General features: G+C 37.1%; 1 protein-coding gene and 1 long non-coding RNA gene across 2 annotated transcripts; both read right to left on the bottom strand.

Moving 5' to 3' along the window:
* Positions 1 to 1,075: 1,075 nt before the first annotated feature.
* LOC133335234 (uncharacterized) lies at positions 1,076 to 11,124 on the bottom strand. Its single transcript, XM_061543531.1, has 7 exons — positions 10,206 to 11,124; positions 9,848 to 10,143; positions 9,575 to 9,755; positions 8,987 to 9,104; positions 5,908 to 6,437; positions 1,414 to 1,531; positions 1,076 to 1,342 (listed from the first exon to the last, which is right to left on the bottom strand). Exons 1-7 carry the CDS (start codon positions 11,117 to 11,119, stop codon positions 1,076 to 1,078), a joined length of 2,424 nt encoding a protein of 807 aa, XP_061399515.1. The 5' UTR covers positions 11,120 to 11,124.
* Positions 11,125 to 45,801: 34,677 nt separating this feature from the next.
* Positions 45,802 to 46,281, bottom strand: LOC133335236 (uncharacterized). Its single transcript, XR_009754515.1, has 2 exons — positions 45,935 to 46,281; positions 45,802 to 45,895 (listed from the first exon to the last, which is right to left on the bottom strand). It is a non-coding gene; the product is annotated as an uncharacterized LOC133335236 (long non-coding RNA).
* Between the last annotated feature and the right edge of the window lie 25,808 nt (positions 46,282 to 72,089).

The following is a 72,089-nucleotide window of genomic DNA, read 5'->3' as shown; positions in this document are numbered from 1 at the left end:
TGTTTTTGCATTCTCCTTCTTTGTGGTTGTAGTTTCACGAGTAGCCAGCCAGCTACACAGCTGTTCATTCATTCAACTGAAAAGCAAAACTTCATGGATATTAAAAACAGATTTTGTCGCTTTAACCAAGCCACCAAGCCAGTTAGCATCATCAACAACAATATCACCACCAATTTCGAGAGTTGGGTGTTTACCTCCCAGACTCTCCGAAAGAATGAATTTCCGTTTTGTGCTTTTCTTGGTTTTTTGGCTGATTGTTATTAATCAAAAAATTGTTGTCTTTTTTTATGCGACACTACTGAACTGAAATATGAGCTATGAAGAGAGGCGTTGTATTTTCTCATTCGTTATTGTCTCAACGTGAGAGTTTATCAGCAGCAGAAGCCAGTCAGCAATGGAGTGTATATAATTTTGATCATAAGTTATTTGATGCCTTGGATGACCACTTCTTTGGTTTTTGTTGTTACTGCAAACACACATGGGCACACACACAAATATAGAAACCTATGTCCATGACAAATAATGAGATTCATTGTAATAGATTGTGTCTACAACTTAATCGCTTTGGATAAATGATGACAATGTTCACTTTTTTTCTTCTTCATTTTCTGTGCAGAAAATAAAACTGAAGAAGATTTTCGAAGAATAAAGGAAGAAGTTTGACTCAAAACATTCATTTGATCTACTTGTGGTCATTCGTTTTTATAAAGTATTTAAAAGAGTTATGCAGACAGACAGATAGATAGTTAGACAGGAAGGAAGTCTATGTGAGAGAGTGACAAGTTTTATTTGAATTTGTTTGCTCAATAACCAACTGATCTCGTTGTTTCGTATTTTTTGGAATTTCTTTTGCAACGTTTCTTCTTTTTTCTCCAATGTTATTTGAGATAGTTGCTCCTTTTTTGTTTTGGAAAATACACACAGAGATATGTTTTTTTGGACGGATTCGTTAAATATATGTATAATTTCGTACTTATTACCTATGGACGTCTTTTTTTCTTTTCTTTTTAAAAATACTACAAAACTACAATTTTGTTTTCCTCTTCGCTGACGTTTTACCTTTCATTCATCTAACTCATCTATACTTGTACAGCATAATGAGAGTAAAACCAAGCAACGCCACAATTAATGATGTGGCTGCCTGTATTGCCGATGCACCAGCTAAACGACACTTGAACATATCGTAACGGGACTCGGTATCAGCAACAATATTTTGGAATTCTGCCTCAACCAATTGGCCATCATAGTAGGTGATTAAATCTTCAAATGGATATTCATAGCCTTGTTTACATTCACATTTATAGCCACCGGTGTCATAGCCACGACCCATAATCGGTACACACTGGAAGGAGAGAGAGAAGAGGATGATGTTATTGAATTTATTTTGTTAATGTGAAAATATTAACTACTTACATAGGATGTCTGTTCATCACATTTGTGTGTATTTTTAAAGGCATTCGGTTCATAATACCAATCGGGACATTGTTGTATATCCAATTGCAACATATCCATGGAGACTTGTACCACACCCCTGAAAAAAATTTAAGAAAATATATTTAAATTAAAACTCAAAAACTATAAGTTTATTAGGGAAATTAGTATATAAAAAATACAAGGTAAAATTATATTCTATTAAGAAGAAAGCTAAAATTTTGCAGAGACACCTACTTTTTGGCAATGTTCGAAGTAAGGTTTGAAACTTCATAGTAATAAATAAATATACCTGTGATGGAGGAAAAAATCGAAACGATCGTATATAAGGTTTATACAGAAGGTGAACCGGCAAGCGAATTCTTGCCTTAGTCTTCTCTTGCTTTCAACTTTTTAATCGCGAAATACCAACTAGAACCCGATAAAGGCTCAAAATATTTTTCAAAAAACGTAATGATAGTAATGTGCACATAAATGTTGGTTCGAATAAATATATTTTTAGTTTATTTATTCTTCAAACAATAAATTTGACAGTCAATGACGACTTCGAATTCGCCTTCCTATTAACCTTATGAATAAACCTTGGTTTAATGGATATTAAATTTGTTATTTCATTTGGCTGGGGCCATCTTTTCATATAGTACCCTTATAAGGATCCCAAATGATTATAAGAAGTTCGGGCCGATTAAACTTAACGACATATTTTATTTCAAATAAAACAGTTCCAAACCCAACATTTTCCTTGCATCAAACTCGGATTACCCAGCCAAGAATGATCGTACAGACGTAATAAGGCCTGGATTGATGATGCCCCGATAGACCTTAATAATAATTTCTTGATTGCCTCAAAATTGGTGGAACAAGTAGATGGATTCAGGTTTATTCCTTAGACGAGTATGACCCCACAAGTAAAAGGAGAGAGAGAGTTACACACTTTTTGTCAAATACAAAATCCATAATTCCCCTTAGATGAGGTACTCCTTTCCTCCAAGTGTAGTCCGCCATATTTCATCACCTCTCAATAACACATTTTCCTTAACCAAAGTATAGTCAATCGATTAGATTTCAGAGGGTTCGTCGAACTTTGCACAGCTTCTGATGTTTGGGAGGCAGGACATTTAGTTCGAAATATTATTGCTGCTAAAACCGTCTATAGACGACCTGGATTTTTATCCTATTAGCAGATCTGAATTTATCCTTCGTATAGAAAATCTGAAGTTTTCCTTCCTATAGAAAAACTGAATGTTTTAGTAGATCTAAAAGTATTTTTCTTATAGAAAATTTGAAGGAATTATTCCTATCTGAAAGTAATATAGTAGAGCTGAGCTAATGAAATTTTTCCTACAGAAACTTTGAAAATCTTCTTATAGTAAAGCTGAATGTGTTCTTCCTCTTAATGGAGATCGGTCGAAAACATGTCTGAAATCTATACTAATAAAAGAGTAAAGAGATTGACTGACTTAACGATTCATCAACGCCCAGACAAAACGGCTGAAGAAATAATCTTGAAATCTTGGTCCAAAGGAGACATATAAGGCTGGGTTTTTGGAAATTCGTACTAGAACGGTACGAAAAGTACTAAATATTTGTGTTTGGCGAACCAGTAGAGCTATAACTCTTAAATTTTAAATGAGTGTCACTGATGGAGTGTTGATATAGCAAAGGGTTTTTTGGACATTCGAACTAAATATACGAAAAGTACAAAAATGTACTTTTCGTACTAACTATAGTACTAAATCGTACTATAGTTAGTACAATCTTGATTTAAGTGAACCGATAGAGCTGGAAAACGATGTGGGAAATTTTGAAAATTGGTACTAGTGTGTATTATATGATACTTAATTTGGATTTGGCGTGAACCAATAGAGCTGAAATCTTGCTATTTGGATTTAGGATCACTAGGGTGGAATTGAGCTTCAGTATTCAGGAAGTTTTAAAAATTCCTACTAATGTGAACTAAATTTGGTACAAGTTAAATTTTGGATGAACCGATGTATGAAGTTTTGAAAATTTAAACTAAATGTTAACAAGTGTGGATCTAGGTGAACCGATTGAGCTGGAATCTTAAAAGTTTACGTTAGGATTGGGGTGTGGTTTTAGAAATTCGTACTAAAGTGTACTAAATACGGTACAATGTAAATTTTAGGTGAACCAATAAGGCTGGAATCCCTGAAATTTGGAAATAAAGTTTCTGTTGGAGTGTAGGATTTGGGTATGGATGTAAATTCATACTTATGGCTACTAAATTGTACTAAATTTGTTACAATTTGAATTTTGGGTGAACTGCTGGGATCCTGAAATTTGGAGTGTAGGATTGGGCTTTGTAGAATGTTTTGGAAATTGGTACTAATGTGTACTATATGGTACCAAATTTGGATTTGGGTGAACAGATAAAGCTGGAATCTTGAAATTTGATCTTTGGATCACTGTTGGGGTGTAGAATTGGGCTTTGTAAAAATTTTTGGAGTTAGGGTCACTGTTGGGGTGTAGAATTTTGGATATGTAGAATGTTTTGTAAATTTGTACTAATGTGTGCAATGTGGTACCAAATGTGGATTTGAGTGAACCGATAGAGCTGGAATAAGGTCTTGTTGCTGCAGAAGAGTTGAAGATCTTCTCGTAAGATCAATGGATCGTTTTTTAGAATATCGGTTGGTCTACTTATAGAAGATTAATAGGTATTCTACATATATATGAGACCAGATGAATTTCTTCTTATAGAATTAAATATATTTTCTGACAATCGAGAGACTAAGTTTCCCAGCAGAAGTAGCCGGATTAGCGAGATAGTAGTCTGAAAATCAACTGTGGGTGGTCAAAACATTAGTTGTGAAGTATGTCGTCCCAACCTCGCACGATATCAGAGGCAGAAAAACAACTCCAAAGGTTCAACAGATTAGTCGTGGTGCATATGAGGAATATCCATCACAATGAAACCACAAGGGTGACTGATACGTAGAAGTTCGCAGTTATTTGTAAAGCATTTTGTAAATGTTAGGACTATGCGAAGTTACGCTAGCTTGTACAACTATAAAACAACTGTGGGTAGTCAGCAGACTAGTCGGGGAGTATATGAGGCATATATACCTAGTTAGAGGCACAATAAGTCGCTTTCGAATTTTAGGAATCCTTGAGGTCGTAAGATTTCTAAAGTTTGAAAGCGACCTCATTGACTTTGTACATATGAGAATAAATGTGATATGAGGTTGAACTCAACGATCTTAGAAACATCCATCACTCAAAGAAATATTTTCCACGAAATTTACGGGCGTGTGTGTTAATGCCGGTATTCAGAATTGTCAGAATATCTCCATGAGAACTGGAATATAGTGAATATAAGACTCCTGCTCAGGCGAGTCAAGAAGGACCGGAAGCGAAAATTCTAGAGATCCAACGAATTGCAGCCCACTGATTTAGGTCCACTTTTTAATTTTTACATTAATTTAGAGACCAATCGGATCGAGCTCTTGTGTATTGCAATTGTATTCTATCAAGTGTTTTATAGCCGTGAAGATATGGTTAGAAAATCGTCACCAGTGCATTTATGACTTGGTGTGTTGTGTCGTATATATGTTGTGTCCATAACAAACTCATAATTACACTTTCTATATTTTGAAATTGTAACGAAATATTGTTTAATTTTTTTTTACAGATTTTGACATTTAATCTCGTCATAGTTCCCATCACAATTAGATGTATATTCTATAAAACATAGAGGTGGTTTACAACAATAAAAGTGCTTAGTTGGGCATTAGAAATAAGGGTTTAAATTTTAAGCTACATTACAATTCTACGTATATGAAAAAATATACATCGTAAGCCTAGTAAAATAATCTATTTTGCGAATTTGTGTGAATGGGGTTTAATATGTTGACCAGTTCACAGGAGCACAAAAATAAAATGTTTTAAAGTATTACTATTAAACCCTCTACAATTATTATTCCCAACAACCCCCTTCCATTGCCTTCAAATTCCTTCATTTTCCCTAAATAAGAAGTCATAAGTTATCATTAAATGTCAACACTTAAATAACAACAACAATAATAAAAAATATGATAAAATTCCCACAATAAGAGATAACCAACCAGTTGTGACATAAAATGCGATTATACGTTTATGGGTCTTGTACAACTAATAGGTGGTAATTGAAGACAAGGCGAGAAAACAAATTGTCAAAAGGCCTGGGACTTAAACATCCCCATAAAAAACAAATACACTCTTTTAACCGTATTCCAAAACAGGAGGATAATATAAAAAACCCTTGAAGAGGGTCCCGCATTAAATAGACAAATAGGCAAACATGTTAATTAGGTATGACTTCATCAACAGCCAGAGAACACAATAAGAAAAGTCTAATTTTACACATTCTTCTTCAAATACCCCCTTTTTATTTGCAACTGACATTGGCCATGCGCCCATTTCGAATAGACAAAACACACATTTCATTAACATAACAAACAAACAAATAGTACTCACTTGAATTCCAGTTTCACTTTAATGCTATCCCAACCGAAAAAGGGTGCCGAATAGGTCACAAGCCATTTCTTAACATAACCATCACAATCGAATTGTGGTTGAGACCAGTATCCATGCTTCAAACTGGCTGCACGATATGATGTCGGGTAGTGTTCATACTTTTGCAGATATTCACCTGTCTCGTTCTGGCGTATCTTCATTTTGATATAAAATGTTTCTAGGTCATCAAAGTTCGTAGACCAACGCTGTTTCAAGAACTTGAAATTCTTCTTTTCGGTGTAGATTTCATGCGACTTGTTGAGACGTGCCAAATCTTCCACTTTGAATTTACGGGTATTCAGCTCGGTCTTGTAGGCATAGGGTGCAAAATATGTACGATTGGTGAATTTATTGCGTTCCCAAAGTGTGGCAGCCGACCAGACTTTTGTGTCGCCCAAAACAATGGCCAATGTTTCGCCGATCATTTGATCTTCGGTAAGTGGTTTATCGGCCACACGTTTACCGGTGTATACCTCATTGGGATCGGAGACCTTTTTTGAGGAGAGAAGAAAGAGAAAAAAAATTAAAATTAAAAGGATTTATATGTGTGTATAAAAATAGATGTTTTCAAACCAAAAAAACTTGTTGAAACATGTGGAAAGCAACAAGTTTTTCTTGCTGCCTTAGCTAGGAAGATAGCTAGCTAGCTGCCTGACTGCCTATCTGTTTGTTTGTTCTTAAAGGATCTTAATTTGTAAATTTAGGTTTTTAGTGTCGCTTAATTGTTGTTGTCCTTGTGACAAAAATTCAATGCTATTTCCTGTAGCATATTTGCCTAGGCGAACGAACACTTTTATTTAACAACTTGTGCAAATAAAATTTAGCAACTAGTTTTTCTAGTATTCTTTATTATTACTTTTTTGCTGTTGCCGTAAAAGCAGTAATCATTTGACACTGAATTTTAGTTCAATTTTTGGTAGTATTTTTTGTATGTCTTCCTCTTTATATTTCTATGAACTTTGTCTTTGCCATAGAAACAAGTTGTAGAACATGAGATTAGTTTAGGAGGAAACAACAGTAAAAAATGAATTATAGAGCGAGCAGCAGCGCTGTTGTCTTTCCTTTATGAGGCGTAGATAATTTTCATTAACACTTCTGAAGAGGTTCTCCTCTTTGGATTGAAGGGTATTTTTCGTAAAGGTGATAAAATCATTAATATTCTTCCTTTTACTTAATCAAATGAAATGTGATGAATTTTTGTTGTCGGGAAAAATTATTTTTGAGAGAGAATTATTGAAGTCATTGGTGATTTTTAACTTATGTTAGAATGATAAGAATCTAAATAAAATTAAAAAAGTGTAAATCTTATTACACATGTATAAAACGATGTTAAGTTCGGTTAGGCCGAATTTTCTATACCCTTTACCATTAAGGTTGCAATCAAAATAAATAAATAAAAATTTCTAAAATTAATGGGAGCTCCTTGGAAAATACTCATGTTATGATAGGACATTGAAATGACGTAGAAGACGAGAGAACAAGATGTTTTAATTTTTCAAAATGCCGAATAGTGGGGCTATAGTTATATGGGGCTATACCAAAACGTGGGTCAATATTAATAATTTCTGGTAGTGAGTTTTAACATCCAACGAGATTACAAAATATCAAATTACAGTCAATTCGGTTGAAAAACGTGTCCAAAATCGCAAAACTTCCGAATATTGAGGGGACCGTTATATGTGGACTACCCCGAAACGTGGTCAATATTAATAATTTTTGGTACGAAGATGTGTTATACAATGATAACCCAAAATACGAAATTACATCCAATTCGGTTGAAAAACGTGTCCAAAATCGCTAAATTTCGAATATTAGGTTCAATATTAATAATTTTTAGTACTGAGATGTGTTATAAAATGAGAACCCTAAATACCAAATATCAAATTAGAGCCAATGAGATTGAAGAACGTGTCCGAAAATTGAGTCAATATTGATCCCAAACTAAAATAGAGTTTTTATAGACGAGCTGAAGGGAGTCTTTCATAGACGAGCTGAAGGGAGTCTTTCATAGACGAGCTGAAGGTAGTCTTTCATAGACGAGCTGAAGGGAGTCTTTCATAGACGAGCTGAAGGGAGTCTTTCATAGACGAGCTGAAGGGAGTCTTTCATAGACGAGCTGAAGGGAGTCTTTCATAGACGAGCTGAAGGGAGTCTTTCATAGACGAGCTGAAGGGAGTCTTTCATAGACGAGCTGATGGGAGTCTTTCATAGACGAGCTGATGGGAGTCTTTCATAGACGAGCTGATGGGAGTCTATCATAGACGATCTGATGGGAGTCTTTCATAGACGAGCTAATGGGAGTCTTTCATAGACGAGCTGATGGGAGTCTTTCATAGACGAGCTGAAGGGAGTCTTTCATAGACGCGATGAAGGGAGTCTTTCATAGACGCGATGAAGGGAGTCTTTCATAGACGCGATGAAGAGTCTTTCATAGACGCGATGAAGGGAGTCTTTCATAGACGAGCTGAAGGGAGTCTTTCATAGACGAGCTGAAGGGAGTCTTTCATAGACGAGCTGAGGGGAGTCTTTCATAGACGAGCTGAAGGTAGTCTTTATAGAAGGGCTATAGGGAGGTCTTTATAGACGAGATTAAGAGAGGTATTTATAGTCAAGCTGAAGGTAGTCTTTTTGGTCGAGCTGAAGGGGATCTTTATTGGTGAGCTGAAGGGAGTCTATATAGAGGAACCGAAGTACGACTACAGACAAGCTGATAAGAGTCTTTGAAGGCGAGCTGAAGGAAGTCTTTCAGAAAAACTGAGAGAAGTTGTCGACTTCTATATAACCTCATGTTTTGCGGAGGTCTACGGAATTATACACATGTTTTATTATTCGAGTTGACCATCTGTGGAGTGCTACCAGACAATGAATTAAATCGGTTATTCAATTCGCTTCAAATTAAATTTACAGGTTTGTAAAATCTGAGGGTATAAACAATTAATTCCCTAACATTGTAGGACTGTATCTGAATCTTGAATAATAAAATGAGGGCATTGACATTTATCATAATCACTTATTATTTATGTAAAAAAATAATACATACCTGTAAGAAAGCACTAATGAAATTGGCCAAACGTACGGCCATTTTAGCTTCATTTTCGAATTGTTCCTTAGCACCGTAACTGACATCTCCACGCAAAATCAAATCCTGGGGATGGAAGCTGAAAATAACAAAAATTAGTATAGATGTAAAAAAAGAGAAATAATAATAAAAAGCGGAGAAGTTAACTTCAGTTTAGGATTATTTTTCCTAACCACCATGACCTTTATCATTTGTATGGTATTTCAAAATTTAGACTGTTTGCAATGTAACAATTTTCAAATTTAATAAAATTTCAAAGTTTAAAAAAGTCCCCTTTTTTGGAGGCGAAGTCAGTGAGAATTCCAGTTTATAATCAATATCAACCATTCTAACGAGTTGAAATATTTGTCTTCATTACGACAATAAAAATAATTAAAATCTGAATTTACAGACTTTCCCTCTTTGCTTTGTAAACTCTTTTGTGTAACATTATTTTGCTGATTCAACAATTGGTATTGTATTTTACACGATGACCTCAAATAATATCGGGCATAATAATAAAAATTAATTTCAACATAATTTATAAATAAAAGAATCAAATGAACTTACTTCTTGCACGTCTTGTAATTAACACCATGGATGAAACGCAATGCCTGATCGATATTTAAATTTTCCGAATGTATGGCAGCAGCACCAGTTGTATAGTTACGATATTCCGGATGTTTATCTAGATATTTTTCACGGACATGATACGGTGCCCTCTCCCATTGTATGGGAACTTTTTGTACCCCTGTGTAAAACAAAAAAGGAAATAGAAAAAAAGGATTAATATACTGTGTGTCCAACACAAAACATTTTTTGTGGTTTCTTTCTCTCTCTTACATCCAATTTTCAAACAATCATAATCATTGTAGTACTGTTCAGCTGAGGCTCTTTCCAATATTTCACCTAAATACGGTCGCCTTACAACATTCGGTAATCGATAGCCCGGTTTACATCGACATTGATAGCCGCCACGCCTGAAACCCCAGCCATGCAGCGGCTCACATTCTGTGGTTTCTTTTTTACATCGGGCCGTGTCGGCAAAATGATTTGGTCCTTTGTTACCCTCACCGCGGGGACATTGATTTATGTCTAATCTTTCGAAATCCATTTCGAGGACAGCAACGGCAGTGTATCTGAAAAGAGTTAAAAAATATGAAGTGCGTGTGTATGTGTGTGTTAAATAAAAATCGCTTACTTGGGATATTCAATGTGTCTAAATTGTGTGTGCCTAGGATAGATATCGGCAATTGGCACCACAGCCGAGACCAACCATTTATTAGAACGACCACAATCAAAATATGGCCTTGTCCATTTAACTGGACCGGGGTCTTCATCAGCACCTGGCGGTCCATGGAATGTAAATGTTTCATTTGTGTTATTGGCATAACGTATTTCCACCTGATATGTTGTCTTGGTATCATGGCGACCTTCTACATCATCGGGTAACCATTTTTTATACCATTCATTAATCTTATACAAATCCGATGTGTAGTCATGCGATTTCGCATCTGGTGGATGGGCACCCAAATCACGAACATCAAATGTATTCCATGTGGAAATCTTTTGCAAATGTATGGGATCATTGAAATCATCCAAACGGAAGGTACGCGGTCCGAAACGTGGGAAAGTCTTATTGAAGAAGCCACGATACGATGAGGTATATGAACTATTGGGTGCAAAGTAAATGGCCGAAGCGTTAATGTAGGGATTGGCGGATACATCAGCCACCGTGGAGAGGAAGTAATACATCATGCCCGGATCATAGGTGTCGTTTATGGCTGGGCGTATAAATCTGGATTGCAAGATATAACTCCAATAGAAGCTACGACTCAAAGCCATGTTGTGTAAATGCAGCAACGCCGTACGATTTGGAAATATGGGATTTATGTTGATCTCCTTAATGTCGGGCTTGTGCGACACCGTATCCTCGGGCAAATACAAATCGCTTACATGCTGGATGGGACAATTATCAGCATTCACTTTGTCATATTTGATTTTGATTTCATCGAAGGCATCTCGGGCTTGCCACTCGAATTGGGCGAACACACCTACAGCCAACACCAAGACGAAGAGCAACAAGCTCTTGCCCAAAGCACTTTGCAGAAACATTGTTCAACTGTGCCAAACGAACAGCGAACAACGATAAATAATTTATGGATATTTTTATAAGTTATTAACACGACACACCATTAAAAAAATTAATAATTAAAACTAAACAAAAATCCAAATAAAAAATGTATTTTTATTTCGAAGAATAACAAAAATACACGCCACCACAATACTATGCCTATTGTCGCCCGTATTGACTAATTAATGAATGGATGAAAGAGAATGACACTTGACGAACTACGCCCTCAAATGGTGGTTGGCTTGAGACAGTGTGGAATTGAAACCCAATGTCTGGCTTAAACATCAAAACAAAACAAAGTGTTTGGTTTAGTGTTGCCACATGAATTGCAAAGGAGTGGAAATGTTATAAGAATAAAATATATATTTTATTATAAAAATAAAATTTATTTCTAATTTAAATAAATTTATTCTTTAATTTTGAAATTCAAAATAAATAAACTAAATTTATATTTTTAAATTCAAAATAAATACAATCAATTGGCATCTCTTTGTTAACGCCTGCGCCTGGTATCAATGGGAATGGAATTGTTTTTTTGTTATGCTTACTGAACACAGCTCATCAACAAGTGTTCATGACGTCATAGTTTTGTTTTATGTTTTTGTTTCATTTCCCACAATGTCCCTGCCATCTAACACAAAGCATTGCCAGTTGATATAAAATTGGAAATTATATTAAGTTTTATTCAATGTTAATTGCCTTTGGGTTAATTACTTTGCCCCCCCCCCTTTACCATTTTATTTTAAATTTATAACCTATTCTGCAAATGTACATATGTATTTTTTAATAAGATTGAACAATTTCTTTGTATTTGCCATTTTAAACATGCCAATGCCTGTTTAAATTGTGACAGCAACAATAAGCATTCTAACGGCGTTGCCAGCCATAACAACACACATGTAATTGTGGGTGAGTTACATTTCTCACACATTCCTATGAAACAGAATGAAATATGTCATTGGCTATTGTGAATGGTCATGCAGCAAACGCAGCAACAGTTTTACAGACTTTTGCCGGTTTAAAAAAATCAAGAATATTTTAATAAATATTATAAAAAACATATATTAACTATAAACGATGGAATAAATATGAAGTGTGCACGTAAATAGTGTTGTTTTTTGTGTGATAAGTGTATAAAAATCGAATCGGACAGCAACAAGAAAAAAATCAGTGCAAGAAAAAAAAAATAACCTACAAAATCTGCAAACCGCAATAGAAGCTTTGAAAAAAACAATGTTTGGATACAATTTGCGTAAAGTTCGTGTATATAAGAAAGGTAGGATAAAATATATTCCAAATTTGCATAATAATTTGTTAATTTTTGTAAAGAATTGCAGTAAAATTGTGTTTTTGCAATCATTGAAAACGACGGTTTTATGCATTGTTGACAAACTGCAATTTTGCATGTGTGTGTGTTTGTAAAATTTGTTACGATGAGGAAGGTAACTTTTGGGGGTTTATGTTGGAAAGTCCTTATATATGGGCTTCCTTCACATATATCCTTTTTTTCATAATCGGAGGAGACCTACTAGTGCTACAAATTTGAAATACATATTAGACGAGCTCTTAAACTCCATATAATGCATGTAGATTCCTATAAACCCAAGAATGGGTGACGTACCCAGATAAGTACATAAAGTCGTTACGAAGTTCCCTATAAATGTTTCTTTCAGTTAATGCACTTGATCACGATTTTCTGTACAAGTTATAGTTCAAGTTTTTAAACTAAAACATGGTACTTTAATTGACAATTTTTTTTTTTTTGCATCCAAAGACATTAGTGATAGAAAAACTAGAAAATATACCCCTCGTTGGACATACCCCTGAGAAGAAAAACTCAAGACGTGCTTGAAGGCTAGCTACTGCAATAACTCTGGACCTAGAAAAGTGCTTGAATGTAGGAACAAATCTGTTCAAGTACCTGGCGTTGGACATATCCCTGTGGAAAAAAATTTCCAAATTCTATTGCGTATTTTTGTGTTGAAATTACTGCGAAATCCTGTTTACCCTTCATCGCACTGTGGTACAGGGTGTTATGTCTTTGTTCATAAGTTTGTAACAAGCAAAAGGATGCGAGATAGACTCATGGTTCCTTTTGAGAATATGCATATAATCACTTTCTGAATCGATTTATACATTTCTGTCCGTACATGTTAAATTGGTCCAATTGAGATGAAATTTGGCATACTGCATCTAATAATCAACGGGTGCCCAATTGAGAATAAATTTTGCACAGTGTGCTGTGCTGCAGCATACAGAAAATGAAAAAAAAAATTGAATAAGCAAAAATGTGCCCAATCGAAATATTGGTTTTAGACCCCATATTTCTTTGGACCAAAAACGTTTCAGACAATTTGGAGTCAAATTACAAATGTCCGTCTGTATATCTGTGGCCTGCTGGTGAGCACGCTTCTCTCGTTCCTTCTCGTACCTTCCTATTATTATTTATTTTATAATATCATTGGAAATCACTATCCGATATGAATCATACTTTGCAAAACCTATTATCTTTACCAAGCCTAGATCAAGCCCGAAGATGGAATCCATTGGTTCTCTACTTCTGGTAAGGTCAAAATGCTCATGCATATAAATCCAATACTTGGCTAATGGAATATCCGATTTGATCCATACTGTGGACCTCGAAAGATTTCTATCAAACTCAAATAAAGTTCGAAGATGGGGAAAAACGGTCCACTCCTTCTGGTACCTCCCCCACAAAATGGTGAAAATTGTCCTGAAAATCGATTTTATAATATCATGCAAACCAAACCAAACTTTGCACAACCTAATATTTTAATCCCACCTGCATATTGTTGGAAGACGGGACTTATCGGTCCACTAATTCTAGTACCTCCCCCACAAAGAGTCAACATGTTGAAACTTGGTAAATCTTATATGAAATGAACGGAATATCCAACTTTAATCCAAACTTTGGTCAATGTAATATTTTTACATAGCCTAGATCAAATCCTCCCCCACAATTTGTTAACATTTTGAAAATTTGTTAATCCAATAATAATGGTGTGGAATGTTCGATTTGATTCCAAATATGCACATCGCAAAATTTTTCTCAAACTTAATTCAAGTTCGAAGATGGGAGCCACAGGTCCACGCATTCTGATATCTCCCACACAAAATGGGACTATCGGAGTCGTGAGGACACATCCTGTTGTAGTTTTCAGAGTGCCACTTCGGCATGATTGAATATTTGTCCACTACTTACAACTTACTTTATTATTATCTGATCCACATGTTGTTGTTGTTGTAACAGGTTGGCTGTTGACGAAAGTTCTTTCCAGAAAAATGTTGATAGAAGAAAACGGAAGAAGGAAAAGGAAAATATATTAATTAATATATTAGGAATTCGGATTTGAAGAGGGTAGCCGGAGTAATTGTGCCACCTCTATTGGCTTTAGCCATAAGTCTATGGCAATAGACATTGCATTGCTACATTGCTGTATCCGGACCTTAGTTGTGCCAGAATTGACCGGGTTTGCCTAGGAAGAAGCCTCTCACTCTCCGAAATTGCAGGAGGATGTTGTTGTAGGACTTTATTGCATCTGTTGCCATTTATGGCATCGGAGACCGCCAGTTGATGCACGGATTTCATCGCGTTCGCTATCGACAATCTGTTGACGTCCGATGGAATGACGTCTTGGATGTCATCACGATAGCGCCTGAAGTCCTGGCGGATGTGGATCTTTCAGAACTTTATTCCTAGCTTTCACCTTCTGGTTGATATAATTGGAATACGAGGAGAATTGAAGGAGGCTATCGAAGACCACCCCAAGGATTTTCGGATTATGGACGGTGGTGATGCGCCTACCTTTAACGGAAATGTCAAGTTCTAGATTGACTTCTCGCGTCCAGGAAGTGAAGAGTAACACGGTAAACTTTGCAGTGGATAATTTTAGATTGCGCTCCCGGAAGAAGTTGGTGATAGTGGCTAGATAGTTGGAAATTCTTGCACTTACGTCGTCAATGTTAACGCCGGACGAAATAATCGTACAGTCATCGGCGTACGACACCACTGAAACATCTGGTGGAGGAGTTTCGCAAGATACATGTTGAACAAAATGGGGGAAAGGACACCGCCGTGCGGTATTTGATCTTGCGATATTTGGATTTTTGGCCACGGAACTCAACGAAGGCCTGCCGCCCATTAAGGTAGTTGGCAAGCCAACGTTTGATATCACACGGAAGGGTGGAATTTGTCATATCGGAAATCAGCTCGGAAAGATCGACCGTATCAAACGCCTTGGACAGATCTAGAGCTGCCACAATGGTCCGTTCAGGCGGTCGTTGCTGATTGAGGCCATTCGCAATCTTGGAAGTAATTTCTTGCAAAGTTAGTTGTGCTATATGATTCACTGAAACCGTGTTGGTGGGGAGCAAGAACGAAATGCTGTTTCAGGGACGGAAGCAATGAAGATGCTCAGATACATTAGCTATCCCTTTAACGCTATTGTTTAACTATTCCCTGAAATATAGTCATTTTCCGACCTTCTGGAAGAAATCCTATATAGTTCCTTTACACAAATCTGGTAGCTTAACTAATGTCTCGAATTATAGAGGAATTGCTAAATTGAGTGCAATTCTAAAATTATTCGAAAAACTGATTACTGATGTAATTTCTCATAAAGTTCAGCCAATCTTAAGTGCATATCAACATGGTTTTCGTAGTGGCCTCTCAACCATTACCAATCTTATTCAATTTTCCTCAACCATCATAAAAGGTTTTATTCAGCGTAATCAAAGCGACACGATTTACACTGACTTCAGTAAAGCTTTTGACAGGGTTAACCATGAACTTTTAATATATAAATTAAATCAAATTGGTTTCAGTATAAATTAAGTTAAATGGATATCATCTTATTTGAGAAATAGATCACAGGTAGTTTTGTTTGATGATTGTCACTCCAAATCCATTAATGTTCCTTCCGGTGTTCCCCAAGGAAGTCATTTAGGTCCACTCCTCTTTCTTCTATTTATTAATGATTTACCAAATGCAATAATCCACTCCAAATTGCTAATGTATGCTGACGATGTCAAGTTGTTTATCACCCACAACTCCATAAAGCAAGCTGATTTACTTCAAAATGATTTAAATAACCTTTTTCAATGGTGCGAATTAAACTGTATGGATTTAAACCTAAACAAATGTAAGCATATGTGTTTTTCCAGATCTACTTTAACAAGGCAATACAATATTAATGGTACTGTTTTATCAACTGTAGATTCATTAGTTGATCTTGGTATTTTAATGGATCCAAAATTAAATTCTCTGATCCCTACATTACAAAACAACTTTTTACATCTCTTGTGCGACCCATATTAGAATATGGTTCTGTTGTATGGGATCCCCAATATACAATATATTCCGATAAAATTGAATCAGTGCAGAAACAATTTCAAATTTTTGCACTGAGAGGTTTACATTGGAATAGTGACTTTGTGTTGCCTTCTTACACTAGCAGGTTAAAATTAATTCGATTGCCTACATTAAAAAGTAGACGTATTATGTTGAACACTATGACAGTAATTAAAATACTAAACGGTAATATACCCTCAGACTTCCTAATTTCATCCATTAGAATAAATGTTCCTTTTCGATCAAGTAGATATTATCAACCATTATACGTTGATTTTCATCGCACAAATTATTCTATGGGAGATCCACTTAGTAAAATGTGTATTGATTTCAATTCTGTGTATTCTAACGTAGACTTTTGCATGAATATAGAACTAATAAAATCTAATATAATCATATTTTTAAATGAATAATACAACTTAATAACAAACTGGCTGTTGAAGTAGATTTCTGTAGCTGGTTTTCTATCCCTTCTCATATTCCATCATAATGCGGATTATGGTGTGTACGCGATCCCTACGAAAGGGGAGGTCGCCCCCTCGGTCGGCAGGGGTGGGAAAGTGAGGCGTGGGAACGTACGAAAAAAAAAAAAGACTCTAAACCCTTGGCTACTGGTGACAGAAGAGAAATCGGGCGGTAGGATTCCCCATTAGTAGCGGATTTGGATTGGAATAATCCGGGCAACTTTCCAAATGTCAGGAATTACCAACTGTGACATCGATAACTCGAGGACTTTGGTCAGATAGCCCAGCCCTATTGCTCCAAGCTTCTTTAACATGAACATGGATATGCCGTCTGGACCAAGGGCTTTGGATAGTTTGGATTTGGAGATAATTGCCTCTACCTCGCTGGATGTAAATGATAGTGGCTGCAAGTCTCTTTTAAGATTCTTGGATCTCCGGATAACTGCTCGCTTGGTCCTGTTCTGCGAAGATGGATGCTCAACGAATTGGCGGCAGAACTACATTGCACATTTTTTGGCATCGGAATGTTGAATGTTATCGAAGGAAATAGCAGGAAGATTTTTATTTCTTTTGGAACCAGATAGACTCTTAATTGTGGACCATAGCTGCTTGGAATTTATGTTGCAGTGGTTAAGGTGTTCTAACCATTTAGAGCGCCTGTGCTCCAGGACTAGAGCATCTATTTCAGCGCTAAGCTGCGGAATTCTGTCGTCAGCGGGGCTTTCGGCACGGAGGTAGTCGCGTTGCTGTGCCAATCTAGATGCCCTGGATGGATAATTTGGTCTCATTAGAGGAATTCTGCCCGCAGGAATAAAGCGTTTTGTCGCTTTTTGAATAATTTCTCGGAAAATCTTCTCACGCTTCTCATGTGGTACCGGCTAATGTCATGGAAATATTGTTATTTATCCAAATCTTATCGCAGATAGCTGTATGGACTGGACGACTTGTAAAGATTATCGATAGTAACTGTCAGAACTTTGGAGTAATTATTGGCCGTCTTATGGACCAATCAAGTGGGTAATCAGTGAGGCCATTGATTTTGTGGTAGTTATTTTTATATTCCTTACATGATAATTAAATGCGATAAATAAAAAAACATAAACATAAAACATTTAACAGCCGTATTAATGTTAAAAAATTATGCCTTTTGGAAAAATAGCCTTGCAAATGCAGATTATTGTACGTCTTTAAAATATATTTCTTTTTCGATATTTTGAGAAAATTTGCAAGGGTTTATGGTATCATCATTGATTAGCTTCACGCTTTATATATATATATATATCTAATTCTCATCGTAATGTTATTTCACCTATTGTTTTTTAATGAATATATTAAGGCTACCCTTCATTCAAATCGGAACTAGTACTTATTTAATATTTATATTTTAATCTACAAATATACCCGGGTAAAAAGTTAACCAGCAATTAATTTCCACCTAATTTATTTATATTGTCGATGTAGAATTAAATGTAAACCTTCCGCTGCAGTAAAGTTGGTATTTTTTTTATTTCGCTCCGCTCAAATCACAGGCTTTGTAAATTAATTATGACATCTGTTTTTGTCTGTGGACATTATGTGGGGCTTAATTGATGTCGCAGACAAACTAAAGTAAATAAAACTCACACACACAAACATTTTTCATTCCCGGTCAAAGCAAATCCCAATGAATGAGAGAATGCGGCGGCGATACAATAACGCGGAAAAAAGCGCAGGAACCCCAACTACATCAACAATGGCAAATAGTAGTTAACCATCCAACGCTATGTGGAAGTAAGTGTGTGAATGAGAATGTATGTTACACTTTGAGGAAGTTCCTTTACCATGGACTATGACACTACTATGCCAGGCCTCCTCGTCATTGTCTTGTCATAGAAATATGCACTCACACCACATGGACAGTACACCACATGCACAGCAATGTGCAGGTCGAAGGGGTCATAATAACAAAAAAGTGAAGTAAAATATCCTATTCAGTTGTCTGCAATCTCCATGGAATTGTAACTGCAGCACTAGGGATATAAGAAAACGAAAAAAAAACAACAACACGAAGGAAAAAGAAGAAAACGAACCTGACATCAAAGGAAACACATGGAAAACATACAACATCAGGACCTATGTTTCCTGTTGGCTATTTTTGCTTGTTCACTTTTTTATGCTGCTGCTGCTGTTGTTATTGTTTTCAAACTCCTTTAGAGCTAGGAAGCAAACAAACGAATAAAAAAACAGTGCTCTTCATACAAAAAGGAGCAACGGACAGGATATAAAGTAAATTACTTGACGTATTCATGTTAAGGTGTATAGCGGCATGGCAGCATTGCATGCAGGTGAAAAAATAGAAAAATAAAAGATAGATGGCTAACAACACCAGCATTGCATAGAAACAAATTGTCTTTGTTTTGCTCTATAGAATATGGGGAAAAAACATGACTGTAATGTGTCGTATTTTTTTCTTTTACATGCTCGAGGAAAAATGTTTGAAAATTTGGAGTATGAAAAGATAATTTATTGTCAAAGAGAACATCTTATTTACCCTCGAGGAGAATTGGTGAATTTTAAAATTTTTTGAAGTTATTAACCCTTTCAGAGTCAAATATTCCTCATACCGCATTAAAGAGGATGTCGAAAATATTCTGAAAATTAAAAAAAAAATAAACAAAAATTAATTAAGTCAGGAATTGTGGATCATATGAGGTCAAAGTCAAACTATCGCTTTCCCCATGGAACATTTGTGATGTTCGGCTTGTAATTTTGGCATCTAGTAAACTAGATAACCCGTTCATCACCGATATATTAGCTTGCGATCAAGACTTATAAAATTCTTGCAGTAACAAGGACAAGCTGCTACTGACAATCTCACGACGGCCGGTTTTATGTACTGGATCGACTCAAGGAAACCAATCTTCGACCAAGGCCTGTCAACCCAGCAAATTACCTGAAATGTTTGCTCCGGATTCTTGTGGTCCGAGCCAGGATTGAGACAAACCTCGAACCATGTTTCTGCTCCGTTTGTCACAACCGCATCCATCATAGGTCTATATCGGTGAGATGCAACGGAAGCAGAGAATGGGTACATTTTAGGAGTTCTTGCGGTCTAAGCCGGGTACAGGAGTATAGCGGAAGAGACTACATTGCTTCGTGCTGCACCAATGCGGACTCCAGGGAGTCGTCGCAATTGTCTTTGGATTACGTGACTCCCCCGAAATCTCCGCATAGCAACGTCATAAGTAAACATCGTATTGGATGTGGATGTTTAGCATTCTTATTGCACCCTTCTGTTCACCAAAGTAGAGATGTACCGCCGACGTAGATGCGCTAAACGTATACATTCCCCCCTATATAGCTTTGCCTAGCGTTAGTTGCCCGGTAGACATCTTTTGAAAGGCACTGGTACTAGGAGATTTCAATGCGCATCATGAATTATGCCATTCCGTCCTATGTAATGACCAGAGGGTCATGGCGCTGGCTTAGCAAATATATAGCTCAATGTTTTGCACGGTGAATGAGGACATACCCACCAGGATAAGGGTCTGATGAATCACGTGGTTTGGCAACCCATTTCATTGGGGTCAGATCTCCTCCCGATTACCGTATTCATCAATATATCATGTGACTTTATAACTTCTGAACGCCGTAAACCATGGAAAGCCTATTGGCAAGAGTTCAGAAATTTCACCAATCATCGCCCTTCTGGTGCTCGGGTAGCAGAAAGGAATTTTCGGGTCATCATTACCACTGTAGCCGCTTGCTATGTAGCTAACCCCAGAATCAGAGAACTGCCAGATTGAGTAAATTGTGGGCAAAGGTTAAGTCGCTCTCGAATCCAAAAAGGTAGGAAGGATGATTGGACGTCTGTCCCGTTAAACGGCGTTGTAGTGAAAGATTTGAAGAAATGCGCGTGTTGTTTCAACCGGCAGTTTGTAGATCACCATGAGAGTGCCAGGGCGCAGAGAATGGTACTGCGGCGTATACGATCTCTTCAAGCGGAAGAGGAACCACCTTATTTAGGATGTTGCAATGCCATAAAAAGCGCAAAATTATCTAAGGCGTTTGGTCTGCAGGTAATCTCTATGGTGATGTTGGAGCTGATTTATGACCACTTAACCAAAGTCCCCAATTTATCTTTAGCCAGCCTAATAGTTCCCGATGTCTCGAAAATGGGCAAGGTGGATGGCAAGGTGAGCCATAGAGGCCGACCTCACTTTTTCGCCAGTATCTAAGGATTTTGAAGCATTGCTACTCCCTAGCATTCATGAATGTTACTCAGTTACTGATCATTAACACGGATTCCAGAAGCAGCACAGCACAACGACAGCTTTATACGCCATTTCCAGATATATAACGGAGCGACTCTAAGAGAACCGGCCGTGTAATAGGATAATTATGGTGGCGCTGGACTTATCATAAGCATTTGATGCCACGTCAGTCACGCCAAGCTGTTCGGGGACGTTGAACGAACAACCCTCCAGGCAAGTTTGAAACGAGTATTTGGAATTCATATATAGCCGGAATATGAAAATAGCCGGTGATGCTGCTATCGTTGAATGTGCAAAACGATAGGTCCACAATTCCGACCGATTCCGTTCGATAAGGTCAGGAGCAGGAACAAGGTTCTCTAGTAGCTTGTCGGCTGCACAGCCGCAATATTAATGTATATATAATGTGGTCTCCAAGGTCCTAGTAGGTGTTGTCCGCATTGTAGTGTTATAGTGCTTTTGCATTATAATGCTCTTATAGAGCCAGTATTTTAACATGGAATTAAACTCTATTTATGGACCTTGACGACCCTTTATGCCTTCACTCAAATTAAGTTTTTTGTCAAATATAATTAAATATTTAATATTAATTGATATTGGTGTCTATTTGTTTCGGGTGATTTGCTCTTTTAACTGTCCTATGTATTGATTTTCTCCATTTTGCCCGGATATACATTAATCTTAATAATCTTAATTCCAAATATCAGGATTCCAGCTTTATCGGATCATCTAAATCCAAATAGTATCAAATTTAGGACCATTACACCAACAATCCTATAGAAATCATAATTCCCAATTTCTGGATTCCAGTAATTCGTTTACCTAAATTCAAATTGTATCAAATTTACTACCCATAAGTAAAAACTATATCCATTATCCCAAAAACTACACTCTAACATTAATCTAAATTCCAAATTCTGTGTAAATCCTTAGTCTTATCGGTTTACACAAAATCAAATTGTAACAAATTTAGTACACATTAGTAGAAATTCCAAAAATTTATTACACATTAGTAGAACTTCTGAAACTTCCTACTTACCCTAACCATACACCCTCAAATTTCAGGATTTCAGTTCTATCGGTTCAACCAAAATTAAAATTTTACCAAATTTAGTACGAATTTCCAAAACTTCTTATACACCCCAACTTACACTCCAACGGTAATTTTAATATTTATTCCAAATTTAAGAATTCCAGCTCTATCGATTCACTCAATATTCAAAGTGTAATAAAATTAGTACAATTTAGTAAGAACCTCAATTCCATAATGCATTAGTAATATTATATTAAAATTTCAGTGTTCCCGCTCTGTTGGTTCAATCAAATCCAAATTGTACCAAATATTGTACCATTTAGTACATATAAATACGAATTGTCAAAACTCCCTATATCATATAACCAATTGAAATCTTATTTTTCAATTTTAGGATTCCAGCCCTATCGTTTTCCCCAAATCCGAATTGTACCAAATTTAGTACAAACTAGTACGAATTTCCAAAATCATATACCCCAACAGTGATCCTTTCTTAAAATTTCAGGATTCCAGTTTTATCGGTTCACCTAAATCCGAATTGTATAAAATTTAGTACCATTTAGTAACTATAAGTACACATTTCCAAAACTACATCCATACCGCAATCCGCGGTACCCAAAAATTGGAATAAACTCATTGTAAACCATAAACCACTTGACATAGGCGGCCAAGATTTGGCTCACATGCGTTTAATGTCAACGCAAATATTGGTATCGAAATGGGATTCCTGGGTCCGATATAGCCCCCATATATCCTCCCTATCAAATTGGCTGTAATTTGGCACAGAGAGTTCTCTATGGCTACCAAATGTCCATGCACAAATTTATCGATGTAGTTCCACGTTTTCTGGTAGCCCCCATACCTAAAACTTGAGTATAAACTCATTAACTGGCGAACCACTTGACATAGGCTACCAAAATTTGGCTCAGGTGGTTTTATATCAATACAATTACTGGTATGTGAAATGAGGTCTCTGGGTCAACGTTTTGATATAGCCCCCATATAACCTTACCTCCTGATTTAAGGTATTTTTTGTCTATTAGACACATGGTATGACCAAATTGGCTGTAATTTGGCATAGAGAGTTATTTATGGGTAGCAAATATCCATGCAAAAATGTATTGATTTATATACACATTTTCTGGTATGTTATACTTTTTTTCGAGCTTATAAGAGTCAGAAGTTAATTTTTTATATTTCCCTATTCATTAAATTTTTTACATCATTTCTAATTTGTACACCTGTCAGTGTCCCCCCGAAAAAAAAAAGATGTCAGCCAATGCATCTTCAACAGCTGCAGCAGCAACAAATCCCTTTGTACAGATTTTCCTTTTATTGGTCATATCAACATCTTGGGGTCATCTCTGGATATGTGTTGTATTTCATTTCATTTTTTATTTATCCCAAAGGATTACACTTTGCCATTATTCATGAGTTCGTTTTTATTGTCGTGTTAAGTCCTTGTATTGTATTACAATTTTGCTATCCTAGGAGAAGGAGGCGTCGGGAGGGTTTGCTGTTGTTTTTTAAATGTTCGTGGCAAACATTGGCTCACAGCTGTGACTGACCAAACATATTAGCTCGTTTTTGTTGTTGTTGTTGTTGTCGTTATTGTATTTACCTATTGTATTGTTGCTTGCAGTATTTTTCTACTTCATTGTCCTATGAATTGTTTTGTGATATCCTTTTGGATAAGGTATCTAGATCGCCATCATCGTCATCATCAGCAAAAGGATAACACACAACAACATTGATATATTGTTGTACACCTTGTCCCAGCCGTCGGTCTCCTCCACAGTTTATAGCTAGGGAAGAATTAAAAACATGTTCTCTTCCGATACAACTTCGTTTATGGCCAGCTTAGCTGTTAGGGGAGAACACAAATTGTTATCCTAAAACAAAATAAAAAACGAGAAAAACTGAATGAGAATGTAAAGCAAATTAAAATGACCTAGGATACGTTGGCTCCTTGTATGACAACAACAACTCGGAGGACAGGCTACCAGTGATGGTGTTGTTGCAGTTTGCTATTTCTTGTTCCTTGTTGTACTGTAATGTAAATAACAAATTGTTTCCTCTCATTTAAAGTGGTGGTGGTGGTTGTGGGTAAAAAGGTGTAACGTGTTGAAAAAAAAAACTCACACATACATACACACAAGGTAAACTAATTGAAGTAAGAGGAGCTTAACTCTGCTCATATACGCTGTGAATATATTCATCCGAGCGTCACAAAGTTTAGAAATTGTTTAGGAAACAACACAATGTGTTCAGCACACACACACACACACACTAACGTTGAGGTTCTCCTAGGGGACATGGAACAGATGTCATTTGATAGATGAATGTATGGCATAGGAGAATAATGAAAGTGGACAAGTTTGAAACAAGTGATTTTGTTGTTGTTGCTGTGTTCACAGTTCCAAATGTGACAACAAGTTTTTGTTGCTGCTGCCGTTGTTTAGAAGTTTCCCATTATAACACATGACTATGTTTGACTTGTATTTTCTAATTAATGTAGACTACGACGAGGGCTAATCGTTGAAAACCTCAACAACAAATACACACATATATCCTTCAAACTAAACGAAGTTTTGCAATTTTGAATTTGAAACTATTTAGCAGAAGTTTTATTTTGAACGTGGCATTGTTGTTGACAGAAATTTTTTTTTTCATACATGTACTAACATGTCGAGGAATTTATACCAATGCATTATGGTTGAAATCGCGATTTTAGTGGCATAAAATATATCCCGAAAATCTAGCTTGACCCCATGTGGAGTGTAGAATTCTAATATTAGAAAATGTGATTTATAAAAAATGGGCGAGCCATGCCCACAGTATGTTGGGTAGTTTGGCGATGTTGGGTTCGTTGTTCAACCGTTCTCATTGTATAGAAAATCTCCCTACCAAAAATGATCAATACTGGAAAATGTGAATTTATAAAAAATTTATACCCTACACAACTATGTTGTCAAGGTATTATAGCTTTGTGCAGCCAGAGTGTAACGCCACAGTATGTTGTCCGTCCGTCTGTCCATTATAATTTGTAAACACGATACAGGCCACAGTTATGGACCAATCTTCACGAAATTTTGCATGTAGGACGGGTTCTGGCCAATGAATACCCCTATTGTTTTTGGTAAAAATCGGTTCATGTTTAGGGGATGAAATGAACCAAATACTAAATTTTTGTCGCTCCAGAGGCCGCAATAATGGCCCGAACATCGTGGAATTTAGCATGAAGAGGTGGATCGGGCCAAAAAATAAGCATGCCTGTTTTCATAAAGATTGGTCAATATTTAGCGGGTCAAATGTACCCTGACTTTTGTGTGAAAAATTACAAAATTTGTATACTATGGCATATATATTTACTCCTGAAGGACATAGACCCGAGAAGTTAATAGTACATTCTAGAGGATTGGTTGACCTTTAAATTGATGCCAATTATATTGTCGTATGTACTCGGATGTGGGAGTTACACGTAAATATTTACAGGTGCTTACGTATTCAGATATTATTTAGTAATTCATTACCACAGTAGAGTGCGGAAATATAGCGCAGATCGCTTTGAAATTTTCCATGAGGTTCCAGTTATGGTCAAGGACAACGCATATAACTTTTAGGTTATTATTAGATTATAATTATGGGATTAAGTGGACCGAATACATATTTTTTGTGTTTTTTCGGATCGATGCAAATAATAAACCAAATATCACAACACAACCCACGGACAAGTAATTAGAAGGACTGTACTGAATATCATTATATTCGAAAAATATGTTAGTGTAAGGAAGTGGTACTGTTGACCTCTAATGGGCCAAGAGAGGCTCGGCATAAAAATCCCCAGAAAGTTAGAGTTCCGTGGTAGTTGTGTAGGGTATCGTATGGTCGGCCCCGTCCGACTGTACTGCTCCGCTCACTGGTTTTATTTATTTTAGGTTCTTATTGGGTAGTAAATCTTCCCGCCAAAACTATCGAAATTTCGGTATTAAGGCGAGTTTGTTCATTTTTTTAACCATGTTGGCTGTAATTTTAATTTTTCGATTCCTACTTCTTCGGAATGACTAATGTCTCAAGTAGGGATGGATTGAAGCTGTCTGAAGTATTTTCCGAAAATATTTGTTTAACCAAACTGTGGCCCGTTGAGACTCATTATCAGACAGGTAACTCAAAACTACTAAGATCATTTCTTCAACTTTCATTGTACTTATAAAAACATTCTCACTTCTGGAAAGTCTATTCCTTACTTACTTAGCTGGCTTATTTCAGAAAGGTTGTTCCATAAGCCGAGCTTAAAAAAGATTTTCAATCGCGTCGGTTTTCTGCTCATATCCTCCAATTTGAAAGACCACGTTTCAAGATGTTGTCTTCTACTTGGTCTTTCCATCTAATCCGTGGCCTTCGCCTTCTGCGTGAACCATCAGTAGGGCTCTCTTTTATATGCCTTTTGAGCTGGGACCAACGTTGTCGCTGCAGGTCAATACGACTGACTATGTCGATGTCCTTGTATAAATTGTAAATCTCTTGGTTCATTCGACGCCGATATTCACCATCGACGCAGATCGGCCCATAGATCTTCCGGAGAATTTTTCTCTCAAAAACTCCAAGAGCTGTCTCATCTGCTTGCGCAAGTACCCATGCTTCAGATCCATATAACAGCACGGGTAGTATCAGCGTCTTGTAAGGTGAGAGGTGGCCTTGTTTCTAAACTGCTTACTTAGACCATTGTAGCATTTGTTGGCCATCACAATCCTTCTCCGAATTTCAAAACTAATGTCATTCGTTTTATTTATGGCGGTACCGAGGTATATAAAATCTTTAACTACCTCGAAGCTGTAGTTCTCTAGTTCCACATTTGGTCCGAGTCCACTGTATGTCTTGCACGTTGGTATCAAAAGCTTGGTCTTTTCGCCGTTTACTGCCAGACCCACTTTGGCAGACTCCTTCTCAATTTGTTCAAAGGTGGCTTTTACCGCTCGCAATGTTCGACCCATTATATAGATGTCATCGACGTAGGCGAGTAACATGTGTTGTTTGGTGCCATTTCTGTTCACCTTTGCGTCTCGTATGACCTTTTCCAGCAGGATGTTAAAAAGATCACACGACAAACTGTCACCTTGTCTGAATCGTCGTTCGTTATTGAATGGCTCCGATAGGTCCTTTCCGTCTTTAATTGCTAACCTTGTGCCACTTGAAGTTATCCTGCATAGCCGTATTAATTTTGCAGGAATGTCAAACGCAGACATGGCTTAATACACCTCTGAACGGATAGGGCTGTCGAATGCGGCTTTACAGTCGACGAATAGGTGGTATGTGTCGATGTGGTTTTCGTAGGTTCTTTTTCAAGATCTCGCATAGAGTGAAAATCTGGTCAGTGGTGAATTTGACAGACCTGAAGCCGCATTGGTATGGCCAAATAATGTCATTGACCATTGGCTTCATTCGTTCTCACAGCACGCTGGATAGCACATTATATGCGATGGGAAGGAGACTTATTCCTCTATAGTTGGCACATATCATCTTGTCTCCTTTTTTGTGCACGGGACACATGATGCTGAGGTTCCAATCATTGGGCATGCATTCTTCTAGCCAAATTGTACAAATGAGCTGGTGCATGCTCCTGACCAGCATCGGTCCACCGGTCTTGAATAATTCGGCTGGTAATCCATCGGCACCTGCTGCTTTATTGTTCTTCAGCCGATTAATTGCTACTCTGACCTCTTCTTGGCTAGGTAGTACATATTATATACCATCATCTCTTATTGGTTCTGGGGTATATTCTTCACCGCCACTATTTGATACCAAAAGTTTTTAAAAATGCTCCTTCCAGATCCTCAACACGCTGTCTGTACCTGTCACCAGGTTTCCATCTTTATCGCTACAGGAGGATGTACCTGCGCCAAAGCATTAGGTTTGGTGTTTTATTCGTTGGTAGAATTTCCGGACTTCATTATGACTCCTGCACATATCGATTTGCTCACGCTCACGTTTTTCTTGTTCTCTATTCTTTTTCTGAAAATGCGTTTCTCCTCTCTCCTTTTCTCCCGATAATTCTCCATCACATTACGTGTTGCTACAGCCTGCAGGGTTGCCCTTTTTCATATCAGTAGCATTACGACACTCCTGATCGTACCATGGGTTTCTTGATGGTGGTTTTTGGTACCCAAGTGCTGCTAACTACCATGTTTTTTTTTTTTGCTGCCACGAAGTCCATCAACCTCATGCCGTTATCGGATGTTTCTTCATGGAGACTGAATTTTCCGACGGTGGGACCAAAAATATTTGTTTGCATTAAAACCTCCTAGCAGAGTTTTAATGTCAAGGCCAGGACAGCGGTCGTATGCAATTTCTAGGCGCTCTAAAAAATGGTTTTCTTTTTCGTTGCTTTTTCAAAATTATTTCTTGGTCCCCAGGTGGACGAATGGTCTCCAGGTGGACGAATGGTCCCCAGGTGGACGAATGGTCCCCAGGTGGACTATGCGATTCTTCGGGTTTGGAAACTCTTCTCCAGTATTTCGAAACAGAATTCTTCGCTATTGATTGAACTTGATCTTTGGTTCATCTCGAAGTGGTCCCTTGGTGTGTCTAAATTGGTCAGAGTGGTTTTTAGAACTGAATTTTACTCTGATCCAGACTTTTTATCTTCTTGTTGGGGTCTGGGGCGATTTATGCAGTTATTGCAACTTCAATCATCTACTTTATGCAATTCGAAAATTAACTTCACGATTTAACATCTTAACATTCGCATCTCGTCCTCTATTTCCATTTATCTATGTCACCAGTATCATGCGGCACCTATGTACCTCCATTTGCAGTTATAAATGATGGACGGCAATTAGAAAGAGTTCTGCTCAAAAACGCAATTGCATCTCGATAGCTTTACCTCGTTTTGTTTAAATAAATCAGCAATGACAAAATTTTGTTGCAATCCGATCACCCACCCCCTTTTCTCTTATATTTCCGGACGATTTGCCAAATGTTTTGTTCACTTCACAACGTGTGTCAATTGCGCGTGGATGACATAGATAGGAAGGAAATTGTGGATGGCTCACAAATACTCTGGCTAGAGCAGTTGCAATTCGCATTCGCAAGAAAAAAAAAAACAAACTCGAAGAAAAAATCGATATTTTCCTGAAACCTTGTGAGGTGCCCAGCCAGCAGGGGGATAATGGTTTACGGGCCAATAGATTTGTCGTTTGGAAAGAGCATCCAATAAAGGCAATAAGGCATCTAATGCCGATGGTTACAAATGCAGCAGTAGAAGAAGGAGGAACGTTTGTGGGAGTTGGAGGAGAAGAATGGGGGAGGGTAGGTAGGCAGGCGTAGAAAGAAAACGAAGGGATAACAGATAACAACGACAGCAAACAAAAAACTTTTTTGTTTAATTTTTCGTTTTGCCTCTTTTTGTTTCATTGCTGCTTTCTTCCTTTAGTTCGTTCATTGGGTTTTTGTTTTTTTTTTTTTGGTTATTGCCTTCAATGTGGCGTAATTTGGCATTGTGCTCTGCGATTTCAGGGCGTTGTGTGGTTTGGTGATGGTGCTTTGGAATGATGGTATTCCTCCACATCGCTGTATTTTTGTTTTTTTTTTTTATAAAATGCGGTGGCTGGCTGCCTGGCCGTGCATGCAGTCGAAGTTTTGTTTAACGCTCTGTGGCGTGTTATTCTTTGGTTCGTTCGTTGCTTGGCTTTGTTTTTTCGTTTGTTTGTTTGTTTGTGATTTCTTTTCTGCTTTAGATTTTGGGTCATTAACCCTTGACAAAAAATATATATTTTTGGTTTGTGTTATTTTTTATGCTTCTTCTCCATTTTTATTCTTTTGTGGTTATGTTGGTTGTTTGTTTGTATTCTATCGTTTCTTTATCGGGAGAGTTGCCACAAACAAATGCCACAGAAAATATGCAATTTGTAGATCGTGCAATATGGGGTCAGATAGGATAGTTTAGTGAGGTCTTCTACAGAGCTTTCTTCTATAGAATGAAAAATTTAAGGTAAAAATGAACGTGGTTTATTTTTTACTATGACCATTACATAAATCAGGATGATATAATTTCATAGTACCAAACATATATTGCACACAACGCACTTCACAGCTATAAATCGGTGGCATGTACAAGCGAGAACCTCCACATAAGCCCACACATACTACATACATTTCATACACAGGGCTCCCTAGAGGTTAGCGTAATTAGAACAGGTCTGTATTGATGAGAGTGGTGTAATATAATTATAGTGCCTCATCTTCACTTCTGTAACCATCACAACGCTGTAACCTACAATTTACATTGTTCTACCGATTTATGAGCGACGGACATGGTTAGAACGATTAAGAATGTTATTCTTATCCAGAATTTAAATTCTGTTTGGGGTCTCCGACAATTTTTTTTTTAAATTTTCAATAAGATATTTTGAAAAAGAAGAAAATCTTAAGGATGCCTTCTACAGAGCTTTGGCTTTACAGCAAAGGGTTTCGGGATGATAAGACCAATAATTCGCTTTCAAACAATTCTGACATAATAATCTAAAAGAAAGTAAAAACAAATTGGACGAGGTTGGTATTGACTGTTCTGTGGTTTGAAAGCGAATTATTGGTCCTAAACCCACATTTTAGTATACCGATCGTCATATCTCGACTAGCTGAGTCGATACAGGCCATAGTTTAGATCAATCGTTACGAAATTTTGCATTTAGGTTCGGTTGGGGCCAAAGAATACCCCTATTGGTTTTGAAAACGATCGGTTAAATATTAAATTAACCAATGAATGAAATTAACTTAAAAAAAATATTTTTGCATGTTTTTTTATTGCTCTAGAGGCTACAATTAGGACCCAAACAGCATGCAATTATAAATGGGGAGGGGGATTAGGAATGTCGTTCTTAGGCCGAATGTTCTACAATAACGAAAGTACATAGTTAATAAAGTCCATGTCCATAATGGAATTCTGTGATTACTTACGGATTTGCATTGAATTAATTGCGATGACTACTATGTATAGAAGGAGGCTTGCAATTACGCTTCGAAACATGAAGTCCCACGACCATTCCGATGATAAAAACTAAGACCAACGCTCCAAATCCCCAAAAAAAGCTCTTCCCGGCCAACTGAAGTCGCTGTTCCTCGCCAATTGCAGTGGACTGAAGAGGATCTGTAAGGAAACACATTTTATGAAATGTGGTTGATTTAAAATTGCACCTTGAGATTCGTACCATTAACTGAGTTCATCAAGTCGTGCGGATCTACGGACTGAAGGGTGATTTTGTTCTCATAGTTGAAAACACCGATAGCTGTTGGTATTTCTATTCCGGGAGAATTAATATCATTGTTGGAATGTCGTTCTAGAGGCGACAATTATAAGCTGAACATCACAACACATCACACGGAGAAGAGAATCTGGCCAACTAATTACAAGGGCTATTTTAATAATGATCTGTCTTTACTTTTTTTGGGTAAAATAACAATTTTAGCATCTTATGGCGTAAATGTTCAATCCAGGAAAAAAGGTTCGAAAAATATACAAGGGTAAGAAAGTGGAACTGGTGACATCTAAACGGAACAATATTGCCCAGGCTCAAAATATAAATCCGGCTAAATGCTGAGTTACGTGGTAGTTGTGTTGGGTATTATATGGTCGGCCCCGTCTATCTACAATGCTCCGCTCTCTGGTTTTATTTTGGCGACATTTTTTATACCCTATGTTGTCAGGGTATTATAGGTTTGTGCAGCCCCCAAGAGTTTGTAATGGCGCGAAATATTGGTCATAGACCCACCTTTAAGTATACCGATCGTCATATCTCGACTAGCTGAGTCGATCTAGACATGTGTGTCCGTCCGTCCGTCCGTCCGTCCGTCTGTCCATTATAATTTGTAAATACTATACAGGCCACAGTTATGGACCAATTGCATGTAGGATGGATTCTGGCCAATGAAGACCCCTATTGTTTTTGGAAAAGAACGGTTCTTATTTAGGTGATGAAATGGACCAAAAACTTTATTTTTGTCTGATTTTCTGGTCGCTCTAGAGGCCGTAATTATGGCCCAAACATCGTGAAATTTTACATGGAGAAGGGGATCGGGCCAAGGAAAAAGCATGCCTGTTTTGATAAAGATCAGTCAATATTTAGCGGGTCAAATTGACCATGGCTTTTGTGTGAAAAATTACGAAATTTGTATTCTATAGCGTATATACTTAATCCTGAAGGACATAGAACCGAGAAGTTGATAGTATATGCAAGAGGAGTGGTTGACCTTTAAACTGATACCAATTATATTGTCGTATGTACTAGGATGCGGGAGTTATACATAAATATTTACAGGTGCTTACGTATTCATACAATATTTTGTAACCCATTACTACACTAGAGGGCGGAAATATAGCGCTGATCGCTTTGAAATTTTGCATGAGTATCCAAGTATGGTCAACCACAACGCCTAAAATATTAGGTGACGATGATATAATAATATTGGGGTGAAGTGGACCGAAAACTTAATTTTTTGTGTTTTTTTTTCGAGTCGATCTATAGGACACAATTGAAAGCCAAACATCATAACCCACGGTGAAGGGAATCTGGACAATTAATTAGACCACTAGTCCGTCAAGAGGGTGCAAATATCGCGAAATCTTGCCAAAGCTCAGAATATAGATGTACAGAAAGTTATGTTTTCGTGGGAGTTGTGTAGGGTATCATATGGTCGGCTCCGTCCGACTATACTGCTCCGCTCACTGGCTTTATCCTATTGTAGGTTTAGAATATAAAATTTGGAACCGATTGGATTTGTAGTTTTTGAGTTATCGTAAAAACCTGTTTCCCGAAAAACGCGTTAAAGATTTTTAGAAACGATAAATCGACTATATTTTTTTATAAATTTTGAGATGCTCACTCGAGATTTAAAATACACATTATGGCTAATGATGAGGGTACGACAAAAAAGTGACATATCGAAAGATTGGTTTTAGACCCCATGTTTCTTTGGACCAAATACGTATCAGACAATTTGAAGTCGATGAACAAATGTCCGTCTGGCTGATGTGCACCGTAATTCTCGAAGGGAGTAACCGATTTCATTCAAACTTTTCTCATCGTAATATTTATTCCATGTTGGAAGATGGAGGATATCGGTCCGCTCCTTCATGTACCTGCCCCACAAATATCAAACTAGTACACTTAATTTGAATAAATCCGAAATCTCTTTCATAGAAACATGTACCTTATGTAACGAGTGCAGAGCGTGTGGGGAAGACAGTTAAACGCTGGAACATTTCCTATGCCTTTGCCCAGCATTTACATGCCTTCGGAGACAATTCTTGGGAAATGATACTCTTCACGGACTAAGCGATCTGAGGGGATGTGAATGGGAAAGACTGAAGGAAATTTCGAAAACCATAGGCTGAAGGTCTGTCGGCAACATCGATTCAAACCATTTTACTTGCTTTAAATCTATTTTATGTCAGAGTAAGAGAAGTAGAGATCCCTGACGAACTTTTCTGGGTCACTGAATTCATTACAATGAATGAGGCCATTTTCTTCCCAATTTCCTAGAAGTTTAGCCATGTACATATGGCTCTTGAAATCACGATAGAGTTTACAATATATAGAGCTTGACCACTCCCAAAATCTTTGATATTAAAATTAGATGTACGATATATCCTGAAATAGCTCCATTTTGTATATATTTTTGTGCGAATTTTTCAATTAAAGTGGTAGAAAGATATGTCTTCATATGTTTCGTAATAGTCCCCACATATAACGCTCACGTTTAATTATCGATATTCCATTACCGAGTCCACAGTCCCTAATGTAGGTTTTTGTAAATTTCTTGTAGGAAAAAAATGTCTTTTATAGTAGGTCTAACGTTGGTGTATGATTCACCTAGCCCCTTAATAACAAACGACACCTCTTGTAAGTTATTTTGAAGGCCCTAGTATAATTTTTCGACCGAAGTGTTGTCATTTATTAGTTCTTTGTATTCTTAGATAATAGTTTCTCTATGCAATTTGAAATACGAGGTCTGTAAGAGGTCCTGACTTATGGCAACGTTTCTATCAATCCTGTGATGCACTTCTGAAACACCATATAATATATTTTGGGGATTTTGGACGCATTCTCCAACCGAATTGCCTGTAATTTGGTATTTGCGATTTTCATTGAATAACACATATCCGTACTAAAAATTATTAATATTGACCCAAGTTTCAGTGTAGCCCCCATATAACTGTACTCCCCAATACTCGGTATTTTGGAGATTTTGGACACGTTTTCCAAACGAATTGGCTGAAGTTTGGTATTTTGGGTTCTCATTCTCACTACCTCTCAATCTCACTACCTAAAAACATCAATATTGATCCCCATATAACGGGAACTTCACTATTAGATATTTTGAGAATTTCAAGCATCGTTTCTCACGTATTTTTAGGGTATAAACAGATCGATCCGGCCGAACTTAACATCGCTTTCACTTGTTGAAGTTGTCAAGAGCTATTTCGATTTTTCTTTTATTCCATTAATTGTAGCGAAATACATTATTTTCATCGGTGTCTTATTTTATGGAAAGAGGAAATAGTCAGCGGGGGCAGGTTCGGTGAAGATGGTGGTTGAGGTTTTATGTTTGACCAACTTTAATGTATATTCCTTATTGACCATTCGACCCATTGCCGTCCAAGAAAACAGTGAACAAAACCTTCACATTTGACCGAGGTTGAGTAGCTAACTTCGGTCTTGGCCCTTCTGTACGTTTCCCTGTAATTGGGTTTTGGTTTGAATGTAATAGCCATACATTCATGATTCGTTAGGATTATGACTTGTTTGAGCGATGTCTGCGATATATCCCAAAAGTTTCTCGTCGTAATATGCATAACAGACCTAGATCTATTCCGAAGATAGGACCCACCGGTCCACTCCTTCTGGTACCATCCCCCAAAAACTTACAAATTTCGTATAAAACGAATGGAATATCCGATTCGATCCATTGATTGCACATCGTAATATTTTTACCAAACCTACATTATATTGGAAAATGGGGTCTAAAAGGCAACTTCTCCTACCACCTCCCCACTGGTGGTCAACTCTTTTACATGTCCACTATGTAAAGCTGAGAGCGTATCATGTCTGGAACAAACTTCGCTGCTACACGTTCCATCTCTAAAACGTTCGTAAAAATCGCTGCTTCAATATTTTCATCGGTTATTGACGTGCTTGGTCGACAAGGAAGAGCATCGTAATTAAATCGGATTTAAGGGAACCCCCCCCCCCCATACCTATATAATGATTTTTATATATATAGAATAATTTTAAGAAATATTTCAAAGCATCTGGCAACACTCCTCCCCAGACAATTCACATTAGAATTTATATTTCTGTTTTTATTTCGCCTTATTTTGGTGATATTTGTTTTTATTGCATTTTTTTCAACGAGACCGAACAAAAATTTTGACTGAAATCGGTTTTTTGTTTGTTGATTTTTTCTGCTGCCTTGTTGTTTGTATTTTTTCGCGAGCCAAAAACCTCTCCATTTGTCTCCTTCGACCGGCCGGCCGGCCGTACGTATCTCTACGCTGTGTATGGGTATTTTGGAAATTGTGTTGTGTGGTGGTGTTCCATTGTCGTTTTGCTGTTGTTCACAATATTTTGGCAATGTTTTTTAATTTTCTTTTTGTGTTTTGCTTTTTTCCGGTGCCCCGTGTCTGTCCGACTCTCTCCGATGGTGCATGCTGGATGGATGTGTTTGTTTCGCCGTTGTCGTCGTTAATGTTTTCAAGTGTTGAATGTTTTACGGATTTGTCTTCTTGTTGGTTTTCTCGTTTTTTTTTCTCTGACTGGACAATCGCAAATGTTTTCTTGTTGTTGTATTTTTTATTTGAATGTTTTATTTTGTATTTCAAAATTTTAGTGTCTGTTCAAAATTTCAGTTTTCGGTCATTGCTGTTTAGGATTTTATTTTTGTTGCTGTTGGCTGTTTTTTTGTTTTGTTTGTAGTATAAAAGACAAGGATTTGAGTAGGTAGGTCGTTGTTGGCGATAATGATGCCAAGGATGAGATAGTTTGTTTTGCTGTTTTGTTTTTTCAAATGCACGTTCTTGGCCCCTTTGTAATGTTTTGAGGAAAAATTTGTGGATTTCATTTCATTTTGCAGTACAACGACCATGCAAGTTCGCTACTCAATGTTGGCAGGTGTAGGGTCTTATAGAAAATCTGATATACATAGGAGTTCATATATCAATAGCAAAAATAAATAATTTTAAGTGATTATTTATACTCTTTCGAGTCGAGCTTGATGATCTATGTTTTGCAATGAAAAGGAAAGCCAGGAGAAGAACCTACGTACCCACCATTATGCGACGCGTTTCGCCGTTGGTTAAGCGGCTCATCAGGCATATTGGGCTATATGGCTTTACAAAGGTCGTACGTTGATAACATGTATTTATTCCGCCCTGATGCGAAACTTACATATGCGAATTAAATTCAAATTTGTTAAAGTTCGACATTTGTCTTCATTCTAGGAACAGTCCTTTTCAAAGCTGATTTTTGTTGTAGCGATGGATAATTAATCCACACACCTCCAATTTCTTCCATGGTATACACATGTTTTTGCGCAACCGTTTTGGAAGTGTGTTGATGGCTCAGAACGTTAAGTGGTCTGGCAACATTTGTGTTGCTCCGAGGACCTAGGTTCGAGCCCTAGCCGTGCTCAGCTGAAATTAATTTTTGTTATTTGAATTTTGCCTTGTAAGGGCAGTGATCATTTCAAATTCAAATATCATTTTTATATAAGAGACTGTCTTGTCATGGCCTATGGAAACGAAAAGTATATTAGTAGAGACCTATTGAAGGTCATTCCGATTACAGTAATCTTAAATATGTGTACCAGAAGCCAAGCAAAGCGATGCAATGGTAGACTACTAACAAACAATCATGAACAAATTCGAAGATTTAGAGAGAACAAACGCCAATAAAATACAATACCAGTCCAATGGTTAATACGTTGAGTATATCGTGTAACATTCCTAACTGGAATGAAAAAAGATGCAATACAATGAGTAAGGAGCAATGCAATATGATTTACCGGAGGAAACTTTAAAAGCCGTCGACAGAACCGCAACTGAGTCACATCGTTTCAGCTGGGAAGGAAGAATTCCTCCAGGAGACCTTTTGGAGGTATTCTATTTACAGAAATGTCTAGAAAGTGTACAAATCAATAAAAAATCGGAATAGTAGGCTACTAATAAACAAATTCAGATATGGAACGAACATTTCCAAGAAATCATTAACAGCAGAAACGCCACTGAAAATAACGAAATGTACAATAGAAGTCCAATTTTGTCAAAAACCTAATGGTTTTAGGTGGCTTTCCGACGTCGGAAATGTAAGTCATTTACGTCACTGTTTCTGACGGACCATCTCTGGTGATGTACGAATTAATTCGTGGCGCTATATTCGTTCTGGGCCGGTCAGACTTTCGCTTCGGCTTAAGTACTCCTTTCTGAATGACGGGACATGGTTCTCTAGATGCGTTTTTGCAAAAAGAGGCCCAGAAGATTTGGGTGGGCGGATAGTGACAAAGGGAAGGTGATGTACGAATTAATTCGTGACGCTATGTTCGTTCTGGGCCGGTCAGACTTTTGCTTCGGCTTAAGTACTGGTTTCTTAATGAGGGGATATTATTCTCTAAATGCGTTTTTGCAAAAAGAGGCTACGTGATATGTCATGAGTCGATCAGAAAATCGAATGTTCATTAAGATGCCTAATATTAGTATATTAGGAGTTCTCCTATATCCCACAGAAGTTGTGTCTGTCGAACGTCTGTAGAACGTCTTCTATAATTAACAGGATACTTTCATAAGGACTTGGATCTATCTCTTTTAAGTTCTCCTATCTACAGGAGAAGCTCAGATGTCAGCCCTTACAAGGTTATCTATTTATAAAAGACCGCTTGCAGGTCTTCCGAAGAATCTAAATTTTCGAATTTCCGAAGATCTTATATTTATAAACGTCTATCAGAAAGTCGTCGTAGGAGATATTCAATCTGTAGTTAGAAGGGTTTCTAAAGCTGTTCCTTTTTTAAAAGGCCAATGGGAGGCCTTCTATCTTCAAAAGACCCTCTAAAGGATCTATAGAATATCCTCAAAAAGTCCCCATTGTCCTCCCCCGAAATGAGGATTAATTTTTTTTTAATTTTTATACAGATATTGGATTTTTCGTATTTTTATATCATTAAGAAAAAATTACATACATTTTTGCAAAATTACTACTTTGTTTAGTGCAACTGCAATTGAATTTCAACATATTGAATATTCATAAATCTAATATAAAGCGAATGGAATGTCCGATTTGGCCCAAGCTGTGCACATAGTAATATTTATTTCAAACTTAAATCTAGTTCGAATATGGGGAATATCGGTTCACTCCTTCTGGTACCTTCCCCACAAAATGGTTTAAATTTTGCAGAAAATTAATTGGGAACAGACCATCGGATTTGAACCAAACTTTGACACCCTAATATTTTATCTAAAACTGTTGGTCGATTCAGTAACTTATAACGATCCGACAATCGACAATTTTGTCTACACATAACGTCGTTTGCAGTAGTGATAATGTTATTCTATAAAAATGTAGGCAAATTATGGTTAAGCTTTCAAAAAGCTTTTAATTTTGAACATTTTGAAAACAAAATACATACAAATTTTGAAGAAAACAAGGCATGTTCAATGTTGAATGAAATTTGTCGATAAGTTAACTTCGAATTTTTTGGTGTTGTTTATTAAAAACATCTTAACAATTGTTGTTAAAAATTGTTAAAGAATTGAAATATATTTTGTCATTATAATATTTTATGGATTTGAGAATTGTTTAAATTTGATAGTGAATCGACCACTGTATAATGTTGCAAGATGGGACTTATCGGTCCACTCCTTCTGGCTCCACTCCTACAATAATCAATTCCATCAGTAACCGTGTATATGCCTCCCCAATTTATTTTGGATAAAATTATTCACGTATCTCGCGGAGTTCTCAAATTATGTATTTCCAGATGTTTCTTCTTTCAAAGTACTTTTGACCGCAGTTTTATTGTGCGGATTTGAACACGGCTGGTCTCAGTAGATTCAGCACGTAAAAAATCTAAAATCACGCGGGGTTCAACCCAATAAATTGTTTTTTTTTTTTTTTTTTTATAAAAATGTTCTTGTGATATACATCAATCGAAGTGAAATCACGAGTCCCACGATCCTATAATAAGTTTATGGCTTCAACTAGCTCGTCCGAAAACAGGGAAATTTCGGCTTCAAAATGTCAGCATCCGGCTTAGTTGAATGCGCTGGAAATATCGAAAAATCATACACCATATTGCCAATATGGTGTTCTTCAATTCAGTCGTTGAGAACTAGTCTGTAAATGGTGTATTTTAGTCATAAATTAGCAGAAGACAAAAAATTGTTGGCTTAAGCATATTTTTACCCACTTTTACACCCTCCATTGTTGCATGTTTCTTTTTTCAAAATAATCGTTTCTGAACCCATGAAGTATATATATATATATTCTTGATCAGTGTAAAATTCTAAGACGATCTAGCCATGTCCATCAGTGTATTGTTGTTACTCTAGCATCTGCAGAAACTGAGCTAGCTGTCCAAAAATTTGCACAGAAGTGCCAGAGCTATATCAGTCGACGTGTAGGCATATCCCCCATATAACGGTACCTCCAAAATCTTTCTATTTTGATCACGTTTTGAACCGAATTGGCTGTTATTTGATATTTTGGGTTCTCATTAGGTATTAAATGTCTGTATATAAAATTATCAATATTGAACCACTTTTCAGTGTAGCCCCCAAAAAAACGATACAATAAAAATTTCAGTATGTTGGAAATTGTGGACAAGTCTTTTAACCAATTTTGCTGTAATTTTTTTTTTGGGATTTGGTCAATATTGGTCCACTTTTTACGGTAGCTGTCTATTGTCAAAACATTTTTTAACCGAATCGGCTGTACTTTGATATTTTGGGTTTACCAAAATTTATTTACCAAAAATTATTAACATTGGTCCTCGTTTCTGTGAAATTTGAAAATAAGTGTATGCATAGTAAATCAATATGATGATGTGATTTTTTAATCATGGCCGTTCAAATTCTATAACGTTTAAGAATTAAATCACTCAATTTTTATTTATTCATCACAATTATTTGCAATGTTTCTTAGCATGAATTGTATAAAAAATAGTATGAAAATGGAAAAGCTCTCAATTTGTGAACGAATTTCCGTTATAAGGTTTTCTGGCGATGGAATACCCTTAGAACGTCTTCAGGCGTAGAAGTCCTTAGAACGGCTACTATCTATAACATAGAACGGCTATTTCTATTTATAGAGGTATATCTAAAGGACTGTTGTGTATTTAAAATTCGTTGAAGGATATATTTTATCCGTAGACGGGACTCTGAAGGTCTTATGTCTATAAAGACCCTCTGAAGGATCTATAGAAGATCCTCAGAATGTCATCAATGTATAAAACATCATTAGACAGCTCTCAGAAGGTCTTCTGCTTAGAAAATACCTCTACATGGGTTTCTTGTTATAGAAGATGCGTAAAACGTCCTCTGTCAGCATAGGAACCTTAGAAGGTATGCTGTCTATAGGAGGCCCTTTGAAAATCTTCTAACTATAGACAAATATTTGAAAGTCACTAAGAAGTTTTTTTCTGGTGATGGAAGACCATTAGAGGAATATCTAAAGAAATGTTGTATACAGAAAATCCTTTCAAGGCTTTCTACCTTTAGAAGACCCTCAAATGGACCTCAATTTAAAAAAAACTTTCAGAAGGTGTTCTGCCCTGAAGTCCCTAAAGAGAAAACATATTAACGGAATTTAGAAAGCTCTCAGAAAGTCTTCTTCAATGAAATCGACTCCTGTTTTAGACATCCTTAGAACGGTTTTTATATATAAAATATCCTCAGAAGGTCCTCTATAAAAACATATCCCTCTAAAGGTCTTCTATCTACAATAAGTCCGTTAGCATTTTCCACATGCCTATAGAGTATCCCACTTCGTCATCCTTGACCGATTATATTTTTGTTTAGCTTTTTTGCAGTTTCACTCTTTGTTTTGTGCATTTTCGCGAGGCAAATGCTCTTTTGCAAAACTTTTTGTTATTTTTGGATTCTATATTTTTGTTGTTTTTTGGTTTTTACTTTTGTTGTTGTTATTGTAGTTTTTGTTTTTGGTTCATTTAAGTTTTTGCTTTTGTGTCAAACATTAGTTGTGACTTCTGCTGGTTTGATTTCGGCCCCCTACAAAAACAGCAAAAACAAAAAGCGACAATGGAATGGAGCAGTTGAATTTTTCGGGTTGGAGAGTAGATTTAGTTTTAAAAAGGTCTAAAATTTCATGAAACCTTAAAAAGAACTCTTGAAAATGCCAGCCCCATGCCAATCATTTGCATTCTTTTATTTTTGGCTGGTTGGTTGTTTGAAATGTGACTAGAACGTCTGGGCAATCTGACTGTCTGCTTGCTTGCCAGCCTGCCTGCCACTCTGTCTAACTGGCTGTCTCCTTTGGTTTTTTTGAAAGTTCCTTTCCATTTCCCTCTGAAATCAGAATTGAGTTTTGAAGCAAAACACGAAATTCTTCATATCTGTCCGGTTGTCTGCTCGACAACTGACTGGGCTGCCCGGTTGGTTGGCTGCCTGGCTTGTCTGCCCACTTGTCACGTCGTAAATGGTAATGGTGCTTCTTTGCCGTGCTGTTGCCCGGTTTTTTGTTAGAACAGAGAACATTCGCCTTGATTCGACTTTTTTGTTTTGAATGCTCCTTTCAAAAAAAAAAAAAAAAAACTGAGTTTTTTTCTTTGCTTCTTCATTTTCAAATTCTAGTACACCATCTTCCTCCTTGGGGAGTTTATTTTCTTCTTCTTTTTTATCTTCTTCGATTTATTCTGCATAATATTTTTTTCAGATTTTTTATGAACTGCTGCTGCTGCATATTCTTTGTCATCTCGTTTTTCCTTTTTTCGACGAGATTTTAGATTTGAGGGGTTTCTTTCAATTGTGTGCTTTTCCATGGCTGATTTAGTACCAGTAATTTTTCAACGTGTATCCCCCCTAACAAAAAAAGCAAAAATGTTCGTGCTTTGCAGCCCTGATTTTCGTTAGGTGTCTTTTCTACTCGTTTTTCTGCTGCTGCTGTTGTTGTCCATTTGAAAGTCGTTTGCCAAGAAATTAGTTAAAATGCGTTCAATTTGTACTGGTAGATATGAAAATCTATCTATCTTGTCGTATTGTCCCGTTGCCAAGAAAATAGTTGCAGCCAGGTCATAGCAAAGTGGTGTTTTTTTGTTGAGTGTGTGTGTTCACTAGACTTATGTAAAGTTTCAAGTATCTATGACTTTAGATAAAAGTTAAAGTGTAGCTAAGTTTTGTAGTTGGAAAGTGTGTAAGAATATCTGTCGAGTACCTAAAAAAGAAGAATATGTTGACGATCTTTTTGTGATACTGGGGGAAGATGTGATAACAGATACCTTGACTGTTTTAAACAGAAAGAGAACAACGGATGCTTACCGTATTTGGACAAGGTGGTGTAATATTCTTTAAAAATCCACGCCAAAGATGAACAGACCAAAGACATTTTTACGAGCGCCTAGAAATTGCATATGACCGCTGCCCTGGCCTTGTCATTAAAAATCTACTAGGAGATTTTAATGCTAAAATCGGAAGGGAAAATATTTTTGGTCCCACTGTCGGAAAATTCAGCCTCCATAAATGAACTTCGCGGCAGCAAAAAACATGGTAGTTAATAGCACCAGATTCAAGCATCTCGATATACACAAGGCCACCAGGATTACTCCTGATCAAGCAACGAGAAATCAAATTGACCATGTTGTGATAGACGGAAGTAGTAGTAGCAAAGGTTCGATCTAATGTAACACGGAAACTCGACGTCGAAAAGCTGCAAACACAACAGGTAGGAGGAGAAACGTGTTTTGAGAAAAAAGAAGAAAGAACAAGAAAAACGTTAGCGTGAGCAAATCGAGATGTACAGGAGTCAGAATGAAGTCCCAAAAATTTTACCAAATAGTAAAACACCAAACGAAGGCTTTGGTGCAGGCACATCCTCCTGTAGAGATGAAGAAGGAAACCTGGTGACAGATACAGATAGCGTGCTGAGGATCTGGAAGGAGCATTTTGAAAAACCAATGAGAGATGACGATATAGAGTGTATACCACCTAGCCAATATTAGGTCAGAGTAGCAATTAATCCGCTGAAGAATAGAGCAGCAGGTGTCGATGGAATTTCAGCCAAACTATTAAAGGCTGGTGCTGAGATGCAGTTCATGAGCAGGCACCAGCTGATTAGTACAATTTGGTTAGTGGAATGTATGTCCAATGATTGGAACCTCAGCATCCTGTGTCCCGTGCACCAAAAAGGACACAAGACGATATGTGCCAACTATAGAGTAATAAGTCTCCTTCCCATCGCATATAAAGTACTATCCAGCGTGCTGTGTGAACGACTGAAGTCAATGGTCAATGACATTATTGAACCATACCAATGTGGCTTCATGCATGTCAAATGCACCATTGTCCAGATTTTCACTCTGCGCCAAATCCTGCAAAAGATCCACGAAATGCACATTGACACATTTCCACTATTCGTCGACTATAAAGCCGCATTCGACAGCCCTATCCGTTCAGATATATTTAAAGCCATGTCTGCGTTCGGCATTGATGGCACAAGGTCAGCTGTTAAATTCGGAAAGAACCTAACGGGGCCCTTTAATAGCGAACGCGATTACTCAGAAAATGTGACAGTTTGTCGTGTGATCTTTTTAAAGTCCTGCTGGAAAAAGGTCATACGATAGGCAAAAATGAACAGAAATTACACTCTGTTTAGCAAACAGAACATCGACATAATGGGTCAAACATTGAGAGAGGTAACAGCCACCTTTGAACAAATTGAGAAAGAGTCTGCCAAATTGGGTTTGGCAGTAAATCAAGAGAAGACCAAGCAGATGGTATCAACGCGCAAGACGTTCAGTAGACTCGGACCAACTGTGGAACTTGAGAACTACATTTTTGAAGTAGTCAAAGATTTTATATACATTGATACCGCCATAAATAAAGCTAATGGCATTGGCCAATATATGCTACTATGTTCTAAGTAAACAGTTACTGTTATAACCTCTTGTACCCATCAGTTTGGCCTTCCGATAGCTCTTCGGAACTCAGGGAGGTTCTCAACCGCCAAACCAACGCCTGGTCTAACATCACATTTTTTATAATCTTCTTTTAGGACAAAAAATAAACAAACACTTACACAGGACAACATCAATTATACAGAGAACATTCTAGGTGGTTTCTTGGGTTCCTTGGTGTTCAGAACACCCACTCAGCCCACCCAACCTTGGTCCACTTCTTCCCATCCCGCTGATACTACGCGTGCTGTATATGGATCTGAAGCATGGGTACTTACGCAAGCAGATGAGGCATCTCTTAGAGTGTTCGACAAAAATTTTCTGCGAAAGATCTATGGACCGATCTGCTTTGATGGTGAATATCGCCTCGAATGAACCATGAGTTTACCATATATTCTCGAACGTCGACATGGTCACACGTATCGAGCTGCAGCGACTACGTGGGCTAAGTCATGTTGTGAGAATGGATGAGTATGCTACAGCTCAAAGAGCATATAAATGCAAACCAGTTGATGGTTCACGCAGAAGGCAAAGGCCAATAATTAGATGGATAGATCAAGTGAATGACAACATTGCCGAACGTGGTTTTTCAAATTGGAAAAACTGCACAAAAGACCGACGCGCCTGAAATCTTTTTTAAGTTTGGCTTATAGAACGAAAGTTCTTTTACAGGCCAGCTATGTAGGTAAGTAAGTTGTATGAGCTGAAGAATGGGTACTTATGCAAGCAGATGAGACAGCTCTTGGAGTGTTTGAGAGAAAAAATTTCCGAAAGAGCTGTGGGGCGATCTGTGTCGGCGGTCAATATCGCCGTTGAATTAACCATGACATAGACAGGGTCAGACGAATCGAGCTGCAGCCACTACGTTGGCTAGGTCATGTCGTGAGAATGGATGAGGATGCCCCAGCTCAAAAGGTATATAATAGCGAGCTAACTGATGGTTGGAAAGATCAAGTGGACGGCTACATCTGGGAACACGGTCTTTTAAACTGAAAGGAACTGTTATCTATAGAATACCTATGGAAGATATTGGGTCTGTAGAATATCTCTATAGCGCCTTCTGTCTATTAAGAAGCTTTGGGTAATCTTCAGTTTACAGAAATCCTCTGGAAGATCTTCTGTATATATGAAACCTGATGAAGGGCTCTTCAATACCCGTCAGACCTTAACGAGGATGTTCTATACACATAAAATGACCTCAATGATAAAAGCTATTGGTCAATTATTTTGAAAATCTCGATATATTTGTCGTAGATCCCATATATTCTTGATCGGAATAAACTTCTATGGTGATTTATTCATGCCATTCCGTTTATTCGCATAGTATACCACGACTACAGCACCCAATGTAAATTAGCATTTCGCCATAATTTTTAGACTTTTTTTAAATTTTATTGAATGAAAGCAAAAATGTCGGAAATAGCGTCAAATTATAGAATAAGTTTAGATTTGTTGGAATTAGTCACCTTTGGCGCGAATTATGGCCTTCAAACGGCCAATGAAACCATCACACGTTGCCCGATTGTTTCTCTGCGGTATTTTGGCTCATTCCCGGCGAAGGGCTTGATTGAGGTGATCGACACTTTCGTGTTTTTTAGTGTAAACCATGATTTCCAAAATACTCCAGACACAATAGTCCAACGGATTGGTATCAGGAGATGTTGGTGGCCATTGTGCGCTGGAAATGAAGCGAGGAACCTCATTTTCTAACCATTCTTGGGTGGCGCGTCCACCATCGTACTCGGGATGGTCCTGTTGGAATGTCCAAGGTCTGCGGCCAAAATGTTTGCGTGCCCAAGGCTTTAATACACCCTCTAGAATATTTTCGCGATAATATTCAGCATTTATTCTGATGATAATCGATTAATACGAGCGAAGAGCTATCATCGGCATTTTTGGTGGCCCACATGGCCGGTGCTTGAGTTTTGGTGGCCAACCAACATCTTTGGCATGTAAACACGATCATTTTGTTTGTTTACAAACTGCTGGACAACGAATGTTTTCTCATCGAAGAAAACCAAATTCGGCAGTTCACCACTTTCGGCCATGCTCTTTAGCTCTTTTCAGTCTATTTTCTGTCTGTTCCATCACGAATAACTTTTTTCTGGAAAATTCTTACCAAAATGCTTGTGTACGCTTGTAAACAATATAATGAGCTTGAAAAAAAAACTGGAAAAAATTTAACAGCTTTCGGACGAGTAGCTTAGAAATGACAGCAGTCTGAAGTTGGTTGCAGTTTTTTCATCTCACCCTGTAGTTGTAATTTGACAATAATTCTTTGAAGGTGAAAAACATTATTGCAGAAATATAGAACCAATTTTTTACATAACCCAAAATTTTGAAGAAAACGCGCCGGTTTAGGTATTTTGCATTACGCGCATTTCTTCTATAAAAATTCGCAAAGTATTTTCAATATAGATCTATGTTCTGACATAGACCTCATAAAACGTTCCACCGCTTTTCGGTATGCCGGAGATCTTAGCTAAATTTACCCAGCCTGAGTGTATGTAATTTGACATTTCGTTTTAACAGAGGATAAAATATCGAGGCCGAAATAGTTTATATAGGTCCATGTTTTGACATAGCCCCCATATGCACAGTATATTAAATGTTTTGCCCACAATTTTCCAACTTGAAATTCTGCAATTTGGCTTTTCGTTGTCTTAGAGGAAACAAAATTTCCCTGACAGTCAATCCCGATCGATTTCATGTATTTTGATTGTGCACTTCATGGTGGGAGGGTATGAGAAGTTCAGCAGGACCACACATCTCATATTTTATTGTGTATATCTTTAAAAATAATTTTACATTAAAGCTTCGGACTATTTAAAAAATTATTTTCCCATAATCTACACAAGAATTTGTAACGATTATTTGTTTGTGCTGCGTTCGGTCATTCATTCATATCTCTGAGTTGGTTTTAATTTTAATGGGGTTTTAGTGGTTTTCCATGTCCGTCCGTCCGTGCGCTGGTCTCTTTGTCTGCCCAGACTGAATGTGCAACAACAGAACATAAAGCTTTCCCCATGACTCGCCGCCTTTGCGTTTTACAATTGCTGCTGCATGCAGCATCATATTTCATATGAATCGGAGTTGTTGTTGTTGTTTTATGTTTGGATATATATTCTTTGTACTACAGACAACAAAAAGGACATATGTATTCTTCAATGGAATGTTGTTGTTGTTGCTGCTGCTGTTGTTGGACAATGCACATTTCTTTATTATTTTGATTATTATTTTATTGTAGTGTTGTTGTTTCTTTTTTTTTAAGTTTCAACGGCCAGCGAAAGATTTCTAAGCGAACTGTGCTAACGATTGTGTAATTTATCAAGGATTCCTTTTGTGGCACTAAGCACTCCTGTTTTATCTACCCATTGCTGCTGCATATGTATGCACTACAAAACATCCTTAATTTTAGTTTTATTGTTGTTCTTGTTGTAGGTCCTTGTTGTTATCATTTCGAATTACTCAACAACAGCATCAGCATCGTCCTCCTTTGATGCGTGTTAATTTCATAATGGAACAGCCCAGCCCAACCAAGAAATCTTGGACTAAATACAAAAGCAACAACAACAACAGCAAGGCTATCCATTTCCTGTTTCTCTATCATCGTCCTATCCATTGCCTCATGGCATTGTTGTTGTCGTTTCTTCTACAACAAGAACTTATGTTTTCTTTCTTCGAGATGTGATTTGATGTGAATGCTGCATTGTGTTGCATGCAAAAAACGCCAAAGCAATGAAATCGAAGGAATAACTGAATGAATGAAGATGAAGAAAGAAAAAAACAGAACGGTAGAATCCTCCATATGCATAATATTTACACAAGAATATGCAAATCATCCATAAGTTTTTTTTGTTCTTTTTATTTCGCTTCTCTTTTCCATCTTCATCGGTAGCGGGGCAGCTTTACCAGCACTTAGCATCATTGCACAAGGATTATTTGTTTCATTTCGTTCGCGTTGTTGTTTTTGTACATTTTTGATATGAGCAAAAATTGCATTTAAATATTTAAGAAACGAAAATATTTCTTCTTGCCATTCATATTCACTTGCACTTTGGGTCAATACAGCCGGGTTTAGGTGAATAGCAGTGTGTGATATGTTCCATTATTCTATTGCACCATAAGACTTACCACAACATTATTATTGGCCCATTTGATCCGCTACGTGTTGTGGTCCGATTACCGATTACCGGGAAATTCCAACAGATTATGAAAGAGGGGCTAAAAAAGAAGACACGTGTATCGGCGTTTTGCAAGTTTACGTCGGGAGGTAACCAAAAAAGGCGATGCAATATTCCGCCTTTTCAAGAATTTTGATCATTTTTGAATTATGATTTCTTGAAATCCTTGCATTTTAGGTATATAGTGTCTTGGGCAATATTACTGATAAAATATCGAGGAATATTTTGGTATGCAACTTTAATCCTCAATCGACTCATTAAAGGGGTCTTTTCGGTCCCCTTTTCCAGGAGTGATTGAAAACTAATGATTTTCTAGACACATAAGTCCTTTAGATATTCTTCTATAAGTTTATAAACTGTTATACATTGATGCCGTTCTAAGGACAGAAGAGGTTCTAAGGATTTTCCATCGACAGGAATCCTTCTAAGGGGTTTTTTTAATATTTATAATTAGATGATCTTCAAAGGGTCTGCTGTAGACAGATGTCATAGTAAGGCTCCCATGCTGACAGCAGGCGTTTTATGGACCTTATATAGCCAGAAAACTTTCTAAGCAGAAGACATTCTGAACGCTGTCTAAGGGTCTTTAATAGATGAAAGATTTATTTTAACATTGATGACCATATTCTATAGATGCTTTAGAGGGTCTTTTGTAAATAGAAGACCTTCAATGTGGCTTTCAGTGGGCTCTCTGATGGTCTTTTATAAATACAAGGTCTTCGGAAATTCTTCTGTAGATAGAAGATCTACTTTAGGTCTTCTGTAGGTAGAATGATTTCTGACGGTCTCCTATAGATATAACCTTAGGTCTCTAATAAACTTTCGACTTTCTGATCGGCCGTACAATTGCGTATATCGATCGATGTTCTCCACCCCTCAGGAACCAAGTATTCAGTCATCGCACACCTACCTATAAATTCGTCTGGGACAGGCCTATTTTATGCAAAAACGCATTTAGAGATTTTATTCATAAGTATTGTGTGTTTATGATTAGGCTAGGCAAGATTAGTTTAAGTAGTACCTAAGAAAAAATGTTTGAGAATAAAAAGCAGTATTTAAACAATCTGTCTACTCCTTCTGGCACCAGTCCCACAAAATGGATAAATTGTCAAGCCTAGATTAATTCTGAAGATGAGACCCATTGGTCCACTACTACTGCTGCCTCCACACAAATGGTCAACATTTTCAACATTAATAAATACAATATTAGGCTAATAGAAGTTCCGATTTGATTCAAACTGTGCACATTGTAACTTTTCCTTCAAACCCAAATTTTACTATAGAAAAGCTGGATTTCTTCTTATAGAAGAGCTGGAAGTCATTTCATCGAAGAGTTGGAGGTCTTATTGAAGAGCTGGTAGTCTTCTTATAGAAGAGCTGGAGATGTTCTTATAAAGGAACTGGAGGTCTTCTTATAGAAAAGTCTTGGAAGTCTTCTTATAGATTAGCTGAAGCTATTTTAGAAGATCTGGAGTTCTTCTTATAGCAGAATTGGTAGCCTTATCGGTTCACTCCTTCTAGTACATTTCCCACAAAGGGTCAACATTTTTAAAACTTATAAATCTTATATAAAGCGAACGTAATATCCAAATTTCATCCAAACTGTGTTCATTGCAATATTCTTAACTAACCTACATCGATTTTTTAAAGATGGATCAACCATTTTTGCAGATATTGAAAAAACATTGCCTCTCCATATAAAGTACCTCGCCTAATTTTCGGCATTTTCCAAATTTTGACGTTGTATCTGCATAAAAACCCTGCCCACTATTTGTAGTTTGAGTATTTTATTCGCATTTTCCCAATTATGCGACTCCAATTGTGTTCTTGGAGGTTTTAACACATTTGCAGAAAAAAATTTCCAAAATTTCAAAATTTTGACATTTCGCAAAAAAACTCTCCACTTGATTTTCGGTGTATTCAAAGTTATAAGCGAATTTCCCCACCGAAATGTCATATTTTGGCATTCCGAGTTCTCGTAGGTAGGAAACATCACTCCAGCAGACAGACATAGCCACATACAAAGAAGGATTAGACCAATTTTCGGTATTTTTGAATGCGGTTGAATAGATATAATTTTGCAATCCTGACTCCTGGTGAATTAACAACATCTTTTCAGACCACATCCCGCTTAATGTTTGGCGGGTGGCCAAACGACTTTATCCACAATTTAGGGATAACTTTTTAAGTCGATAATCATCATTGTACTAGATGATTGTGTGTTGGAAAACGTATTCGTAATAGAATAGACTGTGCAGCACTAAAATCTTGGACCAATCGGGACTGCCAAAATCTGAAAACTTATGATGGTAGAAGAAAAACCATAGCTGGGTTTTGAAGGTTTTTGATTAAATAATTCAATATTCCGGTGCCGGTTTTTTTTTCAAGATTTTAATGTTGGAAAATGTGTCACAGTGATATCAATTAGAAGTACGGCCATCAGGGTCATTATTAGTTCCAGCACACCATGTTTTCGCAACCGTATATTTTATTAGCCGGAATTTATGTTCAATCATGTAGAATAACCAGATCAAGTTTATAAAGAAGGAAGCTCTTGTCCGAACCTTCAATCATCAGCCTGATGGCGGTTTCTGCCAACTTTGAAATGACAACAAAATATTCTTGTTTATCTGAGTTTGAGAATAAAGCTCCCGGTCTGACAGTTTCCGAGATACTAGAAGTAAATGTATAATTACTTTGACTGTAATTTGCCATTAGGGATGAAGGACATCCTCTTATGTCTCAGCTTTGATCTGTCCAATTTTCGGCATTTTTAAGACACTGGTGACATTTAGCCAAGTCAGCCAATGCAAGTCAGTAATTTATCATTGCTATTATTCAAAAGAATACAAATTCTAATAATGATCTATCTTGAGCAATTTTGAAGCAACCACTATTATATTTTAATCGAAGTTCCCATTATTTGACTATTCGTATTCTCAGAATGTCTTCTCGTAATATTTGAAACCTATTTCCAAGGTTCTACCAGAAATAAATGTAAATTTGTAACCTTGAAACATAGCTTCAGTGTATCACCTTATATTGGTGGCAAGTTCGGCCAGAAAGATATCCGATTTCTCGTCGCGGTTAGTCTTCCGAAATATTTCCACAATGCATTTTGATATAATTTTGAACACACCTGTTGGCAAATAATGTTGATTTATATTGTGTTGTTTGTTTGTATGCATTTTGAGTTGTAGATGTGTGCGTGTGTGTGTGTCAATGCTTCTTTGCTTTTCATCATCTTCAACATGTTGTTGTATTTTTCTTCTTTGTATTTCGTCCGTCATCTTATTTCTTCGTTCACAATAAACAAAAAGGAAAGTATTCTTCGTGAACTTATGTGAAGTAAAAGGATTTGTGCATTGTTTTCTGAGATTTCTCGTCTGTCCCTCGCTCGGTTGCAGTGCAAAATGCATGACTTTGGGAAGAGTCGTCGTCGGTTGGTGTTTGTTTTATAGTTTTGTGTGAGCCAAATATGTTTTTATGTTTGCGATTTTTTTTTGCAGTTTCGTCCCCCAAAAGAATATGAAAGAATAATAGCAGTTTATGCACGAATTTCTTTTTTTTATTTCTAAGAGGGAGTACATGAATCAAAGAAAACAAAAAAACACTGTCCCTCTAAGAACTTTTCACTTCAAGAGGTTCCTCGGTTTTTTTTTTGCTGTTGTTGTCTTGATGAATGGGAATATAACCCCAGTTGAATATGGAGGGTGTATCCCAATGCTGAAAAGATAGGGTTTCTTTTTGTGTGCCGTTTTTCAAACTGTACAACAATAGAAAACCAGATTTAGATTATCAATATTTAAGCCTACAATCGGAGTGGTTAACTAATTTTTAGGCTGTTATGAAATTAATAAATGTTATTTTGGGAGACATTTTTAATTCCTTAGCATTTTATTTGAGAGATAATACTTCGTTAATTTGTTTCTCTCGATTTCCCCATTAGTGCTGTAGTTCTGCCATTGGTGGTGGTGTCGAACGATAGATAAGCTGAAACCAGTTAAATGTTATCATTTCCTATGCTTCAGTATATTTGGGACCATAAAAACATCAAATTTTACTAAAAGATAAAGCATTCAGCGGTACCCCAGCAGAAACTTTATAATCATGATCTCCACATTATGGGCCTTCTGTTTTAGTATACCGAATGCACTATTCTCGTCGATCACTACATAACAGCGCTCTTCTCTAGATTGTCACCTGGCAACCTATGAATAAGATAAAGGTTGCTGGTTTTGGATCCTCTTCTGCTCTTCCGGAGACCAAATCCTCTTTACCGGTTCCCAAAATATATTCATTAAAAACCACACCTTTCTATAGTCCTTGAAAAAATGTTTTTTTTTTTAAATCTACGCCTTTTATATGCCTTGAAAAAATATTCTTTAAAAATCCAAGCCTCTCTATAGTTCTTGAAAAAATATTCTTTAAAAAATCACGCCTCTCTATACTTGCTTACATAGCTGGCTTGTGACAGAACTTTCCTTCCATAAGCCGAGCTTAAAAAAGATTTCCAGACACGTCGGTCTTTTGCGCAGTTTTTCTAATTTGAAAGACCATATCCGGCAATGTTGCCTTCCACTTGATCTTTCGATCTTATTCGTGACCTTCCCATTCTGCGTGAACTATCAGCTGGTTTGCCTTCTGGGCTGGGGCATCTTCATCCATTCTCACAACATGACCTAGCCAACGTAGACGCTGCAGCTCGATACGTCTGACAATACAAACGTCCGAGAATAGCTGGTATAACTCATGTTTCATTCGACGGCGATATTCACCTTCAACGCAGATCGGCCCATAGATCTTTCGGAGAATTTTTCTCTCAAACACCCCAAGAGCTGCCTCATCTGCTTTTGTAAGTACCCATGCTTCCGATCCATATAAAAGCACGGTTAGTATCAGCGTCTTGTAGAGTGTGAGTTTGGTCTGGCGGGAAGTGACCTTGCTTTTGAGTTGATTACTCAGACCATAGTAGCATCTGTTGGCCAACACTATCCTTCTCCGAATTTCAAAACTGATGTCATTCGTTTTGTTTATGGTGGTACCAAGGTATATACAATCTTTGACTACCAAGCTGTAAAGTGCCACAGTTGGTTATTTACGTCTTGCGCGTTGATACCATCAGCTTGTATATAACCCACTTTGGCAATTTTTATGTTTAAAGGTGGCTGTTACCGCTCGCAATGTTCGACCCATTATATCGATGTTATCGTCGTAGGCGCGTTGATACCATCAGCTTGGTCTTCTCGCCGTTTACTGCCATTCCCACCTTGGCAGATTCCTTCTCAATTCGTTCAAAGGTGGCTGTTGGCAGACTCCTCAATATGTTTAAAGGTGGCTGTTACCGCAATGTTCGACCCATTATATCGATGTTATCGTCGTAGGCGCGTTGATACCACCAGCTTGGTCTTCTCGCCGTTTATTGCCAGACCCACTTTGGCAGACTCTTTCTCAATTTGTTCAAAGGTGGCTGTTATCGCTCTCAATGTTCGACCCATTATGTCGATGTCATCGGCGTAGGCGAGTAATATGTGTTGTTTGGTGTACAGAGTGTCATTTCTGTTCACCTTTGCCTTTCGTATGACCTTTTCCAGCAGGATGTTAAAAAGATCACACGACAAACTGTCACCTTGTCTGAATCCTTGTTGGGTATTAAAGGGCTCCGAGAGGTCCTTTCCGACTTTAAATGTTGATCTTGTGCCAGTTAAAGTTATCCTGCATAGCCGAATTAATTTTGCAAACGGAGACATGGCTTTAAACACCTCTGAACTGATAGGGCTGTCGAATGCGGCTTTATAGTCGACAAATAGGTGGAATGTGTCGATGTGTTTTTCGTGGTTTTTTTTTCAGGATGTGGCGCAGAGTGAAAATCTGGTCAATGGTGGACTTGCCAAGTCTGAAGCCGCATTGGCATGGTCCAATAATGTCATTGACCATTGGCTTCAGTCGCATGCTGGAAAGCACTTTATATGCGATGGGAAGGAAGCTTACTCCTCTATATGTGGCACATTTCGTATTGTCTCCTTTTTTGTGCACCGAACACAGGATTTTGAGGTTCAAATCATTGGGCATGCATTCCTCTTGTAATAATGCACCGAATTGTACTAATCATCTGGTGCATGCTCCTTACCAGCATCTGGCCACCAGTTTTGTAATCCATCGTCATCTGCTGCTTTATTATACTTCAGCCGATTGATTGATATTCTGACCTCATCTTGGTTGCTATTGGTATCTGGGGTATATTATTGGGTATCCTCTTCACCGCTACTATTTGATGCCAGAAGTTTTTCAAAATGCTTCTTCCAGATCCTCAACACGCTGTCTGTGACCGTGACCAGGTTTCCTTCTTCATCTCTACAGGAGGATGTGCTTAAACCAAAGCCTTCGGTTTGGTGTTTTATTCGTTGGTAAAATTTTCGGACTTCATTCTGACTCCTGTACGTCTCGATTTGCTCACGCTCACGTTTTTCTTGTTCTTTCTTCTTTTTTCTGAAAATACGTTTCTCCTCTCTCCTTTTCTCCCGATAAATCTCCATCGCATTACCTGTTGCTACAGTCTGCAGGGTTGCCCTTTTTTCACATTACGACACTCCTGATCGTACCATGGGTTTCTTAATGGTGGTCTTTGGTACCCAATTGTTCCTTTTGCTGCTGTTTGTAGGGAGTGGGCAATTCTTTGCCATTGTGCTTCTATATTATTATCGGGACAAGAAGTGCTTTCGTCAAGTAGGTGGGTAAGTTGAGCAGAGTAGGCCTCTGCTACCTGTTGTGTTTGCAGTTTTCGACGTCGAGTTTCCGTATTACATTGGATCGCACCTCTGCTGCTACATTAAGACGGATGCGTACCTTGGCTGCCACAAGGTAATGGTCCGAATCGATATTCGCTCCACGCATCCATCGGACGTCTCGAAACACTGGATGAATGCCTTCCGTCTATCACAACATGATTGATTTGATTTCTCGTTGTTCGATCCGGAGAAATCCAGGTGGCCTTGTGTATATCGAGATGCTTGAATCTGGTGCTGCTAACTACCATGTTTTTTGCTGCCGCGAAGTCAATCAACATCATGCCGTTGTCTGATGTCTCTTCATGGAGGCTGAATTTTCCGACGATGGGGCCAAAGATATTTTCCCTTCCGATTTTTGCATTAAAATCTCCTGGCAGAATTTTAATGTCATAGCCAGGGCAACGGGCATAAGCTGTTTCTAGGCGCTCGAAAAATATGTCTTTGGTCTGTTCATCTTTATCTTCGGTCAGTGCATGATGGGCGCAAATGAGACTGATGTAGAAGAACTTTGCTTTTATATGGATTATAACAATTCGCTCATCTACTGGAGTGAATCTGGAGACGAGGTCTTTTATTCTGCTATTAACCATAAACCCGCAGCCAAATTCACATATCGTTTCATGGCAGCTGTAATACAGGGCGTAATCATCTGATTTCCATCGCATTTCCTGTAAGGCAATAATATCGGCTTTGTACTTCTTGGGTACATCACCCAAAGCGATAACTGCGCCTGTTCTGTACAACGTACGCACATTCCAAGTGCAGATTCGCAGATCGTGGTCCTTTAAACGTTTGCGGGGGTCGTCAACATTAGGGGGGTTTGGTTTCCTTTGTCTTTGCTTTTTCATAGTAAGAGGGGTTTTCCGAGTGTGGGCAACAAACCCGACGCCTCAACCTATTCTTTATAGTTCTTATGGGTGAACTCGCGGCACATATAATAAACTCACTATTTCAACGGGTGATGAAAATAGCTAACCCATTTGTCTCCCCGCGGTGACAAATGGGGTGTCCACAATTGAGATGAAAGAGGGACCAAGATAAGCCTGGGCTTCGCCATGTTAAAGTCAATCAGAGCAGTTGCTTGGTATCTATTATCCCCTACGCCGCCGATTGTAGTGGCCCCTAAAAAACTATTCTTTAAAAATCTAGGCCTTTTATAGGCCTTGAAAAAATATTCCTTAATTTTTCATCATCATTATTTTAAAAATTTATCCTTTTTCGTTGCAGGTAAGTGCTCTTTCATTACATTGTAAACTATCTGGTAAGTTTTTTTCCCTTTCGAATGTCAACTATGACAAGTCTTCTGTCACAATTACAATATTTCCTTCCCTTAAACCTGCAAATACCCTAAAAAAGCCCACGCTGTAAACAAAAAGAAATAATACTAGTTAACGATTTATTGTTGATATTTTTTCGAACAAGAAATAAGTGATTAAAATCACGAATGGATGTCCTAAATACGAGTGAAAACGAAAAATAAAAAACAGTTAAAAGCGGATGTTAAGTCGCGTCATCTTGCCCCCAATTGCAGACGCTGTGATGGGAAATGAAATTAAAACATGTTGCTGGCTGGCTGGTTGGTATCGCTACCACTACTACTACAACAACAATTGTAGATTTTTATGCATTTTTAGCAAACCGATGATGCCTGGTGGTTAACAACAGCCCTTGTTCTCATTCCTCATTTAGTACACCTCGCATTACGTACGTCCATGCAATCTAAATCTGAAAAGTAGGCCACTGATTACTCTGCCTGAAAAAAAAACAAGCAGAACAGCAGAAAAAAACGCTGGTGTTGCCCGCGTTTAGGGAATTTGTAGTTTTTTGATGCTGTTGCTTTTACGGCTGTGCCACCGTTTTATTGAAGGTGTTCGTTCGCTCTAATAGTGCTGCTGTTCTGCTTCTCCCCTGTCCTGTATATAGTTCGAATGTTTTTTCTTTTTTTTTTTGCGTACGATAAAAACAAACGTCGATGTGAACCAAAAAAAAAGGGAATTTACAGCAGATGCAATGAACTCCTCAATGCTGCAATCAACATCACCATCATCATCATCAACAACAACAGCAGCAACAACGCCAACAACATCCATTTCCGAATCTACATGTGCATTAATAGCGGTCTAGGGGAAAGTTTTTTCTTTTTTTTTTTTGTTTTGGTTTTTGGTTTTCGCTGTTCTGGTCTGGTCTGGTGTGCACTGTTGCTTCTGCTGGGGTATTAGCAATCTACTAAACGCTATTCGATATCGATACTTTAGGAAATTGTATTGTAAGCTGTTATTCGCGTAGGCTCGTTGTTCATTGTATTGTCCCCTCTTTACCTAGTTTATAAAACCAAAAAATAAAGAAAAAAACAAAAAACGAATCACAATACGCAAATGCATTTTAAAATGGATGGTTCGATGGCGGGAGAAAGCCCTAAACGTGGGTATGTAGATATTGCAATGCGTTGCTTTGTTTCCTGTAAGGACACATGTGTAATTGCGTATGTTTGTATTCCATTTAATAACCATAGTTTAATACAACACTTGAAAAACTAGTCTTTATCTGCGTTTTATATTAGTCTTTAAAAATATTCTTTAAAAAATCCACGCTTCCAAAAGTCCTTCCAAAGATTTTGTAAAAATTTTCTTCAAAAAATCCTTCATAGCGTCCTTGCAAAAATTTCTTCTAAAAACCCTTCATAGCGTCCTTGCAAAAATATTCTTCAAAAAATCCTTCATAGAGTCCTTGCAAAAATTGTCTTAAAAAAATCCTTCATAGAGTCCTTGCAAAAATTGTCTTAAAAAATCCTTCATAGAGTCCTTGCAAAAATATTCTTCGAAAAATCCTTCATAGAGTCCTTGCAAAAATTGTCTTAAAAAATCCTTCATAGAGTCCTTGCAAAAATTGTCTTAAAAAATCCTTCATAGAGTCCTTGCAAAAATATTCTTCAAAAAATCCTTCATAGAGTCCTTGCAAAAATATTCTTTAATAAATCCCCGCCTCTTATAGACCCTGAAACAATATTCTTTAATAAATCCACGCCTCTTATAGACCCTGAAAAAATATTCATTAATAAATATTCTTTTCGTACTCATAAGTACAAATTTCCAAATATACCTCAATCCTTCTTTCAAATAGTCCAAATTTAAGAATTTCAGCTCTGTGTGAAACCATTGCGCACTTTTCGTACCCATATACCAAACCAATCTCAATATTCCAAACCTGCTTTCAATCGTAAGTCCAAATTTAAGAATTTCTGCTCTATCTGTTCACTAAACTGTCCCATATTTGGTACCATTCTGTACTTTTCCTACACTCCCAGAGTAACCTAAGTTGCAACTTTCAGGATTCAAGTTCTTCCCGTTCACCAAAGTCCAAATTGTACCGAATTTTTTGGTTGTCGTACCCAAAGTTTCCAAAAATACCTCAGTCATGCACTCCAATAACAACCTTAGGTCCACATTTAAAGATTCCAGCTCTATTCGTTCGCCAACATCCAAATTGTAACATTTATTACTTTTCGTAGACGTAAGTAGGAGTTTCTAAAACTGCCTCAATTTCCCACTGAAATAGTAATTTTATTCATTAATTTCAGGATAACAGCACTATCTCTTCACTTAGATCCAAATTGTACCATATTTAGTACTTTTCGTACTCATGATTTCGAATTTCCAACACTGTCTCAATTCTTTGCTATAAGAGTAATTTTTTTTCAAATCATTTCATCTCTATCCTTTCATTCAAATCTAAATTGTACTTTAAAACTACATCATCCTACACTCCAACCTTATTTTTAATTTAGTACCATTTAGTACTTTTCGTACAAATAAGTACGATTTTTTAAAGCTAATTCCGATTATCAAGATTCCATCCCTACACAATCAACTGAAGGCAAATAGTACGGAATTTAGTACCATTCTACACTTTTTATACACATAAGTACGAATGTCTTAAACCATTTCCGTACATCAACACCACTTCCCAACCTGTATTCCATTTAAAATGTCAAGACTCCAGCTATATATGTTCAATATATATACAATAGGAACTTAATTCAGTAAAGTTTAGTACCTTTAGTACACTTATAGGTCGAATTTCCAAAAACCCTTTTGCACATCTTTCTAACTTTCCATCAGTGACCAACATTCCAAATTTCAGAATTCTAGCTCTTCCCGTTCGCTAATAAAAAGGGTACCATATTTGGTACATTTTAGTACTTTTCGTACCCTTCTACTTCAAACTAAACTTCCTGCATACCCCGATCCTACAACCCCATAATGATTCAAATTTAAATGTACCAAATTTAGTACACAGTAGTACGAATTTCCAATACTTCTTACTAAACCCACACCCTCACAGTTACTTCTTACTAAACCCACACCCTCACAGTGACCCTAAATCCAAGTTTCAGGATTCCAACTCTATCGGTTCACCCTCAATTCAAATTGTACAAAATTTAGTACATAGGTGTACCAATTTCCAAAACTCCCTACATACCCCAATCCTACACCCCCACAGTGATCCTAAATCCAAGTTTCAGGATTCCAACTCTATCGGTTCATCCACAATTCAATTTGTACCAAATTTAGTACATAGTAGTACCAATTTCCAAAACTTCCTAAATACCCCAATCCTACACCCCCACAGTGATCCTAAATCCAAGTTTCAGGATTCCAACTCTATCGGTTCACCTACAGTTCAAATTGTACGATATTTAGTACACAGTAGTACGAATTTCAAAAACTTCTTACTTACCCCAAACAGAGATGCTAAATTTCCAAAACGTCCCACTTAACCCAAACTTTCACCCCCAGAGTGATCCTAAATCCAAGATTTAGGATTCCAACTCTATCGGTTCATCCACAATTCAAATTGTACGAAATTTAGTACACATTAGTAAAAATTTTTAAAACTTCCTACATATCTCGATCTTACACCCCAACAGTGATCCTGACTCCAAATTTCATGATTCTAGCTCTATTGGTTCGCATAAAATTCAAATTGTACTATATTTAGTACCATTTAGTACCCATGAATATACATTACTGAAACTGGGTAAAGAAAATTCCAAAACCACGTACATTCTCAATCCTACACTCCGACGGTAATGTTAATTTCAAATTTCAGGACTCCAGCTCGATTTGTATCTCCAAATTAAATTTGTACCAAATATAGTATCATATAGTACTTTTCGTACACATGAGTACACGCTTTCAAAACCATCTCTTTATATGGACTCTACATCTCATCCCTAATTCGCATTCCAAATTTCAAGTTTTTAGCTCTATCAATTCACATGCTACGAAATTGTACAAAATTATGTACATTTTAGTACTTTTCGGATATTTATAGTTCGAATTTCCAAAAACCCGTTGGTACATCTATCCTACACTCAATCCAAATTTCATAGTTCTATCTCTACCGGTTCGCCAAATACAAATGGTATCACATTTAGTACTTTTTAGTACTTTTCATACCGTTCTAGTACGAATTTCCTGAAAAAATATTCTTTAATAAATCCACGCCTCTTATAGTCGACCCTGGTAAAATATTCTTTAATAAATCTTTGAAAATCGTTCTTGGCTCTTGAGAAAATATTCTTCAAACAAATTCGCTCTTCTTATAATCCTTAAGTGAATATCCTTTGACTAACTTTTACGAATGCAATTGTTAAGGATTGTTGTTTTCCAAACATGAAAACAAAAGCCCATTTAATATTTCATAATTTTTTGGGTGCAACGAATCCTTTTTCTGAATCAAATTCTCCACACCCAACGGATGCGCTTTTTTGTTTCTCAGGATTGCATTGCCTTGCTTTGATTTGTTTTTGCAGCTGGTATTAGACGCTGATTATTAATAAATTTAGCTTGTCATACATCCCCTTTGAGATGATAATTACTGTTTTGTGTCTTGCTGCCGATTTTAATTCTTTGACTGTGGCATCCTCATCCTGTTTCGATGCATCTCTCCGCCACAACCACGAACACCAGTAGCAGTTCTTCCTCTTTATTTGCTATAGGTCGCACAAGAATTGCATATCCTTTTGCATGCAGTAGTTGTTGTTGATCCTTACTTGATTGTTATTGCTGACATCGTCTGTGGTGTTGTTGTTTTTGTTGCTACAGCTACTGCTGTTCGTGGTCCTGCTGCTGATGTTATTATTACAAACAATGGCTCTGTTGACGTGGGATTTATTGTTATTATAATTTTTTTAATCGCGAATTGTTTGTTGTTTTTGTTTCCTCAGCATTTTGCGTTCCGTTAATAAAATAAAAGTGTACGGAGACGAAGGGTTGAATCCTTGTGCTGCTGGCTGGTCTATGCAATCGACATGACCAGAAAAATGAGGAAAAACAAAGCTCTTCTTTGGCTTGACTGTTCATTCAGATGCATTCGAATTAAATGATGATGACTTCGTTGGTGTGTGTGTGTGTGCGGTTGTTGTGATGACGACGACGAACCACGTTGATATTTAAGTTGATTGCTTTGGGTACACGAGAGTGTATCATCAGGCGGAATATGTACAGCTGCAATTGCATTTCTGGAGATGCGTGTACTTGCATCTGAATCAGCATCATCGATATCCAACGGCGGTTTTTGCACATGGTGATTATGACATTATGTAAAAAACGAGGAGGGGGAGAAAAGTCCATAAAAGGTCTAGAGAATTTCTTGGACGTGGATTTTTAAATTAAGTTTTTCCAGGGTCTATAAAAGGGATGGATTTTTAAATGAAGTTTTTCCAGGGTCTATAAGAGGCGTGGATTTATTAAAGAACCTTTTTCCAGGGTCTATAAGAGGCGTGGATTTATTAAAGAACCTTTTTCCAGGGTCTATAAGAGGCGTGGATTTATTAAAGAACCTTTTTCCAGGGTCTATAAGAGGCGTGGATTTATTAAATAACCTTTTTCCAGGGTCTATAAGAGGCGTGGATTTATTAAAGAATCTTTTTTCAAGGTCTATAGCAGGCGTGGATTTATTAAAGAACCTTTTTCCAGAGTCTATAAGAGGCGTGGATTTATTAAAGAATATTTTTTCAGGGTCTATAAGAGGCGTGGATTTATTAAAGAATATTTTTTCTGGGTCTATAAGAGGCGTGGATTTATTAAAGAATATTTTTTCTGGGTCTATAAGAGGCGTGGATTTATTAAAGAATATTTTTTCTGGGTCTATAAGAGGCGTGGATTTATTAAAGAATATTTTTTCTGGGTCTATAAGAGGCGTGGATTTATTAAAGAATATTTTTTCTGGGTCTATAAGAGGCGTGGATTTATTAAAGAATATTTTTTCTGGGTCTATAAGAGGCGTGGATTTATTAAAGAATATTTTTTCTATAACAAGGCGTGGATTTATTAAAGAATATTTTTTCTGGGTCTATAAGAGGCGTGGATTTATTAAAGAATATTTTTTCTGGGTCTATAAGAGGCGTGGATTTATTAAAGAATATTTTTTCTGGGTCTATAAGAGGCGTGGATTTATTAAAGAATATTTTTTCTGGGTCTATAAGAGGCGTGGATTTATTAAAGAATATTTTTTCCGGGTCCATAAGAAGTGTGAGGCGTGGATTTAATAAAGAATAGGGTCTATAAGAGGCGTGGATTTATTAAAGAATATTTTTTCTGGGTCTATAAGAGGCGTGGATTTATTAAAGAATATTTTTTCTGGGTCTATAAGAGGCGTGGATTTATTAAAGAATATTTTTTCTGGGTCTATAAGAGGCGTGGATTTATTAAAGAATATTTTTTCAGGGTCTATAAGAGGCGTGGATTTATTAAAGAATATTTTTTCAGGGTCTATAAGAGGCGTGGATTTATTAAAGAACCTTTTTCCAGGGTCTATAAGAGGCGTGGATTTATTAAAGAACCTTTTTCCAGGGTCTATATGAGGCGTGGATTTATTAACGAACCTTTTTCCAGGGTCTATAAGAGGCGTGGATTTATTAAAGAAGTTTTTCCAGGGTCTATAAGAGGCGTGGATTTATTAAAATAATACTTTTTCCAGGGTCTATAAGAGGCGTGGATTTATTAAAGAACCTTTTTTTCAGGGTCTATAAGAGGCGTGGATTTATTAAAGAACCTTTTTCCAGGGTCTATAAGAGGCGTGGATTTATTAAAGAACCTTTTTCCAGGGTCTATAAGAGGCGTGGATTTATTAAAGAACCTTTTTCCAGGGTCTATAAGAGGCGTGGATTTATTAAAGAACCTTTTTCCAGGGTCTATAAGAGGCGTGGATTTATTAAAGAACCTTTTTCCAGGGTCTATAAGAGACGTGGATTCTTAAATTAAGTTTTTCCAGGGTCTATAAGAGGCGTGGATTCTTAAATGAAGTTTTTTCAGGGTCTATAAGAGGCGTGGATTTATTAAAGAATATTTTTTCAGGGTCTATAAGAGGTGTGGATTTATTAAAGAACATTTTTTCAGGGTCTATAAGAGGCGTGGATTTATTAAAGAACCTTTTTGCAGGGTCTATAAGAGGCGTGGATTTATTAAAGAACCTTTTTCCAGGGTCTATAAGAGGCGTGGATTTATTAAAGAACCTTTTTCCAGGGTCTATAAGAGGCGTGGATTTATTAAAGAACCTTTTTCCAGGGTCTATAAGAGGCGTGGATTTATTAAAGAACCTTTTTCCAGGGTCTATAAGAGGCGTGGATTTATTAAAGAACCTTTTTCCAGGGTCTATAAGAGGCGTGGATTTATTAAAGAACCTTTTTCCAGGGTCTATAAGAGGCGTGGATTTATTAAAGAACCTTTTCCAGGGTCTATAAGAGGCGTGGATTTATTAAAGAACCTTTTTCCAGGGTCTATAAGAGGCGTGGATTTATTAAAGAACCTTTTTCCAGGGTCTATAAGAGGCGTGGATTTATTAAAGAACCTTTTTCCAGGGTCTATAAGAGGTGTGGATTTATTAAAGAACCTTTTTCCAGGGTCTATAAGAGGCGTGGATTTATTAAAGAACCTTTTTCCAGGGTCTATAAGAGGCGTGGATTTATTAAAGAACCTTTTTCCAGGGTCTATAAGAGGCGTGGATTTATTAAAGAACCTTTTTCCAGGGTCTATAAGAGGCGTGGATTTATTAAAGAACCTTTTTCCAGGGTCTATAAGAGGCGTGGATTTATTAAAGAACCTTTTTCCAGGGTCTATAAGAGGCGTGGATTTATTAAAGAACCTTTTTCCAGGGTCTATAAGAGGCGTGGATTTATTAAAGAACCTTTTTCCAGGGTCTATAAGAGGCGTGGATTTATTAAAGAACCTTTTTCCAGGGTCTATAAGAGGCGTGGATTTATTAAAGAACCTTTTTCCAGGGTCTATAAGAGGCGTGGATTTATTAAAGAACCTTTTTCCAGGGTCTATAAGAGGCTTGGATTTATTAAAGAACCTTTTTCCAGGGTCTATAAGAGGCGTGGATTTATTAAAGAACCTTTTTCCAGGGTCTATAAGAGGCGTGGATTTATTAAAGAACCTTTTTCCAGGGTCTATAAGAGGCGTGGATTTATTAAAGAACCTTTTTCCAGGGTCTATAAGAGGCGTGGATTTATTAAAGAACCTTTTTCCAGGGTCTATAAGAGGCGTGGATTTATTAAAGAACCTTTTTCCAGGGTCTATAAGAGGCGTGGATTTATTAAAGAACCTTTTTCCAGGGTCTATAAGAGGCGTGGATTTATTAAAGAACCTTTTTCCAGGGTCTATAAGAGGCGTGGATTTATTAAAGAACCTTTTTCCAGGGTCTATAAGAGGCGTGGATTTATTAAAGAACCTTTTTCCAGGGTCTATAAGAGGCGTGGATTTATTAAAGAACCTTTTTCCAGGGATTTATTAAATAACCATTTTTCAGGGTCTATAAGAGGCGAGGATTTATTAAGGAACCTTTTCCAAGGTCTGTAAGAGGCGTGGATTTATTAAATAACCTTTTTCCAGGGTCTATAACAGTCGTGGATTTATAAATTAATTTTTTCCAGGGTCTATAACAGTCGTGGATTTTTTAATTATTTTTTCCATTGTCTATATGAGGCGTGGATTTATTAAAGAAACATTTTCCAGGGTCTATAACAGTCGTGGATTTTTAAATTATTTTTTTTCCAGGGTCTATATGAGGCATGGATTTTTAAATTAATTTTTTTCAGGGTCTATATGAGGCGTGGATTTTTAAATTATTTTTTCCAGGGTCTATAACAGTCGTGGATTTAATTTTTTTTAGGGTCTATATGAGGCGTGGAATTTTAAATTAATTTTTTCCAGGGCCTATAAGAGGCGTGGATTTATTAAAGAACCTTTTTCCAGGGTCTATAAGAGTCATGGATTCTTGAATGAAGTTTTTCCAGGGTCTATAAGAGGCGAGGATTCTTGAATGAAGTTTTCCCAGGATCTACAAGAGGCGTGGATTCTTAAATGAAAATTTTCCCAGGATCTACAAGAGGAGTGGATTCTTAAATGAAATTTTTCCCAGGATCTACAAGAGGCGTGGATTCTTAAAAGAAATTTTTCCCAGGATCTACAAGTGACGTGGATTCTTAAATGAAATTTTTCCCAGGATCTACAAGAGGCGTGGATTCTTAAATGAAATTTTTCCCAGGATCTACATGAGGCGTGGATTCTTAAATGAAATGTTTCCCATGATCTACAAGAGGCGTGGATTCTTAAATGAAAATTTTCCCAGGATTTACAAGAGGCGTGGATTCTTAAATGAAATTTTTCCCATGATCTACAAGAGGCGTGGATTCTTAAATGAAATTTTTCCCATGATCTACAAGAGGCGTGAATTCTTAAATGAAATTTTTTCCATGATCTACAAGAGGCGCGGATTCTTAAATGAAATTTTTCCCATGATCTACAAGAGGCGTGGATTCTTAAATGAAATTTTTCCCATGATCTACAAGAGGCGTGAATTCTTAAATGAAATTTTTCCCATGATCTACAAGAGGCGCGGATTCTTAAATGAAATTTTTCCCATGATCTACAAGAGGCGTGGATTCTTAAATGAAATTTTTCCCATGATCTACAAGAGGCGCGGATTCTTAAATGAAATTTTTCCCATGATCTACAAGAGGCGTGGATTCTTAAATGAAATTTTTCCCATGATCTACAAGAGGCGTGAATTCTTAAATGAAATTTTTTCCATGATCTACAAGAGGCGCGGATTCTTAAATGAAATTTTTCCCAGGATCTACAAGAGGCGTGGATTCTTAAATGAAATTTTTCCCAGGATCTACAAGAGGCGTGGATTCTTAAATGAAATTTTTCCCAGGATCTACATGAGGCGTGGATTCTAAATGAAATGTTTCCCATGATCTACAAGAGGCGTGGATTCTTAAATGAAAATTTTCCCAGGATTTACAAGAGGCGTGGATTCTTAAATGAAATTTTTCCCAGGATTTACAAGAGGCGTGGATTCTTAAATGAAATTTTTCCTAGGATCTACAAGAGGCGTGGATTCTTAAATGAAATTTTTCCCAGGATCTACATGAGGCGTGGATTCTAAATGAAATGTTTCCCATGATCTACAAGAGGCGTGGATTCTTAAATGAAAATTTTCCCAGGATTTACAAGAGGCGTGGATTCTTAAATGAAATTTTTCCCAGGATTTACAAGAGGCGTGGATTCTTAAATGAAATTTTTCCTAGGATCTACAAGAGGCGTGGATTCTTAAATGAAATTTTTCCCAGGATCTACAAGAGGCGTGGATTCTTAAATGAAATTGTTCCCATGATCTACAAGAGGCGTGAATTCTTAAATGAAATTTTTCCCATGATCTACAAGAGGCGCGGATTCTTAAATGAAATTTTTCCCATGATCTACAAGAGGCGTGGATTCTTAAATGAAATTTTTCCCATGATCTACAAGAGGCGTGGATTCTTAAATGAAATTTTTCCCATGATCTACAAGAGGCGTGAATTCTTAAATGAAAATTTTCCCATGATCTACAAGAGGCGCGGATTCTTAAATGAAATTTTTCCCATGATCTACAAGAGGCGTGGATTCTTAAATGAAATTTTTCCCATGATCTACAAGAGGCGTGGATTCTTAAATGAAATTGTTCCCATGATCTACAAGAGGCGTGGATTCTTAAATGAAAATTTCCCCATGATCTACAAGAGGCGTGGATTCTTAAATGAAATTTTTCCCATGATCTACAAGAGGCGCGGATTCTTAAATGAAATTTTTCCTAGGATCTACAAGAGGCGTGGATTCTTAAATGAAATTTTTCCCATGATCTACAAGAGGCGCGGATTCTTAAATGAAATTTTTCCCATGATCTACAAGAGGCGTGGATTCTTAAATGAAATTTTTCCCATGATCTACAAGAGGCGTGGATTCTTAAATGAAATTGTTCCCATGATCTACAAGAGGCGTGGATTCTTAAATGAAAATTTCCCCATGATCTACAAGAGGCGTGAATTCTTAAATGAAATTTTTCCCATGATCTACAAGAGGCGCGGATTCTTAAATGAAATTTTTCCTAGGATCTACAAGAGGCGTGGATTCTTAAATGAAATTGTTCCCATGATCTACAAGAGGCGTGGATTCTTAAATGAAAATTTCCCCATGATCTACAAGAGGCGTGGATTCTTAAATGAAATTTTTCCCATGATCTACAAGAGGCGTGAATTCTTAAATGAAATTTTTCCCATGATCTACAAGAGGCGCGGATTCTTAAATGAAATTTTTCCTAGGATCTACAAGAGGCGTGGATTCTTAAATGAAATTGTTCCCATGATCTACAAGAGGCGTGGATTTTAAATGAAAATTTCCCCATGATCTACAAGAGGCGTGGATTCTTAAATGAAATTTTTCCCATGATCTACAAGAGGCGTGAATTCTTAAATGAAATTTTTCCCATGATCTACAAGAGGCGCGGATTCTTAAATGAAATTTTTCCTAGGATCTACAAGAGGCGTGGATTCTTAAATGAAATTGTTCCCATGATCTACAAGAGGCGTGGATTCTTAAATGAAAATTTCCCCATGATCTACAAGAGGCGTGGATTCTTAAATGAAATTTTTCCCATGATCTACAAGAGGCGTGAATTCTTAAATGAAATTTTTCCCATGATCTACAAGAGGCGCGGATTCTTAAATGAAATTTTTCCTAGGATCTACAAGAGGCGTGGATTCTTAAATGAAATTGTTCCCATGATCTACAAGAGGCGTGGATTCTTAAATGAAAATTTCCCCATGATCTACAAGAGGCGTGGATTCTTAAATGAAATTTTTCCCATGATCTACAAGAGGCGTGAATTCTTAAATGAAATTTTTCCCATGATCTACAAGAGGCGCGGATTCTTAAATGAAATTTTTCCCATGATCTACAAGAGGCGTGGATTCTTAAATGAAAATTTCCCCATGATCTACAAGAGGCGTGGATTCTTAAATGAAATTTTTCCCATGATCTACAAGAGGCGTGAATTCTTAAATGAAATTTTTCCCATGATCTACAAGAGGCGCGGATTCTTAAATGAAATTTTTCCTAGGATCTACAAGAGGCGTGGATTCTTAAATGAAATTTTTCCCATGATCTACAAGAGGCGTGAATTCTTAAATGAAATTTTTCCCATGATCTACAAGAGGCGCGGATTCTTAAATGAAATTTTTCCTAGGATCTACAAGAGGCGTGGATTCTTAAATGAAATTTTTCCCAGGATCTACAAGAGGCGTGGATTCTTAAATGAAATTTTTCCCAGGATCTACAAGAGGCGTGGATTCTTAAATGAAATTTTTCGCATGATCTACAAGAGGCGTGGATTCTTAAATGAAATTTTTCCCATGATCTACAAGAGGCGTGGATTCTTAAATGAAATTTTTCCCATGATCTACAAGAGGCGTGGATTCTTAAATGAAATTTTTCCCATGATCTACAAGAGGCGTGGATTCTTAAATGAAATTTTTCCCATGATCTACAAGAGGCGTGAATTCTTAAATGAAATTTTTCCCATGATCTACAAGAGGCGTGGATTCTTAAATGAAATTTTTCCCATGATCTACAAGAGGCGTGGATTCTTAAATGAAATTTTTCCCATGATCTACAAGAGGCGTGGATTCTTAAATGAAATTTTTCCCATGATCTACAAGAGGCGTGGATTCTTAAATGAAATTTTTCCCATGATCTACAAGAGGCGTGGATTCTTAAATGAAATTTTTCCCATGATCTACAAGAGGCGTGGATTCTTAAATGAAATTTTTCCCATGATCTACAAGAGGCGTGGATTCTTAAATGAAATTTTTCCCATGATCTACAAGAGGCGTGGATTCTTAAATGAAATTTTTCCCATGATCTACAAGAGGCGTGGATTCTTAAATGAAATTTTTCCCATGATCTACAAGAGGCGTGGATTCTTAAATGAAATTTTTCCCATGATCTACAAGAGGCGTGGATTCTTAAATGGAATTTTTCCCATGATCTACAAGAGGCGTGGATTCTTAAATGAAATTTTTCCCATGATCTACAAGAGGCGTGGATTCTTAAATGAAATTTTTCCCATGATCTACAAGAGGCGTGGATTCTTAAATGAAATTTTTCCCATGATCTACAAGAGGCGTGGATTCTTAAATGAAATTTTTCCCATGATCTACAAGAGGCGTGGATTCTTAAATGAAATTTTTCCCATGATCTACAAGAGGCGTGGATTCTTAAATGAAATTTTTCCCATGATCTACAAGAGGCGTGGATTCTTAAATGAAATTTTTCCCATGATCTACAAGAGGCGTGGATTCTTAAATGAAATTTTTCCCATGATCTACAAGAGGCGTGGATTCTTAAATGAAATTTTTCCCATGATCTACAAGAGGTGTGTATTTCCCAAATTATCTTAATAAACCCTCGTTCGGAATATAATTTTAATGAATGATGCTGACCACAATGGATTCGTGTATTGCCACTAAATGGAAAACATGTAAGTTGTATGTGTATGTGTATTTGTGCTTTCGATAATGCAAATATCGAAGAGTTAAACAAACAATAGAACAAACAAACGACTTCTGGCAGCAGGACTCTATTTTATATTCGAGCAGGATAATACAGGATGTGCGTGCATTGACGACCGACGGGCCCACAGCAAAATTGTGTGGGCTTAGTAAATACCCTGTAAATGAAATGTAATACGAAAGCATACGCACAATTTATCAAACACATACACACACTAGTATGTACATCTGGAAATAAGCATCCCATCAGGATATTCTCCAACTGTTTATCGTCGTTGTCGTGTTGATGTCAGTGACAGCCAGCGAAACAAAACCAAAAAAAAATTCTCGCCATTATTGAAAGTGAATTGCATTGCTGCATTTAATTGCATAAGCGAATAACTGAATGACTGACTGGTTGGTTGGCTGACGGACAGACTGACCGAACCACTATTGTTGTTGATGTTTTTTCTCTTTTGTTTCTGCTGCTCCTGTCACTGATTAAAAAGGGGATGTTTACCCTTTGTCGTCGTTGCGCTAGGCTACCACATTTTTGCCTATTTTGTTCGATATATTTTTATCCTTTTGTGTCCAGGTTCTTTTTGTTGTTGCTGCTGCTGTTTTTGTTGCTTTGTCAATGGTGAATGAACTTTTTGGACTTTCATGTGAATGCAAATTTATGCATATGTATGTCGCTGTTTTTTTCGCTCTCTGTGTGTATGTGTATGTAAGTGCCATAAAATGCATCCTGTGTTTCTCTTGTTGTTATTGTTTTCGTTTTTATGCGTTCTCAGACTTTTGTAGTTGTTTTTTTTTTTTTTTGAAACGAGGGTAAATTGCATTCTATGCATATTTATGCAATATTTTTTGCCACTTATCCAGTAATTTATATTTGAATTTGTTTGGCGTTTTTTTTCTTCTTCGTGTGGATGGTGAACCAGAAGCAATTTGTTGGAAATTTATAAATTATTGACATAGGTAATGATTGTTGAGTAGCTTTTTTCAGTAAAGTTGTTTTTAGATACAAATCAATAATGGAATGATTAAAGGTTTACAAAGAGATTGGAAATTTGCCAGCATAAAAACGTAAAATCCAGGCTCCCTGAAAAATTGTTCTTTAATAAAACCACGCCTGGAGGGTCCCTGAAAATTTTTTCTTCAATAAAACCACGCCTGGAGGGTCCCTGAAAATTTTTTCTTTAATAAAACCACGCCTGGAGGGTCCCTGAAAATTTTTTCTTTAATAAAACCACGCCTGGAGGGTCCCTGAAAAATTGTTCTTTAATAAAACCACGCCTGGAGGGTCCCTGAAAAATTGTTCTTTAATAAAACCACGCCTGGAGGGTCCCTGAAAAATTGTTCTTTAATAAAACCACGCCTGGAGGGTCCCTGAAAAATTGTTCTTTAATAAAACCACGCCCGGAGGGTCCCTAAAAAAATGTTCTTTAATAAAACCACGTCTGGAGGGTCCCTGAAAATTTGTTCTTTAATAAAACCACGCCTGGAGGGTCCCTTAAAAAATGATTCAATAAATCCACGCCTTGTTTTGGTCTTTGAAAAATAGTCTGTAAAAATCCACGCCTTGTTTTGGTCCATTAACATCGACCATAAATAAAATTTGAGTACCATTTAGTACCAAATTTCATGATTCGAGCTCTAAATGTTCACCCAAATCCAAATTTTCCATTTAGCACACACAATTTCCATAAGTACCCTCTTCAAACATCCAACTAAACTTCATGCATACCCCGATCCTACACCCAACGACAATGATTCCAAATTCAAATTTCAGGATTCCAACTCTATTGGTTCA

The sequence above is a fragment of the Musca vetustissima genome, unplaced genomic scaffold, assembly GCF_032173495.1.
Source record: "Musca vetustissima isolate MV318-11 ecotype Yass unplaced genomic scaffold, APGP_CSIRO_Mvet_v1 utg8622, whole genome shotgun sequence".
In the NCBI taxonomy this organism is placed as follows: Eukaryota; Metazoa; Arthropoda; class Insecta; order Diptera; family Muscidae; genus Musca; species Musca vetustissima.
The sequence above is the reverse complement of the archived record's forward strand: the minus strand, read 5'-3'. Positions and strand labels throughout refer to the sequence as shown.

Coding starts and splice junctions, on each gene's coding strand:
- LOC133335234 (XM_061543531.1), bottom strand. CDS start 11,119: ATGTTTCTGCAAAGTGCTTTGGGCAAGAGCTTGTTGCTCTTCGTCTTG. Junction 6,438..8,986: donor TCATTAGTGCTTTCTTACAG/GTATGTATTATT, acceptor TCCTCAAAAAAG/GTCTCCGATCCCAATGAGGT. Junction 1,532..5,907: donor AAAGTGAAACTGGAATTCAA/GTGAGTACTATT, acceptor AATTTTTTTCAG/GGGTGTGGTACAAGTCTCCA.